This window comes from Sprattus sprattus (assembly GCF_963457725.1).
Source record: "Sprattus sprattus genome assembly, chromosome: 2".
NCBI lineage: Eukaryota > Metazoa > Chordata > Actinopteri > Clupeiformes > Clupeidae > Sprattus > Sprattus sprattus.
Genome location: NC_137921.1, coordinates 56,220,822 through 56,292,910, shown reverse-complemented (window position 1 = coordinate 56,292,910; position 72,089 = coordinate 56,220,822). Strand labels below are relative to the sequence as shown.

General features: G+C 41.1%; 1 protein-coding gene across 7 annotated transcripts; it reads right to left on the bottom strand.

The window, feature by feature from the left end:
- Positions 1 to 16,423: 16,423 nt before the first annotated feature.
- On the bottom strand, positions 16,424 to 66,991 carry tbl1xr1a (TBL1X/Y related 1a). 7 transcript variants are annotated; one of them, XM_080833667.1, is made up of 18 exons: positions 66,746 to 66,991; positions 45,472 to 45,543; positions 34,869 to 34,935; positions 34,726 to 34,768; positions 25,628 to 25,730; positions 25,113 to 25,258; positions 23,995 to 24,214; positions 23,104 to 23,236; positions 22,597 to 22,738; positions 22,308 to 22,371; positions 22,085 to 22,182; positions 21,858 to 21,918; positions 21,019 to 21,140; positions 20,612 to 20,686; positions 20,320 to 20,447; positions 19,787 to 19,952; positions 19,492 to 19,593; positions 16,424 to 19,155 (listed from the first exon to the last, which is right to left on the bottom strand). In XM_080833667.1, exons 5-18 carry the CDS (start codon positions 25,683 to 25,685, stop codon positions 19,129 to 19,131), a joined length of 1,542 nt encoding a protein of 513 aa, XP_080689793.1. In that variant the 5' UTR covers positions 25,686 to 25,730; positions 34,726 to 34,768; positions 34,869 to 34,935; positions 45,472 to 45,543; positions 66,746 to 66,991; the 3' UTR covers positions 16,424 to 19,128. The 7 variants fall into 7 exon arrangements, with proteins under 7 accessions (XP_080689793.1, XP_080689792.1, XP_080689798.1 ...); XM_080833666.1 differs by lacking the exon at positions 34,726 to 34,768; XM_080833672.1 differs by lacking the exon at positions 34,726 to 34,768 and having other exon boundaries at positions 25,113 to 25,225.
- Between the last annotated feature and the right edge of the window lie 5,098 nt (positions 66,992 to 72,089).

Below are 72,089 nucleotides of genomic sequence, written 5' to 3'. Positions count from 1 at the left end.
AAAGTAAAAAATGATACTAAATGTTAAGCTGCTCAGGGAGCCCTGGGTAGTCATGATGCTGCTGCTGTTGATCTATGTATAGTGGTAAAATCAATAATGTTTTTCTACATTTCTATGTAGTTTGCAAAAAAAGGATGTCTGAGACTGAGGATGGATTTTGCAGTGGAATTTCAGAGGTTTTATTGCTGCACAACATCAAAGAATCTTTGATTTTGCTGTAAAAACTGAAGGCTAACCTTAGATGAAATGCACCAGAATTCCATAACGATTTGAGTGACACTTCAGCAGTTCTCAGATCAGATGAAAATGTCGGTGCAAGTTCTGGGTTTTCATTCTTGCTTGGTGTGTGCCTCTCCACAATAGGATGCATCTGGACAATTGGAGAGAGCATCACGCTGCCAGTCATGTATCGTGCAGCATTCACTCTCTGTATTACTCTGGGTCAATACCTGTCAGATTCGTTTGAGCAGGAGTTAAAACAGACCAGGCACATCCATAATTCAGAGGAAGCTTCAAATATTGGCCACCTCGGACGGCTGCGTGGAGCACTGAGATGGAATTGATTGATCTGGAGGCCTGACCTACACAGTCTGGGCTACCGGCTCTCACATATTGATTGCAAGGCTTGCACAATCTGTCGTCGTGTTAATTATTACTACTTATTTTGCTGATACCTGATCATTTTTCAGGGAACGTTATGTGTATTGGTAGTGGACACGTTAAAGCACTTGTTTGTTTGTTTTGATTTAGAAGTCTCATAGCATCTTAGCTCTTTTGGGTTGTGTTTTGTGTATGTACTGTATAGGATGAGAGACAAACAGTCATATACTCTCTAGTACTCGCTTGCTCTGTCTACTATTCTTTTACAATTTTGTAAGAGGTAAGTACAAAGAGCCTTCAAACTTCGAAATGTCTCAGATTTATTCACAGATGTGATATGGGCAGTGACACACATTCCTAAACCAGGGCCGAGGCCGTCAGTTATTACTGCAGCCCAGGCTGGTCAGTAGCAAAAACTGAAGTAAACAAATTGATCTTTCCCAGAAACATTCACATGCATTTCTACAGTAATAACCGGCTTACAAACTTTGGTGGCTTTTCACCATGCAGTCACGAAATGTACATGCTTGAACTGAACAGAGAGAGAAGTACAGAAGAACCCCCCTTACCACAAGCAGTAGGGCTGCAGCATCTTTTTGGTACTCCGCTAAATAAATAATTTATGTTCCCACTTACTTATTCAAATATGTTTATGCTCATTCTAGTGCTCTGCATCTTCATTGGTAATCAAAGAGCCTCCTCACCAGTGGCAAACTTGAAAGCGAGGGGAAGGCATCTTTGAAGTCCTCTGCTCCCACGGGCCTGAACTTTGGTTCCTTCTCATTGAAATAGCGATCAGTGCCGCAACAGCCCGAGCCTGTCTGAGGCAACCCTTGCACATGTGTCAGCACATTTCTGCGGTACGGGAGCGGTCTGACTCGTTTAGCCCGACGGTTCCAGTTCCTGCCCGCGCTGCTCCTGCTACATGGAGTACAAGAGCCCCACAGTTCAGAAAGCACAGGCCCCCGACTTCCTCAGGAAATGAGCCCGTTCCGACACAGCGCCGCGATTCGCGTTTCATACACAATCGGAACAGCGGCTTTGATGTACGGCGAGCCAAGTTGGGATTCTGTGTGGAAATGTTGAACGATTGTAGATCTGAGGCAACACAATATGGGTAGGGATTATGTAGATGAGAGCGTCGTGCTGAGATTTCCCTAAAGCTGGCTACAGCAGCGGGGGGTGCTTTAGACTGCCATGACGACTTTAGGAACAGATTAGAAAACCCAGCATCCGATCCGCTGATATTGTCTCATTACTGTCACTGCGGACAATACCTCTAAGATCAGCTGAATATCATTGCCCTTAAAAACACAAGGTTAGTCAGAGGTTATTTTAAGTCACTGGTAAGCACTGTTGCTCATCTACCCTAGTTAATGCAAGGGAAAAATCGACTGTGTCGTGTCTGTCATTGCGCAGAGGTTTTGGTGTTGTGGCGATGAACAGAAAGGTGGCCATGGGATTTTCCTCCTCATTGCTCTTCAAGGTACCAGAAAGCCTTTCGTAACACTGTTAATAGCCGTAGCTGAAAATAAGGCAGGACATTGATTTTTGGCTGTAGAAGCCTGTAGATGCAGAGACTGCGGGGGTTTCAGTGAAAACACTTGAGATGGTTGTAGAATCCCTTGATTATTTGCGTCGAGATGCAACTGTGCTGTCAACCAACCAAGATAAACAAAGCACTTCAGTGCTGACATTAGATTCCATTTTATGTATATTCTGTCAAAACAAAAAACTGAGCCAACTTGACCTCTGCTGCAAATCCCATTTCAGCACGTACACAGTTGCATTAAAGAAAGTCCATTTAAGATAGAGTTATCAGCAAAGCAGTAAAGCCCATTTTCCAGACTTTGCTAATGCTATTTTCTATGTGGCTTTGTCAGAACTGTGATGAAACTGATGATGATTTGTCCCCTTTTTTCATTGTAGATGACCTGTTTAAATGGTGTATTTCACATAAAATGTCCCTTCTTTTCAGAAACCAAAATGTGATCAGAATTGAAGTTGCACTGTAGGTGTTTAAAAGAAGAGTTTCCCATCAGCAAGACGTATTTTCATAATGCAAAGGTCATCCCAACCTGCTGAAGCAAACTTTTCAATCCCACACGCCCGTTAGGGATACTTCACCGCCGTGGATGAGGGAGGCTCTCTGTCTGTCAAAGCCCAGGCGACTGGTGTTCTCTCTGACTGATGGAGCCTTGCAATCAGAGGTGGACTTTCATCTGGAGCCCTGAGACTTTGTGAAGGCGCAGCAGAAGTGGGTTATGGGATATTAATGGTTTTTAAGCACCTTAATTTCACCTGTGATGCCATTTGTCATACAGCCCTTTGCCACATTCTCCCCCTTAACCCTCACGGGCTTCAGGCCTCCGGGGTTTGTGCTGACAAAAATGAGAAATTCTTCTTCTCTTCTCCTATTTTCTCTTCGTCCCCCAGTTTAAAACGCTTCTGCAAGGGTAGATAATTGGAAAAGTGGAGGCCAACATGTGTGTAGATGTGTGAGTATGTGTGGGTGTGTGTGTGCTTCTAATTTCTGTTCATTGTGCCTGGTGTGATTTCACGAAGAGGTGGCAGAAGTCGTAGAGTGTGCTCATCAGCTTGGCTTCTGTCAGGGACAAATTATACAAATGTGCGACAACGGCACAAAGCCTCCGACCAAGGCTATGATGTGCAGACATTAGAGATTCGGGCAGGAAACTGTCGAGAGCTAATTTATCAGAAAGAATGACGGATCCCCACTCGAACCGTGTTGCCAGGCGTGCACAGCTCTGTAACTGCAGTTCAATCTGCTCTCTGTTCCCCTCTCCCCCGTCTTGTGTCTGTGTGCTTTCTTATAGCTGTGCTTGATTCTCCATGTTCATAATGTGTTTTGTGATTGTGCTGGGAAGGGCTGACAAAAGCCTTCTCAGATCTTCCATTAATATGTTATCACATCTTTCACCGCATTGCCTTGTAATGGGTTGGGATCATCTGTTGAGAGCGAAAGGCTTGCTTGCTGTTCATCAGTTGTTGAGAAAAGGTCAAAATTATCATAGTATTAAAGGGATGTTTCCTCCACTGACTGTTACAAGCAGGGAATCATTCAGCCATCAGAGGAAATTACACTGGCATAAATAATGCATTTGCAGCTTTTCATGTAAATCAATTGTAAGTTAATGTTGCACTAATACAGTGCAGGATGAGAGGGAGATGACACTGTACGTCTGCTGTCATTCTAGATCAGTTTTGAATGTTTATGATGAGGTCTCACTTATCTTACATGGCGTAATGATTTGAGTCCTCTTTAGCAGTGTTATTGAAATTATATTAGAATGAAGGATGAATGGAGGGATGGAGGGATGGATGGATGGATGGATAAATCCAGAAACAGACATGGATCATCAAATCCCCCCTGCAGGAGGACTCTCTCAGCATGGTGCTCCAGGACTGTCATGGTGATATCCAGGTTGCTTGTTCTTTCACAGCTTGGTTTTATTTATCTGTTGCACAGATGTTCTTCCCCTACATGTGAGATAAAGAGAGTCTGTGTGTGTGTGTGTGTGTGTGTGTGTGTGTGTGTGTGTGTGTGTGCGTGCGTGCGTGCGTGCATGCGAGAGAGAGAGTGTGTGTGAGTGTGTGTGTGTGTGTGTGAGTGTGTGTGTGTGTGTGTGTGTGTGTGTGTGTGTGTGTGTGTGTGTGTGTGTGTTGAATGGAGGCAGGATATTAAACAATAATCTGCACAGTCCTTTGCCTCAGGGGCATACGGTGAGACACCGCCCTGAGCTAGAAAATTTGTGATCTAATTTAAGGGCAGCGAGGCATTCAGTCTTCCCTCTGTGGACTCTTGGCACTCAACTCCACTCCTCTCCTCTTCTTTCCTCTTCTTTCTTTCTCTCCCCTCCACTCATCTCCTCTCCTCTCTTGCTTTTGTCGAGAGTCCAGCTGTCCCAGCGTTTCCCAGCACTTTGGTCTTCACCCTCAGAGCCACAGTCAGGAGGGCAACGAGAAAATCAACGAGCAAAGTCTATTGTGTGGTGTGTGGGAGCATTATGCTGACCCACCCATGTTTGCATTTAGCATCTTGCTCATGCTACTAAATTAGCAAAATGATTTTCCAAAGCTATTAAATTAGGTTTAGTTTGTGTGCTTCTGGACTTAGCTTATTGCTCGTACCTTGCTCCTTGCCTGTTGCTTGTCAATGAAATTAGGGGCCAGCATGATTTGTGTGGCCACTGGTCTGGCCGCCATGTAAGCTCCTGTACACACACAACACTTAGAAGACCCATCACCCTCCTCGTCCAACACTCCCAGAGTCTGTAACAGAGACCTGAGGAACATTCGAAAATGAGAGTCCAGACGATGGAGTCATTCGTCCAGGACCAAACAGCAGTTTTCAGATTACACTCAGCACGAGTTCATGTCTTTTTGTACTCAAATCTCTGAAAACATGAACTTCCGATTCAAGTTTTCTATTTCTAGTGATGCATATGGTATCACACACTGCACAGTGAAACAAGTTCTCAGGTACGGTGACCACAGATTTGCCATCATCCAGTGTGCATGATGAAAGGTGCATGGGGAAGACCATGGGGAAGGGAAAGATTGATTTGTCAGATGGGATTTCACACCCGGTCCTGTGAGATTGAAACATCAGGTGTCTCTCTGATGTGACAGTGGATGATGAGATCACAGGCCCAAAAGAGAGAAACAGAGGGGGAGAGAGATGAACAGATAAACGGGATGAATACAAGTCTGCAGCCATCCCCAAGAGCCTGCACGTCGTATAGGGTTCAGAATACCATTTTAGTGTTTTGTGATATAAAAACTCTTATCACATATTTGTATTTATTATTTACCATTTATTCATATATTTCTGTAGGTAGATATATAGGCTGATAGATATATAGATAAAGAGAGATGAAAAGACAAAGAGAGTGGAAGAAGAAAGACAAAAAGCCTCCACCTCTGAACTGACTGAGCCAGTGCCTGGAGCTCTTTTAAAGATCAGTGTGTCGCTGAAAAGCAGTTTTTGTTTTAGCCTCAAATGCCATAAGGATCTGTCCCCTGAGTGAGTGGTGGCCTTTAAAACTTCACCTTCAGAGTGGCCGTAACCCTCGAGAAAACGCTAACTCCTCTTAGCTCCCGTCTGCTCACCGAGGGCAAGGTGAAGAGAGAGAACGAGGAGTGAGGGAGAGGGAGTTTTAGAAAGAGGGGCCACACATGAACAAAAAAGAGGAGGAGGAGGAGGAGGGGGGTGTTTCATGCTGATCAGATTGCTGGTAAAGCCTGTCTGCAGTCTGCACGGCTCGTTCACGCGCATAACGCTGGAAAACTGCCAAGAGGCACGTGGCGGGAGCAGGGAGGGCTTGGCCAAGAACAGGTGTGGACATGACGCCTGGACTTTTGTTGCCGCTGTATTGTGTGGGTGACAGTGTACACATACAGTACACCAATCAGTGTATGCAAAATAACACACACAGGGCGGCGGGGGCCTTTCTGCCTCCTCTGCTTGTTTAGTACATCTGAAGTGCCCTGATGTAAATGGCTCGGGCACGAACAGTGGAGTCTTGGTAACCTTGCTTAACCCATACAAATGGAGAGCAATGCCATATTATGACGTGAAGAACTGAAGTGGATCTTGAGTGGCATCTAGTGGTGTACAGACGCCATTGCAGAAAGGATTGGCCACTGGTCTGTCATCTTGTCTACGTACATCTTGAAAGTTTTGTGAACTAGATATTTCATCACAGTGAATTTGTGGAAATTCGGTGCAACACAGACACCTTTAGTTAAACTACCATTTTTTTCTGAGTGATGTTTTATTCAATATGATTTTACATCCTGTGCGCCAAACCTTTCCAAGAGCTGCCATTAATGTCAGCTCCATGCTGAGAAAATAGTGAACGTGAATGCTGACCTTTACAACATATTATCCTGCTGTCAATCGATTTGAGCACTGTGCTGCAACAAAGCCTACATTCCCGTGCTCCTATGGACAACCTTATGACTGCCTGTTGAAAATGAATGATCAGAGTGCCACTGCCTGCCGGAACAAATTTGTCTCAGCATGCATCACCTCCATAAATGCTTGAGATTATTTGTACCAAGTTGATTTCACAGATGAGTACATTTGAATTCAGTTTCTCATACTTTATTGTCGAAGCTGTTTAGATGGCATGGAAAGTAAGACGATTAAGACTGCATTTTCCCTTTACTTGACTGAATGAATTATGGATGAATTTACCAATATAATCAACAGATATCATCAGTCTTCTGCCTTTTTTTACAATCTGCTTTTGATTTTCCTGTTTTTTATCAATCTAGCAAACAGTGGTTCACTCCTGTTTTCCTTAGCCTCCAGATGCCCTTTGTGATTGAAACAGTCTTTTGTATTATTACTGTGTGTTCTTCCCAGATCATTATATAAAGAGTAAAGAGTGATTGAAACACTCTTTTGTATTATTACTGTGTGTTCTTCTCAGATCATTATGCAGAGGTACCCACGCTTCTCCTGGGTGGCCGACCTGATCCAGATCTTCATCGCCATCAGTATAACGGTGTCCTTCCTAGTGATGGGCTCAGCAATGAAGCACACAAGTATGCCCCTCTCTGTCTCTTAATCACCAAATCTGTGACTTTTGCATGATTATTCTAGAAGTTCTGTGTAGAACACTTTAATGGCAAAGGCTGATCAACAGAGGTTATAAAACCCTAAAATTCTCTTCAAAGAGTGCTGCAGCAGGTTACTTTAGCTTTTCTTGAAAACAAAAACTTTCTATTAAGACTGGAAAAACAAAACATTTTTATACTTCCATAATGCATGTACAGTGAGAAGCATCCGGAAAAACATTTCATACCTTCACCCAACACTGTTAAACTTGAGATTTTAAGAAACTATCTCCAATTTAACATTCTGATATTGATTACAAAATCAAACATACCACACAGGGATTCAGATCTCAATCACATATATTACACTACTTCATAAAACACTCACTTAATAAATATGCCATTTAAAGTCACCTTAGCTGTTTTTTTTTTATGGGTTACCTGATTTTAGCTGATTGGGGTAACTGATTTTAGCTGATTGCATTGCACTTATTAATTATATTAATCAAAGCCCCATCATTTTCTGCATGTGAAAAGGGGCAAGAGGTTGGATAAGGATATATTCTCCTTACATATCTCTAGAGCCTCTTACAATTATTGTCTTCTGTTGTGTGACTCGGTACTTAGTTGACCTCTGAGTCACGGCTAAATGCAGTTCTCACTTGAATGTATCCTCTCTGAGTGGGCCTTACTGTAAACCTGCCCTGCATAGGAAAGGCAGGAGCAGGAAATTTGTAAAGCTGAAATAGGCATCTGCAATAGGTGTATAGAGTTTCCTGTTATACCATACAATACAGGACTACAGACTACACAGAAGTACATTTTGGTTAAACAGATCAATTAACGGCTTTATAAATGTTAATAGATAATCAAAAAACACAGAAGACAATAGAATGCGTAGCAGGCATGTTGATCTTGTGTAATGTTTTCTGCTACAGTTGAGGGGCTCGTAAGCTCACAGTGGGACTTCAAGACGGAGTGGCTGTCTAAAATCAAGTGGACAATACCGCCGTCTCTGCAGAGGCTCAATACCAGATGGTACTTTCCCTTTCCTTCCCTCGGACATCTCTGGATCTGTTCTGCCGTGAGATAATTTCACAGGCCATTTGTTGCACCCCTTTTTTGACGATAACTTCTCATACAGCCAGCATATTCTTTGACTTTTCTAATAGGAAAGGGTTTCTGAGCCATTGAAATACTGCCTTTGATTAATTGCTGTGATTCTCCTAATGCTCACCCAACTATCAATCCACATTTCTTCCCTCTCTGCAGTTTATCCAGCGGCTTTGCGTGCTTCCTAGCATTTGGAGTCATTTTCATCGTGTCCGCGTGTGATCCCAAGGTTGGTTGGGCCTCTATTGAGTCTGGAACAGAGAGATGGTGAACAGTGCATCATTGCTGCATAAACCAGGCTCAGCAGAAAGCAACTTCCTGCCGTGCAGCCTCCAAACTCACTTTATAGTTCACTGCATTTTAATTGAAATAGAGAGTATATTTTGTGTACATTATCAGCCCTACACAATCATTTGTCTGACCACAGTGTGGTGTAGAAATAGAACACAGGCCATTGCAGTGTGCCTGCCTGAGAAGTTCCCAGAAGTGGAAAATGCCTCTCCTGCCCAGTGTTGGACTCTTACATTGGACACCTACATTGGACACTTCCATTGGACACTTCCATTGGACACTTCCATTGGACTCTTACATTGGTCACTTACATTGGACACTTACATTAGACACTTACATTGGACACTTACATTGGACTTACATTGGCATTGGGATTGTTTGGGGGGTGGGGGGGTGGGAAGGGGATTTGGCTCCCTCTGCTTTGTAATGTTGTAATTGATCACAGTTTTTTTCCAACTCAGGGATTTGTGGTGATGCTCGACAAGGTGGTGTCCTTCTCTCTCAACATGGAAGTTGGCCTGTTTATCTTTACAATGCTGAGGACGTCCAGATCAGAACGCTTCAAGTAAGTGATAAATCTGCACAAGAAAGGATTTATGTTTGTGCATGTATATGCAATGAGACAGGTAGTGTTTGTGTGTGTGTGTGTGTTGGTGAGTGTATGTGTTTGTGTGTGTGTGTGTGTGTGTGTGTGTGTGTGTATTTGTGTGTGTGTGTGTGTGTGTGTGTGTGTGTGTGTGGATTTGTCTGCGTGTGTGTATGTGTGTGTGTGTGTGTGTGTTTATACGTGCAGAGATCCAGACATGGTCCACTGGCCTTGACAGTCACATGGCTTCTCTCTCCTCCCAGACACCTGAGCGTGCCCCTGCCCTCAGCCCAGCTGCTCTTCCACCTGCACTGGCTCCTGCCCGTCTACTTCCTGTTCGCCGTGGGTTATGACGTCATGCAGAGCGTGTTCGAGATCGCCTGGAGCGTATCCCACCCCCGCCCCGGCCCAGGCCCCCAGCTGCACCCGAACCCCACCAACTCCTCATTGCTTTAAGGGAAACCACAGCGATCCTCCACTCTCATGCTGTGCAAGCCTCTCCAGAGGACCGGCGTGCACTTAGCTGAGTGGGAGACCCGTGGCACCATCGCCGTCTTCCTCAGACTCCTTCCTCAGGGATAACTGAAGGCCAAAATAAAAGATAAATCGCAGCGGCTCCTGACCCTGGAGCCACTCGGAAGTTAGGATGCCATCTCTGGGCTTCCTTGAAAGCACAATCAAACAGAATTATTGACGATAAGGACTTGCAGGAGGGGAGGAAAAGAAAAGCCATCACTGTGAGGATGTGACAAAGGTGTTGTTCTACTGTGTGTGTCTCTCTCTGTGTGTGTGTGTGTGTGTGTGTGTGTGTGTGTGTGTGTGTGTGTGTGTGTGTGTGTGTGTGTGTGTGTGTGTGTGTGTGTGTGTGTGTGTGTGTGTGTGTGTGTGTGTGTGTGTGTGTGTGTGTGTGTGTCGGTGCAGATGTGATGGGGGTCCTTTTGAAGCATGCTCATCCTGGTGCACTCACTGCATGTGACCCATATGGCTTCGGCTCAGCTGCATCTACCCTTTCAGGCTGCTTCAAAAGAGTTATATTGAACCGAAATATATAATATTACAGTAAAAATATTTTCTTTCCAATCCAGCTTTAATTATATGCTCGAGGCCTTTAATTGGTCTAGCCATATGGTCAGTTGGAACGGAAAAATTGCAAGATGGAGGAATTCAGATTGATTCTGTATTTTACTGGAAGAGAATGAGAAAGAGAGAGAGAGAGAGAAAGAAATCTATGAATACAATTAGAGGTGTATTCTTCTTCTGAGACATAAAGTATACTCCAAAGGCAATAATGTAGAACTAGAAAATGCATTTCCTGAAGGAAATACCAGTGCATGAAATGCAAAGGTTAAGAAAGGAAGAAGAAAAGAAAGAAGAGTGAAAGAAGGAAAGAAGAAAGGAAAGAAGAGTGGAAGAAGGAAAGACAAAAGGAAAGAAGAGTGAAGAAAGGAGAGAAGAGCGGAAGAAGGAAAGAAGAGTGAAAGAAGGAAAGAAGAAAAGAAAGAAGAGTGAAGAAAGGAAAGAAGAGTGGAAGAAGGAAAGAAGAAAAGAAAGAAGAGTGAAATAATGAAAGAAGAAAGGAAAGAAGAGTGAAGGAAGGAAAGAAGAGTGGAAGAAGGAAATAAGAAAAGAAAGAAGAGTGAAAGAAGGAAAGAACAAAGGAAAGAAGAGTGAAAGAAGAAAATAAGAAAGGAAAGAAGAGTGGAAGAAGGAAAGAAGAGTGAACAAGAGTGGCTCTGGATGAAGAGATAAAGAGAGAGTGAAAATATTGAAAAAAGGAGATAAAAATGGAGTGAAGAAGAGAGATTGAGTGTGAAAGAAAGTTGACTGAGAGAGAAAGATGGAGAGATGGAGAGAAAAAAAAGTAGAGAATGGATGGTGTCTTAATGTTCCTAGTTACAGTTAAATTGAGAGGGACAGAGAGAGTAGAGGTTCCTTTGATTTGGTGCAGCTGTCAGTGAAGCACAGGTGCAAGCCAGTTTAAAGACCCTATTATGATGTCATAATGGCCCAATGTAAGTCAATGGGAGAAATTTATATTTGTTTTTCTTTAATATCTTAAAAAGTATAAAGTTTAGAAAAGTGAAAAATACATAGCATAAGTGTCGTTTACAAGACCTACGCGTCAAAGTTTGAATGAAGTTTCTACGTTAAGCGGTTCGGGCTGAATTAATCGCAGAAAAAGGTAACAAGAATAAGAAGAAGAAGAAGAAGAAGAAGCCTAGGAATAACAATACAGGGCATTTCATGCACTGTAATAACTAGTTTTCTCAGTTGGCGACCATATGAACTGCAAAAATGCATAGCGACAAGAAAATGTGAATGTGATTGCTCTGCAGCAGCAGTTGGCCATTGCATACTTTAACCTATTGTGTTACATGGATGCTTATACTGCGCCTTCCGAAAGAAAGGTTTGAGTCTCCTACCACCTCTTGGATGAGCAATAAATATCATCAAACACGGCGCAGGGCAGTGATTCTATAACACCAGTGACCCATTGATATTCTGGCACACATAGGTAAACAACACACACTCTGCTATTCAAATATTTATGATATATATATAATGAGTTGATGGTCTTCATTCATTATGTGCAATGCACATTATCGAGATCTAGCAAGAACTCCTTTGAAGAACGTGTGTTGTTTTTGCCTTCTCTACACAGCAAGAGATGGCAATCAGAACTCTTTCCATTAGTGGTATCCCGGTGGTGGTATGTTCTACCTAGTTTTATCCAATCAGGTGGCAGCCCTGGTAGCTCAAGGAATATTTCAAAGCATTTAAACCCTATGGTGTCAAAGGCCTGTCAGACACCTTTAAGGTAGTTTGACATGCCTTGACATTTTTATATTTTTCCCTCATGTGAAAATATTGATCCTAAAGTGCTACATATGCTATTATTTAGCACAGACTCAGCAACAATAATCTGAGGGCAGTAAGACTATATGCCATTACTATATTTGTTTTATTAAATCATCTGTAAACACACAGTTTGCCAAGACTTCTGAACTCTGATCACTGCAGACACAAGATTCATCTACAGAGAGATAATTAAAGCATTCATCAGTTTCATGTAGTTTGGTAACGAAAAGTCTATAAGTTTGGAGTGACACTGTTTCTTTTGAAAGTCTATGGCCTACAGTATATCATGCATATGGATGAGATAAGCCAGTGTGAATTGTAGGAAAAGGAGAAGGAATTTCCTGGAATAATGCCATATCAAATAAACAGTAAAAGTTGCCAGGCCACAGAATGGGACTTATTATAATGATAATATAGAGAGAAAGTTGGCTTACAATTATGTCGCTTTGGTCTGATATTGCTGACTGCAACATGTAGGCTAAAGTAGCACCTCATACAGTTTTATGATATGCTGTGCCAACTAAGCAAAACTAAATGCAAACTACTCTAAATGCTACACAACTGTACACAACCTTGCACTAACTATGCCCTGCAACAGAACCCAGCACACTTGCCTAACTAACCCGACACTTGCGCACACACATTGTTGCTGTATAACTTTTCACCTTATGTTTAGTGCACACAGTTGGTCTCTCCTTCATAATTCAGTTACAGCAAACTTCCTTCTATCTTTCAGAGTTATTTAAATTTATCTTGTGTTTACTTGGCTGTCCATATGTTTATATACCTTTATGTCATAGTCTCTTTGCATCAGGACCACTAACTTCACCATTGTTCCATTCTTCTGTGAGGTATATGTGTATTCTGAGAGCAGAAAGCGCTTTGCTTTCTACACTAAACACCTAACTTTTCACACAGGTCACTTGCGCTTGCAGCCTCCGTATCACCTCCGTCCCCCTATGTGTTAGCTCCGGGTGTTTCTGCTGCGTTTTCGTTGTTATTCTGATTCAGCCAGTTAGCACATAATGGACTTTGCTTTCTCTTTAACATATTCTCCCGACTTAATGCCGATATTTGAATCAAGTGTAACCATGATATCAAAGCAAAAAACGTACTATGGATGTTTTGTCCTGTAACGCTGGCTTATCTTGTAATGCCAATAGGAGGCACTGCAGAATAACAGAGAGAGTGATCTGTCTTAAGACGTGAAGAAGTTGAATGCGATCAGATGGTGGCTATGTATGCTGATGCTTATTGTTTGTATTAAAGGAAGTAGCATTTAATCATATTGCTTCTGCATATTTATATGCTATATTAAATGAACCGATTGTTATTATGATTACCGCTCCTATTGACTTTCTGCCCAATGACCTAAAGAATAGCAGGAGAATAAAGTATGGCTTCTGAGTCCCCATGAATCTGGAGGGAATTAATTTGGTAACTATAAGGACTATGAGGTGTTTTGGCTTTTACACTTTTTGATACACATTACGTAAATTCTTTTCATATAACTTTTTGTCTATATGGATGCTATTTTTTACATTAAAATATTCTGGTAATTGTACATGAGAGCATATAATCCTTAGTAATTCCACTACACATTTATGGTATAACACATTTATGGTATCACATGATGTTTGCAAATTAAGGTTTCAGTGATATATTAAAAAGTTTATTTAGCAGTTTTTGCAATTGAGAGGAGAGGAATATTGATTCCATTGAGTATAATCAAAAACGTCCACAAACCATGTGGTAAAATATGAAAAACTTATAAACAATAACTTAAGAATATATACAAAAATTATAAAAGCAATTTAAAAAAAGAAGTAAAAGAACAGCATGTTCAATCCACTGGGAGAAAACAAAGGTGCTGCACAGTCCAGGGCTAAACGCCTAGTTATTGCCACATCAACGTTGATGTGAAAGTGTCTAAACAAGGGGTAGTTCTGGGAGGTATTCCTCGTACGTGGTTTAGGAACGAACCCGGACAAATTAACTCTGAATAAGTGATTACCCTCCTAATAGAAGAGCAATAAGGCTTAATTCTCCTAGCAAAACAAGGCCATAGGGATCCTTTTTTAGGAGGTTTACTACTTACTATGAGTTAACTTATCCAGGTTACTCACCAAACCACGTACTTGGAATCCCCCCCTGATCCTGTTATGGCCGAAGTGGGTGTCATCATAGTTAAAGGCTGCTCCTTCTGTGGTCTCATTGACTTTTAGAAGACATGTTGCTTATAATCTAAGAGGCCCTCATGGCTCATATTATTTGAAAATAAATCAAAGATGTGTTTTGGTCCTAGGTGATTAACTGATTTATGAACTGTAGCAGCATGTTCAAATCAATTCAGAAACTGACTGGGAGCCAGTGAATGGATCTATGAACTGGGCTAATGTGCACAGAGAGAACTCTTGCAGAAGAGTGGAAAATGAGTTGTAGTTGTCTGATTCTGAAAGAATTAATTTGGAAGACTGGAAAAGAGCATCGCTAAAGTCATACATGATAGAAAACAAAGTCAGATTTGATAGAATCACTCCCTGGAGAGTTCCAGAAGTCTCTCAGATTCAACATTTCTAGGGTTTCCGTCTCAAGTGCAAAGAAAACCTATTTTTTTTTTTTTAACTCTATAAAGCCCTGCCCGGTTCTCCAATGTACAGTATAGAGGATTTCTTCAATATACCAGGCTGCACAAAGACCTATTAGAACCAGAACAGATATGTTCTCTCAGTATTTAATCATTTATGTCATGTATAACTTCTATTAGAAATGGGATGCTACCCAAATGTTTTCTAAAGGTGCCTTAATGGGTCACTCAATGAAAAAATATGCAAAATCATCACATTAGTGTAAAATAGTTCTAGATAGTTATAGTTGAATTTGAAGTATCAGTGACAAAATAACTCATTTTTAACCTTGTGCACTTAACATATACCTTTCTGCTCATATCCATGGGCAATCAATGGAAGAGTCAATTGATGCTCCTTGAGCTAGCATAATCCCATTAAGCAACATGAAATGAGTTTACTTAGTAATGGAGGTTTCTACTTAGATATCATGTCCATTACGCATGTGCACTAAGAAAGCAGAGTATTAAAAGAAAGGCAATGGTGATTACGGAAGAGCTATTATTTTTATGGCAACATTGCAGCGCAAGGAAAGATATTTGCAAAAAGCTTACCTTGCAAGACTTGTTTCAGATAATCCTGAATATTCTTCCTGGACTGTAGATGGCACCATGTGCTTTTTACACTCCTATTCCGTTTCCAGAAGAGCAAACTAGGGGGAGATAATAACACATTTGGATCTGAAATGTAGCAATGAGAAGCCAGGATGATATTAGTTTAAACAGCCCGTGGCAGTAATACCAGAGCTAAATCTCTATCACATTATAAAGATTATTTGTGTCATAGTAAAATTGTTTAGATAATAGATAAGACAATATATTAATTAATTTAAGGCAAGGCATGATGATTGTGTTTTGTTTTCTACTTTGGAAAATATCTAATTTGTTCATTTTGACATGCTGGCACATGCATTGCTTTCAGAGGTAGTCATTTTCAGATCGTTGACGTCTGTCTGCCCCAGACTGTATTTTATTGCTAATAAAAAAAAATCAGTCCTTCTCTGTGTGTCTAAAGCATGTAATTAATGGATATTCAAATGTAAAATCACAGAATTACTGTAGAATCCACAGTAAGGAAGTATATTTAAATTCAAATACTAGCTTAAATAGGCAAGGCGTGTAGCCTACTACAGATTTCCAATAAAACGATCAAGGCCATCAACATTGGCTGTGATGTTGAAAGGCATATTTGTTATGTGTAACACGTACAGTGTGAAGGGTCTTTTATTTTGAAATAGGGATAGAGATGAAAACGCAGAGAAGCAGAGAGAGACGGAGGGAGCTAGGGACTAGGTCAGCCGGTCAATAGTTGGAACGTGATGGGCAGGCCGTTAGGTTGTAAATTGAAGGGCTCAATAAACTTACAAGTTTGTGAATTCAACTAAGCTCCGGGTCAGCTGTAAATTGGCTGCCCCCAGATATTTTAACCATTACATATGCACTAACAGAATCAAATAACAACACCCAGGCAGCTGCATTATTTTTTTAACGCGTTAAATCAATCGCAAAATTGAACGTGTTAATTTTGAAAGCACTAATGACAAGCCATTTTCAATATCCGCTTGTCAATGTTATGGAGCTAGTCATGTAATTGTCATATGATATAACAGCAAAATCTAATCTACTACAAGCTTTTATACTTAATATAAAACCTGAAATCTAACTTATTTCTGAGAACCACATGCATCCAAAAATAGGTTTTTAGGCATGTTTGAATACTTGCCACTTTCTGTTAAGACGAAATCATGACAGACACAGAATTAATATCAAAATATATTTTATTCTGGACTATTTTTTTTAAATCAGATCTGATTCAAATTACAACAGATCGATGCAATGCATGGGAAGGATCTGCAACCAAAGAAAGGAGAAAAGAAAATATTGGGGGGAAAAACAGGGCGTGAGCGCTGACGAGGTCATGTGTAACCTAGATGGTCAGACGGTGGCATATACTGTACATGGTCCAGGTTATCTTCAGTAATCATACGTTTTTAACGTTTTTTTTTTATTCTTATTATTTTAAGCTACAAAGAAATATGAATTACAAAAAAGTTTTTAAAAGAGTACAAAACGTCCAGGGGGACACACAGAGTAAGAATATGATTGGAATTTCAGCTTGTGAGACGCATGAGTATGAGAAGATGTGGGCAAGCAGACAATGGGACAGCAGATTTTTTTTCAATTTTTTTTTCTTTTTGTTTTTGAAATCCAACCTAAAAAGGACCCGTCCACCTCTAAAGACTATAATAAATAGTGTTCTGATGGTAACAATTACCTCTGGGCAGACTTCGTTTTATTCAGATTTAGAACTTACTATGCCTCTGTATAAAATGCAAGGTTACACAAGTAGTGATATTGAAAAACAACAGAAACATATAAGGCTTAAAACGGGAGACAATGAGGCCTTTGACGGAGGACACGCATCATGTTGCTGGCTCTTAGAGACACACTGAGAAGTAACTGTCACATTCGGAGGAGACCTCGGACACCAACACTCCATCCCTTTCTGAAGCTTCCTCCTGGTCAAACTGTACTGAGAGGCTGGTAAGTGTGTCCATGTTATACTGGAAACAGAACTTCTATATGGCATGTGAAGGATGTAAGCACTTATAGTGGGAGCTGTGATCCCTTGTTTTATATTTCGCCGTTGTATACTGGATGCAGATGAAGTGGGTTTTGTTAGCTTCACTTGTCTTGGATGAGCAAGACGTAAAATCATACAAACTACCATACTTTATGTGGTGCAAAGTGTGGTTTCAGGTCAACTTGGGACTATTGGTGACATTGCACATGCTAGGGTACAGTTGTTGCAGATACATGTGTCCGCTTGGCAGAAGCCAAGAGTTTGTGTAGATTTCCAGCCTAACACCCCAGACTTGCTTCAAGCTCGGCTGTTTTCTTAAAAAAAAAACTGAAGAATTCACGTCTCCTGAAGGCCCACCTCTCAGGAGGTAAAGAGGCTCGCTGGAGAAGACTCGAGTGAAAGACAAGAATAGAGACGGACCTAGTTTGCAGAACGACTACAAGTGCTTGTGAGAAGGTAAAGCCTGAGGGTGATTGTGCTGAAAAGTGGAACATGAGAGGAGAAGCATGGGGGAAGCCCAGAAGAGACATACAATCCAAATCACATGAGTGAAATATCCAAGCCTGATTAGAACCTGCACACAATGTGCACACAATGAAAAGAAATCCACTTTGAAACTCATGGGACAGAGAAGCCAGGTTACCCATGTCATTAAAATGGTTCATTGAACACCAGGGAGAGACAATGTTATAGAAGAAACTTAAAGCAAGTCCCCCTTCTCTCTCTCACTCTCATTCACTCACTCACTCACTCACTCACTCACTCACTCACTCACTCACTCACTCACTCTTTCTGTGTGTGTGTGTGTGTGTGTTTGTCTGTGTGTGTGTGGTTGTGTGTGTGTGTGTGTGTGTGTGTGTGTGTGTGTGTGTGTGTGTGTGTGTGTGTGTGTGTGTGTGTGTGTGTGTGTGTGTGTGTGTGTGTGTGTGTGTGTGTGTGTGTGTGTGTGTGTGTGGGACCTGTTTGCCCAGTATAACAGATTGAGTACAGTGGACTAACCATCTGTCTGCCTTCTCAGTCAGGGTAGTATAACTGTCTGCTAATCAAACTACTGAAGGTCACCTTCAAGGGCAGCTACAGCAGTTTTTGTTGTTCCACCAATAGTGCACAAACTAACCATCAGAACATAGTTTTAAAGCAATCGGATGCACAATGCATCCTTTTTCCTGTGTGTGTCCATATATAATCATTTCAATTCAGCAGAATCAATGTCTCCTTTGGGGGGGAAAACTACTGCATTTAGGCATCAGTTAAACCATAGCATAGAAAGAAAAATAAAACAGATTTTCGCCACCCATACTGTTATGGAACCACAAAATGTACAGTACCAACGACTTGTTTGTAATTTTTTTTAAATAACTGTATTCTGCGATGAAAAATAACAAACAGAAGCAAAGGAAAGAAATTTGGAAAGACGAGTCTTCCATTTCATGCATCTGTGACCTAAAAAAACTGTTCTGCTGCAATAGGAAAACAAAATGCTCGCCCCCGAATGGGAAAGCCGATATGTCTGCACACTGAAAACTGAACTGCCAACAAAGATTAAAATCCTTTCTTTTATTTTGATGAGATTGGTTTTTGAAGAACGAATAGTAAAATATCTTCCAAATTTTGGTACATATATGGGTCCTTTTTTTTCTTCTTTTTAATGTTTTGTCCTCCATCTGTGTCACAAAAGTCCCTTTCATGTCTCTGGTTGGAGTCACATCGCTTCCTTTTCCTCTTCCTCTTCCTCTTCGTCTGCAGGGTCAGGGTGCTTGTTGTTTGTTTTTGTAGTGGCTGGCCATGGTTCAACAGGGACTGTAGCAGTACATGGGGCAGGGACAGTCATTTTGGCTATGTACACATTCATAGTCGGTCCATGGCTTCCAACAAGCAGCGTTATTTCCGCAGATCTAATACACAAACCTGCAGGAAAAAGAGAGTACTTTATGAGAACAGAGTCGACAGTGGCACTCTTTACGGCCCATTAAAGTGATGTCAGCACTTCACTGATGTACTGTATGTGTGTTTGAGAAACACATGCCCTCACTGTGGGGTTGCCCAAAGACTCCATTGACTGGTAATCTATAGAATCTTCCTCTTTCTCTTATCTAGCATGAAGTGTATGTTCAAATAGTTTTGTCTATATTTAATACACCGTCTTTATTTACATGTGACCTTTCGCCTGTCGTTCATTTGTCTGACTTGAGATTATATACATACAACACTGTGTAGGGGAGAAATTATGAAAATACTACTTACGGATCCATCCGATGCACTTGCACCCACTTTGTCTCCTGCTGCATTCCAGCAAACTTCAAAGATGCCCCCTGTTCCCCTATAGCTATGGACTAAAGCACCAGTCTGTGAACAGAAGGTGGCATACAATGGTGTTAATACAAATCTGTTTGAGCAGCTTGAAGATGCTGCACCTTGAAACAAAAAAGGCCAAATAGCTTGGTGTGCTGCAGACGCTGATGGTGACTAGACACACACAGAAGGCAGACGCTGATGTTGGCTAGCCACACACTCAAATATGCTCTGCTGATGATCTTACCTGTGTGTTCCAGATATGAACACACTTGTCGAAGGAGCCGCTGGCCAAGTGTCTGCCATCTGGGCTGAAGGCCACACTGTAGACGGGCTCCTGGTGTTTGGTTAGCGTGTGGATGCAAATCCCTCTGTCCACGTCCCATAGCCGCACAGTAGAGTCAAACGACGCACTGCCCAAAGACATAGACAGAGGTGGGTCTTAGGAGCTGAATATGGCATCTGTGCAATGCTTCCTGACTATTGCATCTATCACACCTGTAATGTTATAAAGTCTCCTGCTTGAGAAGCCAACAAAGAGTTGGGAAGTTGTTTAGCCTCTGCACAGTCTATTTACTGTGAACATGATAAGTTATTTCATCTAAAAACCCACAGTGGTTTCCAAGTGTATTGTTTAATATATTTACAACAACATGTGTGGCAGGAAATAAAAGTATGCAATACATTTGAGGGTATCTCCATAAACTGAGTGGAGTCTGAAATGGAATCTTCCAGACTGACAAACGCAAGACTGAAGAGAGACTGTTTAAATGGGCACACCTGGCGAGCATTAGATTGGCATTGGGGTTGTTGGTGCCAGGGCCTGTTGGACTCCACTTGATGGTGTAGATCTCTTTGCTGTGAGCTTGTAAGTCATGGACACAGGTGTCTTGTTTCATACTCCAGATCTGGGGAGAACGAAAAACAACCCCAAAATTGAAGAGCAAGCATTACATTTTTGACCAATGAAATCCATCGCAGAATTCACATATTTTCTGTATTAAAAACGTTTGGGAGATGATTGCGATCTGGCTACAAAAGCTAAAAGAAAAATGATAAGTGTAAATCTAACCTTTAGGGTCATGTCGTCTGAACATGATGCCAGCAGATTGCCAGTTGGATCCCATTTGATTGCATTTACTTCATTCTGGAGAAGAAAGGGAGAAACAGGGAGAGGGATGAGCATAGTTGGAAAGAGTACACACACACACACACACACACACACACACACACACACACTCCGCCAGACACGAACGCAGACCATCAAATCCAAGCGCACAAATCCATTTTAGTACAAATGCCAACACGCACTTGCATGCACACACGCACGCACGCATGCATGCACGCACGCACACACACACACATTTCCCTACACACAAGCGTAAACAGATACACACAATTGTAAACTGATAAACACACACACATACACCCACTGTGGGAGATCTAAGCTAGCGTGTGTCACTTGGGGACAGGACTTACTGTGTGTCCTTGGAATGTCTTGATGGGCCTGTCCTGTCCAAGCTTACAGACGTGGATGCACATGTCCGTGCTGCAGGAGGCGAACGTGTTGTTGCTCTGCCAGTCCACGTCCAGGGCAGGCGCTGTGGGGGGAGAGAGCAGGTGGACGGCCAGATTTAGCTTTCAACCGCAGACAAGAAAGATAGACAGCATAATACTGCCATATGCTCAGGGGAGCCTCAGTAAGCCAAACATGCAAATGATAAAAACATGCCTTATCAATGTGCTTGAACTTGAACACTGGCTGAGATTACAGCTCCTATACAGTGTGGAAGTCGACCGGAAGTTTGTAGTTTTCAATGTGAGCATTTTAACACTTCCTGGTTCCAAAGAAAAAAATCCCCTATGGAAAAACGAGCTGACTGCTCACAAACTGTGAAATTAAGGTGTGAGCAAAACAAAGCCAGTAGGTCTTCTGCAACTGTTTTCTTGTCTTGTAAAAATCAATATGTTGTTACCAATACGCTTAAGAAGAAAAAAAAGACATACTAGCACGTGTCGTTTGCGTCATGCAGCATGTGGAACTTTAGAGTGGGATCCATGGTCACAGGCCAAAACCCCATTCAATCTCTCATAGACCAAAACCCCATTCAATCTCTTATTAGGATTTTGTATTTAAAGCCGGAACTTGTAAAAATGGTAATCCGCCGAGTACAAAATGGCGCCGGTCACTCTGCCCCTCTATAATACCATTTATATTCTAAGCAATGCAGAGGACCACTGCACTATGCTTTGAGTAGTCTCTATAGCTCCTATAAGAGTGTGTGCAGTGAAGCGGGAGTGACGGAGTGATGGTCTACCTGAATGGAAAGGGAACTGCTGCTTGGCTTCCCCTGTATGGGCGTCCCAGATGATTGTAGTCTAGGGGTGGTGCAGCAGACAATATAAATTAGAAAACGACTTAATCACTTTTTTCCCACTCAACACACAGTTTGGACCCCATGGATCAAACAATCATATTCACAGTAAGACCATCAGTACATCGAAACTGCACACAACTGAAACAATAGAAAATCAGATCACTTACTTTATCAACCCCCGCGCTAAGGATGAAGTTTCCTTTCTTGTTCCACTTCAATGCAAAAATAGGACCTTTGTGTTGACCTAAAGTACTGGCAAGATTCCCTGGGAAAGGGTGAGAGGACAGGCAATGTGAGGAGCAGTGAGGATGTGTATGCTGCTCGCTTTTTTAAATATGTCAGCCAGCCTTCACTACACAGGAAGAATATAGTCAAGAGAATACGTCTTACCATCCTTCGTCCATATCCTTGCAAATCCATCATAGGAGCCTGTTGCTAGTAGTGTACCCTCACTCTGTGAGAGAGAAATGACAAGCGTCTCATTTCACATTGAAATTCTAAAGCACAGTGGAAAGCACAGCCTTTGCATTTCACTGCCCATCCTCATCCGTTCTATCAGAGTGTACAGATCTTAGATGTGACAGGACTGAACCGAAGTCAAAGTTCTACCTCTGGAAAGAGTGCAATAAACATAATAAAAAGGGAAGTGGGAGGAGGGCAGGTGGAGAGGTGGACTCACGTTCCAGTCTAACGACGTGACGTCTTTGTTGCTGGGCACGTCCTGGCCGCCCTCACGTATGCAGTGGCGCAGTACCAGCTGAGTGGAGCTGCTGGTGCTGTTCTCACTCAGGTTCCAGATGCGTGCCGTCGAGTCCCCAGACCTGCACAGGGACACAGACAGAGAGAGAGAGAGAGAGAGAGAGAGAGAGGGGAAGAGAGACAGGAGGGAGAGAGGAAGAGTCAGCAAAACGTTTGAAGCATTCAATAAAAGAGCTGGAAAAAGAAATGAGGCACGACAGAGGAAGGCAGAATGAAAGTGAGGTGGGTGCAATATCCTCTCAGCACAGACACTAAAAATAAACACAACCAGAGGAGGAGAGGGAGGAGAAACTGAAATGAAATGAAGTGAAGAAATGAAGACTGTTCCCTCGAGAGGTGACAAGACAGACAGGGAGAGAAGATGGGGAGAGTGAGAGAAAAAAAGACAGAGGGAAGGGGGGGGGGGGGGGGGAGGGGAGGCCCTCACCCTGAAGCCAGCAAGTCGCTGACGGGGTTCCAGGCGCAGATGAACACTTCTGACTCGTGACCGCGCAGCACCATGGCCTTGTTCTGAGGGATCTCCACATCCCCGTCCACCTCCATCATGTCTGCGTGGTTATCTGGGTTGGCACCCAAGCGCGCACACACACACACACACACACACACACACACACACACACACACACACACACACACACACACACACAGAGGAGGAGAAAAAAAAGAAGGGAAAAAACACAGTGAGAGGCCATGTAAGGACGACACACCTTAATATAGCAGTCTCTCTGCATCAGTGGTCACAGCAGGCACTGGCCTAGAAGAGTCCACGTGACCGTTCACACAACATGCTACTAGCCTGCTGTTATCACCACTCCAACACATTAGTCCCTTATTCAGCTGCACATCAGTAGCATCATTTAGCCACTCATTTATCTAGACATTTCAATATGCATGGATGGTTGTATTTAGCCATATACCCGACTAATTAATCTAATGCAATGCACTGCACACTGCAATCTGTATGAATAGAGTCTCTACTGAATAGATTCACACACTCTTTTTATGGAGTGTTCAGGATCATGAGTGTCAGTTGTTTATGTCTTTACCACAAGATAACAAATGACTTACAGTTGTTTATGTCTTTACCACAATATAACAAATGACTTACAGTTGTTTATGTCTTTACCACAAGATAACAAATAATTAGTTACTGTTGTTTATATCTTTACCACAAAATAACAAATGACTTACAGTTGTTTATGTCTTTACCACAAGATAACAAATGTTACACCTGAGAGGATGATCATTTCTAAGACCTTTTTAACAAAATGCGTTTTTCCCAGATACTAGAGCAGGAGTCATGGCTTGACAGACTTACTTGCTAGGGTGTGCGCTCCATTCTCCTCGCCGTTGGCGGTGTTCTCTCCGTTCTTGGCGTTGCCCTGCATGTTGGTGGTGGTGGGCACAGGGGCGGTGGACGCCTGCTGCTGGGCCAGCTTGTCCCGGTAAGCCTGCTGACGCGTCTGAACCACGTCTGGCATCACCGCATCGATCAGCGACAGGGACTCGATTGGCCGTCCATCAAACAGCGTGCCATCCTGCACAGGGTGGAAGGCGAGACAGACATCAGGCAATGAGCTCCCCTGCCCTATTTACGCGTCTGTATATGAAATTCCTTGTGCTAGTGGTTAGACGACCACAAAGGCCAAATCTCTCTTAAAATGTATCCATGTACCAACACAAACCAGCTGTCCTCTACAGAGCCCAAGAAGGGACATGAAAGGGGGTGGTTGGAAAAAAAAACAAGAAGATTGTGAGATCTTGAAAAAGTTTTCCATTTAGGTCAATGTACTACCAGGTCAGTTCGGCAACCACAGCGTTTCGCTTATGACCTATTGCATTTGGGACTTCTGTGAATCTATCTGTGAATATCTCTCCATCTTTACAGAAGGTCTCTCACCTATGTGCTATGTTAACACCATATTAACTGCCAAGCACTTCTTAAAGGTCAGTACATTTCATGCCAATCTCAAAATAAAATTCTGTGAACCTCTCCCACCGCTATGTGCGCTCCATTGTATGTGGTTTCCATGTTGCCATAGTGACCCGACAGAACATTGACCTAAATCTTACAACTTACATGAAAAAGTACATTTTTTTTTTTTTCAACCATCAATTGTTTTTCCCTTACGGGTTCCATAGTCCTCTAAAATAATAATTCAGGCCTAAGCTATTTATTAAACAGATTTTATGGCTACGAAATTTCAATCACAACAGAAAGAAATCCATTGCAAATGATACATTATTGGAAATAATTATTGTAATTACATTTTAACTGCCAACATAAACCAAAACATGTTGTAATAAAAGAGCATATGACTTCCTATTGAACTTATAAAAATGAAAACCAAGAGTTTTATAGGGCGAACCATTTAAAAGACCTGATCTATAGACCAATGGTCATTTAATGTGTGTCAAACTGTGTTTGTCACCCACCTCGTTGATGCTGACTTCTGCCTCGACATACTGCAGGCCCTTCTGAATGATGGAGATGAGGGCAGCAGGGGGCACTAGTGCTCCATTGATGTTGGACTGGCTGATGTGGCTCTCTATGCCAAATGTGAAGGCCGAGTGGGAAAACCCTGGTGGGGGGAGGGGCACCAGACCATCAAATCAGTACAAACACAAGCTTTCATATGAGCAACGTAAACAGACACACACACACAAATAATAAAAAAATAGACAGGCTAAAAAGCAAAACAACTTCCTTTTATGAGTGTGTGGTCGCGCGCACACACACACACACACACACACACACACACACACACACACACACACACACACACAGGAAAAAAAGCAAAATAACTTCCATGTATGAGTGCGTGCACGCACGCACACTCAAATTAACACACACACACACACACACACACACACACACACACACACACACACACACAGAGCACTGTGTTTCACATTTTACTAACATGAGTTTGTGTGAGGGTTCAGCTTACCTGACTCCTGCAGGTATCTGTACACCAGGAAGTTGACCTCATCGCTGCTTATGCTCATCTTTACACTTGCTTACACCATGAGGTCAGCACACAGGACACAGGCCTGGAGGAGCAGAGGAGAGAGAGAACAAGTGGTAAGAATACATCCAGAGAGGGCTGGCAGCAATGACAGAAAGAATCAGAGAGAGGGAGAGAGAGAGAGAGAGAATGAGTGAGAGAGAGGGAGGCAGTTAGAAAAATATCTCAATAGGCTTAACACCTGGCAGTAGCTACATTGTGAGTCCATGCACAGCCTTCTCTAGTGGCTTTGGACATTTAGAAAGTCATTGGCTGTGCAGTGAGCGCTCCACTCCCAGCAGCTGAGTTCAGGCCGGGGCAGCGGCTCTGGCTGCCAGGAGGGACACAGGCCCTCTTCACAGCGCTCGAGGTTAAAAGTGAACAACCAAGGCGCCTTTTCCCCTTAACCAATAACAAGCTGCAGTACCACCACTGGCCATCAAACACCGGTGGCACTGTCACACCAGGATCGCTCAGAGTGGCCTTTGTCACCTGCAGCTGTGGTGGTGTGGCATGTGAGACTGTGTGTGTGTGTGTGTGTGTGTGTGTGTGTGTGTGTGTGTGTGTGTGTGTGTGTGTGTTTCAGATAAATGGAGAGAGAATGCTTGGAGCATTCTACAAGGAAATGTCCTCAGTCAGTCAGCCTTTTTGCTTTTGGGAAATGAATATTGTTTAACTGTACAGCAGCATCAATGTGCCAGTGGCGTATGAAAGGGACAAAACTCAGGTGACACCTCAGCATTCACACACTGTGGGTCATTGGGAATCTAGAAGACATTTCCATGGCTTACACACACAAACCAAATGAAGCATTCAACACTCGGGAGCATCTCAGGCTCATTCAACTGAAGAGTACTATTACGTTAACCAGAGTGTGCTGACCACATCACTCATCTCCAAATGACATTGGCCTCTGAAAGCATTTTGAAGTCCTTGTCAAAACATTGCGTAATCACAACAGGGAGGACCAGTCCTAATGACATAAAAACTGGACAACTGCAAAGGCCATTTTTGTGAAGCCCAATTAAGTTAGGGGGTGTGGTGCACATCTTCATTGATGGTGCGTGTACATAATCTCATGATTGGTGTAATGGGGGTAGCGTGACGGAGAGCGGATATTCATTTAGGCAGTGGGCGAAAACAGGCTAAAAAAAACAGTATGAACTATTTTCTCATCACGAGTCCGAGTATCTATGATATACTGATTGATTGACGTTGTCGTGGGTAGGGCATCTGCATGCAATGGTTCAGTGTTGCCAGTTACAAGAAGTGAATGTAAGAGTGAGGCTGAGTGCCCGAGACATTCATTTCTTTTTCATGGCCATATCTGAGTGATGAGGTTTGTGTTCTATTTCAAGAGAGAGAACACAGCTGTAGTGGTGAAACACTGCTTTCTATTCCTGCCCAATGCATCTGCAGCTCGTGCTTCTCGGTTTGAGCAGTTTCATGAACCAAGGCGGCCTCGGTGAACCCTGCGTTGCACTCAAATGTGATTGCAGGCAAGCAGGAAACGGCATGCATGTGGGTTTCAACGGTATGGAGATATCGGTACATTTCTGACAAGAAATATAATAGAGGAGCCTGACTGAGAAATGAGAGTGACGATAAAAAGTAACGAGAACTGTAGGCTGATTTTTCACCTATTACCAGTGCTGCAATTGTGTCGTTTGAGTCAGATAAGTGATGGAAACCAACTTGATTGTGGGTTTATTTGTAAAACAGTAAAACAGTTGTACAGATGCAGTAACTAGCAATGGCCCCCTCATTTTGGCCCCCTCCTTCCTCAGCATAACCCATATTGTATCTGGCTATATTGCCAGTTGCTAAGTTAGTTACATACTCACAAAGCTAGCTAATGGCATGGTTTGTCTGTGGAAGATAACGTTAATGAGCGGTTCACATAGCGTAATTCTGCATAATAACGTAATATTAATGCTTCATATACCCGTGATTTGCTGTTCTTGGTAGCCAGTTTAGGTGGCTCAGGCTGCTTCCAACAGGAAGATGATCATGTCCAAGCCTACATGTTAGCAACCTAAAAACACAGTAAGTGTACGATCTTGATCAGAATTATTCGATCACTATGGTAAATCTTTATGTTCTGTTTTTCTGTTAAAAGTGAATATCGGCTGATATATCATTACCAGATTTTTCCATCTTTAAATATCAAAATCGATATTGGTCTTTAAAATCCTATTTTGGACAGGCTCTAGACCTATTTTACTAGATACAGGTCCAGACATGCGCTCATTCTGCCCTGCTTAGCAACAACACATCTTAAATGAGCCTTGTCCTCCAACACTGAGACCAAGCGCTCTCAGCTAAGAAAATTGCCATTTCATCAGAATGATTAGCTAGATCTATTGCTGTTACACCATCTTGTCATTGACCTTTCGCCAGAAGCGATTTAGCCACGCCCACCGATTCTAAAGGAGGGTACTCTGACAATGTCCAACATCCAGAATGTATAGCATCATCAACAACAATAATGGCACACATCAGAAAACACCAAAAAAAATCAGTGTATTGTCAGCAAAAATCAGTGATGTATTGTAGAATAATCATTCATTATTAATAATATCATCTGCATGACAGAACAGGGTTACCCTTTGTACAGTACCGAGGTGAAGGGATACATTTAAAATATTGAAAATACCAGGAAAGGCGATACGACTGTAATTGAGTCGGAAGAGCGCACAGGTTCCAATCGAATTGAACGCAAAACCACATCAACTGATCCAGAAACAAAACACAACCAACCTAACATTGTGGACCAATCATGCTCTTGAACTGTAGAGTAGGTTAACCGTTTCACTTATTATTAGAATCTATCATTATCTAGCGCCGACATCATCCTATGAAAATATGTCTTGCTGAAGTTAATGCTGTATGAATGACACGTCCGACAATAACACTGTGCAGTTAATGTAGGCTACGAGTACAAAATTACATTTCCTTAGGCAATACATTCTGTAACATTAGATCACCAGATTATTGTGCCCATATTGAAGTTGGTTACTACTGGAAGTTAGCTGACCGGTAATGACCTTAACTATTGCTTGCTAGCTAACGCTAACAAAGTTATAGTAGTGGGCTAGCTAAGTATCTCTGACCAGAGACAAGTTGAGTACCTTGTTTGTTTTAGTCTGTAATACCTTGATCTGCTGATAATGGTTATAATCACTGTGACAGTAATGTCACGTTGGCTATGTTAGCTAGCTAAATATATGTATAAGGTATATTCAAACATTTGATTTTTTAGTTTTGGGCTCCTTCCTTCAAACCTGCTATAATTTAAAGTTGACAGAGATACTGTGATGCCAATTGTTTGTCGGACCAAGTGGGAGAAGTTCATAATATCGGCCTGACTGCTCAGTTTGTCTGTCAGTCAATCTCCCATCGAAAGGTCAATTGGGTGGTGTGGTTGAATTCAGTGTAGTAATCTAAAAGATCAGTTTGTTTGCATTCATGGGTATTAGTGGTCATTCTCAGGAGCAGGGATTAAGTAAAGCCTCTTCATTAGTGTGGTGAGAAAAATCTAACCACTCCTTAGCTTCAGGATATAACAATCATGTAAAGCCAAATTCAAATGATGGTACTGATCTCTTTCCAATCAGAGTTTGTGTAGTAGAGCTGACACGTCACTGTCGATGGCCAATCAGAGGGTACGTTGCTGATAAAACAACACAACACTGTGTGCTGTGCTTCCTCAGACCGAGCCTTCAATCAATGTTTCATCTCCAGGCATTGCCAAATTAAATCCCTGCTACAGCGCAAAGTGCACATCTATATTATTGAACAACAGCTATTGATGCACAAAGGAGGCCTGCTCTCCTCAGTTGCAGCCGCACAGGCTTGCAGTCCGTGTGCCACTACAGAACTAGAGGAGGGAATTCCATGTATTTGGAAACACGTGCAGCTATAGGGGAAGGGTGGGAGGGGAAATACCCTTCCTCCGCAGCCTTGTAAAGAGGCAGAGCAAATATGTCAGTTATGAAGGAGCTAGCCTGTGCTAAACCACATGATTAATAGTACTCCCACTGAAACACTGCCTATGCAAGCGTTGCAAATTGCACCTATGTACAAACAAGGCAATTTGTCATGGGCCTTTGCTGCTATGATCTTGTGAGAGTAGGTGTTGGGGAGAGCATTTCAGCATAGTCTAAAGTGTGTGTTCTATGCTTCAGTAACATAGACTAAAATGCCCCGTAAGGGAAGGAGCGAACGGAAATCAATCCAAGAGGGAAACCCTTTACAAAGGGCGTAAGAAAGGTTGTTTATACTGTAGGTGTGGCCCTCATAGAACTGGTTACGAACATGAGCCTAAAGATAACAGCATTTTTCGATTAGCCTACATTAATTACCAGAGCAACTGAATGATAGTACGATATCACAAGGGCACTAAGAAAACAACAAGGCCTCCAATCTCTGTCTCTCTCTCACACACACAAACACACTCATCTTTTGGCAGACAAACCAGGACTTTGCAATGAAATCTGTTGCCAGTAGAAGCACAAATGTCACAGAAAAATCCAGCACACACAAACACATACATCTTAACTGACAATTAAACAAACATATACCAAAAACACCTACTCTGTTTACCTTCCCATAAAACTCTTAGTATTGCTCATACAGTAAAATTGCATCTTTACATCAATTGTGTAGGTCTAAATAAATACACAAATATCCAAACCAGTGTGCATGTACACATGCACTAATACACACACACACACACACACACACACACACACACACACACACACACACACACACACACACACACACACACACTCACACATACACAGGGGATTATTCATAACCCTTGACCTTTCTCCACAACACCTGGGGTTGAATATTTGTTTGGCCGATTTACACACAGCTTTTCAGGCCCCTCCCTAATCAAGCATGAACTTGATCCACAAAAGGCACTCAGTAGGTCTCGCAGTACCAAACACAAAGGGCTTACTCTTGCATAAGTCTGCCACCAAAAGAGAGAGGGAGTGTAGGGAACCTGTGCCACAGCCTTAACCCATTAGGTGCCACCATGCAGGCAACATCTCACTCTCATTGCCTTACAATGTCAGCCATCAAACTATGACTGCACAAAAACTATTATTAGAATATGAAAAGCCTTATTTATGTTCAAGGGAAATCTACACATAGCTAGACTACTTGAGGTAACTGCCCAGATGGAAACGGCCCTATCTGAGATAAGAGTTTGGTCTCTAATCTCGTTCAACAGCATTGGATACAGGAGTAGTGGGAGTTACCAACCAGTTGGAAACCAAATGGCAAAACAAATACTACTGTTAGATCTCAAATGTTTGGGCTGCTTTCTTATGTGGTCCTTGATTGACTGCAGCGATGTGCCCTTAGTTAGAGCATGTATCAGTACTGATTAGATAATATTTTTTATTTTAAATATCACATCAAACACCGTCCCCATTCACCCTTGAAGGCATTTGTTGTCACTGTGATATATATGGACCGTGCGCATGAATAAATCTCCTCATGTGTGTTGTTGCAAGGGCGAATTCCTTTCTCAGTAATTACAGAGGTGGATCACTTGCAAACACAAATGTGAACCAGAAAGCAGAAAGATTGGACTTGTTAAGTAACATGGGATTGAGCATTGTGCTTCCACAGGAACCATAAGCATCACTTCCCTGGCCAGACAGAAATGTAATGGCATTACTTTACTAGGGAGAAGTTCATTGTTGGGTGTTGCGGTCACTTTATCTGACTTGGGGGATGAGTAATGTTGTTTGTGATCTGAGGAATAATAAAACAAAAATATTATCAAATAATACTCAAATTGTAATGAAGATAGTGTGATTGAAGGGAGAGGACAACCTGAATTAAACTTGAATTCAATTCATGTGTGATTTCACTGTAAACATGTTGGAATGTATGGCAATGTATTGACACTGTATAACCCATAAACTGTTTAGTGCCATATCTGTTAGTTATACATTTTTGGCCATATAAATATAGTATTTGTTTCCCTTCTGAGATATTACAAAACCAATAGGCAGGCCTATCAGGTGTTGTTCAAGTATGCAACCTAGAGTATGGTGAAACCATTAGAGCTGCCCTGGAACTGCCACATCATTATTTGTTGTTCTGCTCCCCTTGAAATTTTGTCAACAACAATTTCCAGATTGGAGATCGCACCCCCCCCACACCTAAATCTAACCACCAACTGCACATGGTCAACATCCCATCACAGTAGACCCACAATTAGACAAAGTTCAAAGGCAAGGCTTCCCTGATCAATCCAGAAGGGAGACAATGCAATGCGCTTATTAAAGGCCAAACACTAGCAGACACTGTCGCAGTGGATTCAAATTGATGTGACAGTAAACTGCTTGTGATGCAACACAATCACCGGGCGAAGGAATGAGTGCCGGTCAGATTAATGTGGTCACCCTGCTTGACCTAGTTTGGCATTGGAATCCATCAGTGCCAATTTGACCGCGGAGGGGGAGAGTACATGTCAGGGGCCTGAATGGGTTCGCTCGGCTGCCTGATGGCTTTTGTGTGGGGCTCCTAGTATCCTGCTGGCCTGACACAGGTCACTGGGCTCCCTCTGGGGACACTAGTGGAGGCCGTGGTGCCACGCTGTTCTCAAGGGAAGTGGATGTGTTTGCTACAGATAGAGAGCAGTTGCTTGAACAGAGAAAGCATTCTTCTTTGCACATAACCTTTGACTGGGACTTTGCTCGCTTGCTAGTTTGTTTATTCTTCTGGTTTACATAATGATGCTTCATTTGAATGAGATTCCATTGGGTGTGTTTTTTTTTTGCAACTGCTTTCAGAAAATGTAAAGCATCTGGGCATTCAAAAAAAGTCCTCTGTTACATTACGTTACTATTCATGATTAGCCCAAGTGGCAGTTCATCAAATGAGACTTCACAGTGCGATACCCATGTTCACGAGCGCAACATTTGATCTCACTTCCTATTCTAGTTACCACATGCATGATATCTAGAGATAAAGTCTGAGATTCCAATGATTCCAATCATGGTTTCCCATGATATTAATCCATCACCATGATGTTAAAGACAAGAACACAGAGGGTAAATCTTAATTACAAACGTTTCAATCCACCAGGAACACTGTCCTGATGCATTTCCCCCATGGAACGCTAGCTGTGTACCGATAATGGCACTGTGCATCAGAAAACAGAACATCTGGCCACACCGTGGGATCCCCAACATCCCATTTCCTCTTCACATTAAGGAGGTCATGGCAAAGTCATTGGCAGTCTTTTCCACTCTGTAAAGTTGACCAAAAAATACATCATATGTATGGTTGTGCCTGACAGTCCCTGAAAAGCCTATGGTAGTTGACAAATCATTCTTAACGAAAGTACCTCACAGCAGTAATAGTACAGTAGACAAAATTATGCCGGGAGACCAGATGTAAAACTATTAGGCCTAGCGCTAAAACAAATGTCCCAAAACACTCAAAATGAAGGCTACACAAGAAATTCCACGTGGAAGGATTAATAAGAATATTAATCTCAGTTAATTTTGGTCCTATGAGAAACCTATGAGGAAAAGGCACTGTTGTTGCTGAATGAAGGTAATATAGATTAGAACTGATGATCCACACAAGAGTTAAATTACAACATAGTTATAATCTATATTATCGCTCATTGAAAATGGCAGCATCCGCTCAGGCTAAACCATGAATGAGAATGGGATTATTATTATCCACATTACTCTCACTGTTGCAGCCAAGCGCCATGCTCCTGTCCTTGGTGTACTATGCAAAGCAGTTGGGCAGAAGGACACCCATGGTGTGAGGCCGATACACCATTCAAATCGTCACCTATCCTGCTGCTAATCAGAGCTTGGCAAATGTTAGTGATTACAAAGACAGCCATCAACTTCCTGGTGCAACAGGAAATACCATGGCTTTGACCCTGACAATCGAGTCATTATTCATCTCTTGCATGGTCTAGGACTAATAGACCTAAAGTCCAAAGAGGCTGTGTTCGTTTGTTCTTATCTCAATGGGAATGATGGTAACAGCTTTGATTAAAGGAGCATACAGAGGAACAGGTTTGTGTCTGCCATCTCCTCTGACACTCTTAACATTGAAAATAACTGGGAAGTGGTTTTAAAATGTGGTTGTGATTTTAAGCACATTAGAATGATCTAAATTGCAGTAACCTAGGACCAACAAAACATCAGACAAGTGAATTGTATCCTGCAGCCACTAAAAAAATGTGTTGACTGAACTTTTGCCCATCTTAATGAAACAGAGGATGGGGGACCTTCCACCACCTGATATCAGGGTTTCTTTGTTGGCTGAGAGCTGGAAGCTGGTTTCAACAATACTGTGACCAACCACAGGGTATAACATGTAGCTGTAGGACAGGCCAGTTATAGGGACTCCTTAGCCTCTGTGCCTGGGGGAGGTGAAGGGCAGGACTAATCAATAATGAATTAATTTTTATGTCTGGCAGTCAGACCTCTTCACACACACCACAACTGAACTCTCCCCTAGTGTTACTCCTGCATTCCTCCTCTCCTGAGCGAAATGTGGAATGGTTTACTTACTCAAGGTCAGCTAGGCGCAACTCTTTGAAACTGCGACAAGGCAAGGCTTTATCTAAATTTGGAGCAGGGGCTGCTGCCAGCGTTGGGGGGGGGGATGCTTGGGGGAAGTACTTTCAAATGCTTAGCAAAAGGAAATGGCTGAAAAACCTGTTTTTCAGTCAGTAAGCTGAATGATTTGGGGCCAACATGGTTATTTTGAGTATCCTGGACCGCAGGGACCTCAATGAGAAGGGCCTCATTTATCAAATTCACAAACTGTGTGTTTGTCAAATAGAGGGTTTTGTGTGATATTACCACCACTGTAATTGTGGTACACACTAGGCCTGCAGTGCAACTAGCCTAGACAATGACATATGAGACCAAACAGGGGAGCCACACCATTCTACAAACTGAGATTAAAGAAAACTTGCTGGACATTTCAAAAGAAGCAGCACACACATTAACAGAAGGTATCTTTACATCACAAACCTTCAAGCTCATGTTAAGAACTCAAGCAGCCCGCAGGACGCAACTAAGAGATGAACACAAAATAGTATTTCAGGCTGAGCAGGTGTCCCACAACGTGGAGCCTTATTTTTCACTTGCAATGATGCCATTTACAGTCTACTCACCACAGTATCGATTCTTTTCCCCCAATTCAGAAGTTGCACAAGCGTTCTGTCCTCTGAGTCGTAGCACCTGCAACAACAAAGACAAAAAGGACAAACAGTCATTTATGCTGTAGAAGACACACCTTCAGTCTCCCTTGATTCTTTCACGGGATATAAATAGGTACTTCTGGTAATTTGCAGTATACAGCACATCTCCTTGCAGCAAAGGGAGTAGTCGAATACTGAAATACACCGTTTGTGGCATTTGATTAAAATGAATACTATCAAGTTAGAGTCAACCGAAGCAGATTTGCAGGATTTCAACAAATCTCATTTCAGAGCCACCACATAAGTGCCACTCGGAAGTTCAGAGCCAATTTCTTCTAAACACAGAACTGGATGAGTCACTCCAAGTTGAGGTGGAGTGTGGGGGGGTTTACAGTGCTTCCACTCCCATTGCAAAAACAACTTTACCATATCAGCATGCCCAGCATACATTTCTCAGACCGATCTAACCTGACACTGTGCTGGCAACACTGGACTGTCTACAACAGCTCTCCTGTTGAAACCCTTCTCTTTTATCTTTTTTATTACAACATGACTGAAGGTTTTCGGAGACATCTTCCAGGACTTCATCCCAACAGAGCCCTCATGTCTGATGCCACCCTGAAATTCAAAGTCCTAGAACAAAACTGACTGCATATTTGCATCCATCTATATGAAAGTCACTACCCTATTTCAGTTTCTTCACAATTGACTGATACCTGTACTGGACTGAGATGGGTTTTATGATACTGTGACAATACTTTCACACCAGAAACTCAATCTTTCAACACATACAATGGAAATGGGTGTGGGTTACGGGTGGGCGATATATATCGTCTGCGATAATATCGTCATTGTTGTTCAAACGATGTGCAAAATTACATTATCGAGTATTTAAATGACTTCGCCAAAAACAATGACACGCACGGGGAAACTGTTCACATCATGTTCTTAATATAGCCTACGGCGCAGCAGCGCTCCGCACAGCACGGCACTCACACGACTAGTGGGCCTACGTGATCACGTGACGTGACTTCTCTCATCCACTTTGCAACAGGTTAGCAGCGCATGGTGATGTCTGTTGTGCCTCCGTTGGTGTAGCATAAAACGTGAGTTTTATTAAAACATAGCGTGTGTAATGTGTAGCTATTTCATTCCATTTATTAACCTCTCCTGCTGTCTGTCGCTGAACGTAGTTGAATATTGCAGGGGAGTAAAATGCTCCACGGCCGAAGTAGATTGCATGTTATTAACTTCAGGCTTAATTCCCTTCCTTTACGTCTGCTGCTGGTTAGTAAATACAGACAGCAGGAAAGGTTAGCAAACGGAATGAAATAGCTACACATTACACACGCTATGCTTGGGTCCATTACTCACATACTGGTTAACACTTTCACAGCATATAAATGTTTGTTGCTACATCGAAACTATGCGTCACCGTTGTCCCTTCCTGTACGTGCTCCTTAAAGGAGCCGCACCATTTTACTAAACGTTCTTGCAATGTAAATCATTTAATTTAAATATGCTTATTGGCCTTATTGTGTACGCTTGTGCGTTCAGCGCTTGTTTGTGAGAGAGAGCATTTAACTGTTGATGCCCCAGTTTAATAAAGCCAGGCTATTCATAAAAAACGTACGTCAATGTGGCATTAGTACTATGAACAGTTGAGAAATTGATTCCGTGGGGCTGTCGGACTGGGTCCGGGCTCGGGCTGGGCTCGTACAGAAAAATTTGTCCCGATCCATGCTCTAATGCTCATGTATTTGTATTTTTGTACAATCCTAGACAGAATTTTAAATTTAATAAGGCCATAAGAACTGCTGTTGATGTGCAATAATTCTCATGGATGTATGGAGCACTTTATTACAAGAGTTCAATATTTCTGCATTGCAGTTCAATTAAGTTATTTTTGTTTAAAGACAATAAAGAAGTGTTTTCCTTAAACATTGTGCCCATTATTGTAATCTCCAAGAAGGTATAACTCTGAGAATTCCAATCACATTTTTTTTTAAATGTCGTCTAATTATCGTTATCGTCAAAATGAAAAAAAATATTGAGATATTATTTTTTGCCCATATCGCCCACCCCTAGTGTGGGTCAAGAAAACATCCGCCACTTGTGCAGACACAAAGCGTTGGACAAACTGCAGATTTTACCACAGAGGATCATCAAAACCAAAGTCAAATTTATGCAGGTCCGCTCACACTACACAGCTATGCGAAGACGACCTCTTCGGTCTTGAATGCTTGACAGACTTGGCCCCAGATGTTGGCCTACATGGAGTCCTAGATGGATGCAAGAGAAGAGAGGCGCTATCACTCTCTTTGTCACAGATTTTGTTCTTGTATCTTCCCATTCTCCCCTCTCTGACAATCTCACACTGCTATGGCTGATATTCCAAAAAGATAAAATAAAATAAAAACTCATGGTGATATTTCTGAGTTTGTATTTTCCATTTTTAGATAATTCAGACTTCAGTGGCCTCCATTTTCTGTCGGGCCAAGCCTGTGTTCATTTTGATATATTCTTTGTAGTCTGACTGGTGGGACGATAGAACAGATGGAATGACTGGTGTTGGAGCCAACGCGAGGGTGAGATAAGACCACCCTTTTACACAACGGAAATCCACACAGGCCCCAATTCTCCCTGTGTCCCTACTCCACACATATGGCAAGAAGCCTTTGTTGTGTTATGAAACATTGCGATCAAACCTTCACTTGCCTTAGTGCTTCAACAAACGCAGTCACATGTCCTCAACCACCTACCTCTAGAACGCATAAGGGTGGGCGCAAATCAGTGTCACTGTTTTCATAATCCATGCATAACACATGCATACTGCCTCTGCATTTTAAACATTCAGGACAGATCCCAAATCAGTGTCACTGTTTTCATAATCCATGCATAACACATGCATACTGCCTCTGCATTTTAAACATTCAGGACAGATCCCAAATCAGTGTCACTGTTTCCAAAAATCAATGCATAACACATGCATACTGCCTCTGCATTTTAAACATTCAGGACAGCTCTCTGGTATAGGCTGCTTAAATGACACAATGGGGTTTCCTAAACAGTTGTTAAGGGATATTTGTTCTGCGTAAAGGCCATGTTTCTTTTTTGATACGGCTTGACATTTTCAAGTGAAAATTAAGCAGCAGAGCCTGGTAGTCAACAGTCAAAATACTATATGAGAGGGATTGTAGCTCACACTAGTCATTCTTGTGGGCACTGGTAACTTCTACTTAATACTGGTTACTAGGGGTGGGAATCTCTTGGCACCTCACGATTCGATTCGAAATCGATTCAGAGGTCAACGATTCGATTTAAAATCGATTATCGATTATCGATTTAAAATCGATTTTGTAATTAAAAAAAAAAAAATTATTATTATTTTTTTTTTTTTTTACACATCCATTTTATGTTGAAATGCAAGCTGCATCGACTATTGCATTGCTCATAGAAAGTCAAAATTGTGACCATTAAAAGCTTTTACTCTAATAAAGCAAATAGCGAAGGTAATTCATCTGTTGATTTTCTTCAATTTAGACTCTGAGTTGCAAACTCAAATGATTCAATAGTCAAAATGCATCGATAATCGTTTTATCGGTTTCAAATTGATATTCGATAATCAATCGATAATTGCATTTCAACATGAAATGGATGTGTAAAAAAAATGATTACCAATTTTAAACCGATAAAACGATTATCAATCCATTTCGACTTTTAAAACATATGAGTTTGCTACTTAGAGTCTTTGCTACACTTCCTACTTTGTGTTTGATAATTAAAGAAAATCAACAGATGAATTACCTTCTCTATTTTTTATGAGAGAAAAAGCTTTTCCTTGTCACAATTTTGACTTTCTATGAACAATCCAATAATCGATGCAGCTTGCATTTCAACATAAAATGGATGTGTAAAAAAAAAAAAAAAAATTTTTTTTTTTTTTTTTTTTTAAATTACAAAATCGATTATGAACTTTTCTGAATCGAGACAGAATCGTTTTAGAGAGAATCGATTAAAATCGAATAATCGATTTTTTCCCCCACCCCTACTGGTTACACTTGCAATGTTATGCTATGCAGTCTTCTCAGTCTCCATTTCTTTAAAGGTCCTCAGCATTCCTTCATTTTTATGTATTTGCACTAAATAACAACTGACAAAACTACAGGAAGAGATTGTTCAGAGATTGTTCAGTCATCTGCAGGCTAGACCAGAGTTGGAGAACTGAAACAACTCCAGAAAAGATTTATTGTGCTGGTCCAGATTTGTATTCATAAAGAAGGATTGGCCTATATTCTGTCGTAACCCGAATGTTCATGTTCTTGTCAGACTCAAAACAGACAAAAGCAAGTCTGACTTAGTGGAACTCTTCAATGTGACATTAAACTAAAATTAACCTGAGTTATAGATTGACAACATCACCAATGTACAGATATTGCCAAAATACAAGTGTTGTGAATAACTGATGGCTTATATCACTTTCCTGATGGCCTCAGCCAATGAAATGCCTAAATGAGTTAGAAGTCCTTTCAACCTCAATAAACCAATAACATCAAACATGTTTGATGTGAAATGTACCCCGAGACCTGTTTCATGTTCCATGATGTTTGTAACATGCACACCAGTGCAGTCAAACATGGCGTGGGCAGCTGCTGAACTGCTCGCCTGAACATGCCAGTGTTGAAGGCCGTATTTGTCAAGCAAAGTTATAAAATGTCAAAAAAGTAACTACCTGTAACAGGCATTACATTTGATCCAACTAAAGGTTGTTGTAAGATGTGTTTTGGCAAATATAACTGTGCTCTTCAGCTCCTGAATGAATCGGCCTCTGGTTGTCTAATTGTACCACCCTCCTTTTGGAAGGAAGGCTATATTAAACAAGAACATTGCAGTGTGTGGGTGTCTAAAAAGGTAGGTTCCCATGCCTAACATTGCTTTATTGAGTAAGTGAACCACCCTGACAAATGCAACTGATAAGATCCACTCCTGACCACTGGACTTTGGGCGCCAGCTGTACGTTTGAACAAAAAGCCATTGGTTTTTCCAAAGCTGATCAAATAGAAGGGTTTGCCTGCAGGTCAAAGCACAAAATAAAATGATTTGCTTAAAGTTTGTTCTCTCTCAACAAAAAAATCTAATAGCAACTGCCTCACACAAAATTGCCCAGTTGGACATTCAAAGTTTTAGTGAGTGCATAATTTGGTATTAATAACTAGCTGTTTGTCAATGTTGTGCAACTTTGTTCCTCAGGATCAGAGTTGTATTTAAACCCAATTTACCAGAGGTCTTTGCTCCATCTGTTTCATTTCCTTTGGTTCCTTATATTTAGTCCATTTCTCTCCCGTCTCTCCCTAACCCTCAGCCATCCCTCTCACTTAACTTCTCTCAGAAAAATTACTGAATGTTCGCAATGCTGAATGAATGAATTAACAACATTTTATTTAAGAAAGCAGGACTCCTATCTTTGGAGGGTGAACCCAGCATGCTATTGAGGAAGTAGATGTTAAGCTACCATTTCCATTTCTTCACCCTGAAGAGTGGAACAAAAACTAAAATGTGCCAAAAAAATGGGACATCTTACACAAGTGCAACATTCATTATAATACAAAACAGAACAATATTGTCTAGTCCTTCTCAAACATGCCTGAAAACCATAGACTAGTTTAACATAGAAATTGTGCCTGCACCTTAGCAAGTCTTCCTCTGCCTAAATGACACCTCCCTGTGTTCTAATGAATTAAGCAAAAAAAAACAAGGCAGATTTAACTGACTGATCCAGGCCTTGAGAGGTGGCATAACAGCAGAGCAGCTGAAAGGTTAGCTTTTGCATACGCATATTTGGAATGGCTGTTCCCTTGGCAGCCGTGACAAATTATCCAGGACATGAGAGCATCTCACCAATTCAGAACAAAGACTGAGCTAGGTAGACAAAACCGTTCTTAAAAACAGCCACCCTAAGCTTTCTACCCAGTTCATTACAAGAAGGAATTCTTAACATGTGTGCCTATTTCATTTTGTCAATTTGTAGAGGGTTAAAAAAGGGGGCAGAAATGATGTTGTTTCACATGAAACGACCGCCATTTTCTGCCATCTTCACATGAAAAGATTTATGAAGGCTGTAGACTTGTGGAGCAGCAGCTCATACAAGGCCAAACATGTTTATCCACAGGCATTTCTTTGTGAAATCAGAATGTCATAATCATTATACTTCTATTATGAAGGACAGTGCAATGTCAAATGAGTGCTTTAACTGTACTATCCACTAGTTGGTATCAGGCCCTCACAGTAGTATTTTCATATCCAACTGTAACATCACACATGAACACAAAGTAGAGTGGATGGAAATGAGAAATCAAGGATGCAGCACGAACAGTTACTCTGTGCTATGCTTTGTGCAGCAGTCAAATTACTTATGTGGAACTGTTAGCTGCAGAAACTGGACACAACACACATTCTTGTAACTTTTTCATCTTGGGGATTTTAGAATACCATTGTTACCACTGCCACTTTCGTAGCTATATTCTGTTTACCCATTCTTGGTGTTTTCTCTTTCCCTCATGCTTAAACCCATAACTGACATTTTTGCCTCTCCTGTAAGATCTGCTTATTAGTTAGTTAAGTTTGCATCCCTGTTTTTCACAAACTCCAATATGGTAGACCAGGGTTTCCCAAAGTGTGGTGCGCGCACCCCTGGGGGTGCGTGAGCTGCCTCTAGGGGGTGCGCGAGAGGAAAAATGTAATGGTGGTCTAATGGTCTAATAATTAATATTATATGTAATTTTCAAAAATGTAAGTAGGATTTTTCACAAAATGAAGCCATGAATTATACAAATTTCCTTTGTAAGATTTAAATTTAGAATATAAAGACGTACAATTTAATAAAGATATGCACTTCAGCTCCTGCCGCCAGACTGTCTTGTACGTACACACTAGCTAGCCCTTGCATGTGCCGCTAAAGTCAGCTAACCTCATTCATTCAGCAACATTCACGCAAATATGCTTAACTGGCTAAAATGGGGAAACTGTCAGGTGGGAGAGATTCCGCTAGAACATTTTTTTGCCGGTCACTTTAGTTTTAATTTTCCAGACATTTTAATGATAAGCCAGTCAAATATCTATTATTGCTTCTAAATGAGCCTATTAAATAAAACTGACGGCAGGCTATGTAGCTTTAAGAATGACATAATCAGGTCGTGTAGAATGCAACAGGTTTATTTGACAAAGTTTACAATGAAAAAAACAACAACAACATGATTGTCTGATGCACCTTATAGCCAAGGGAACGTCACTCCATTCCGACCTAAACGCCCGAGACTTCGGCCTTTTCTATGAACATATAGCCTATGGCTTCAGGTAGGCTATTACTGTTTCATTCTCATCAGACGGTTCAGTTGCGTTTGGCCTCCGAAAAAAGCTTATAAGGCTAGTCTGCTTGGCCATGTTTGATCCTTCTCACTCAGTTCACTATAACCGACGGTTTGCGCTTTATTTAAAATGCAGCATATGCGTGTTATTGAATTACTTTCAAACGGCAGATAAGCCTGTTCCTTCAAACATAATAAGGGCAGGGCATGTTTGCTTTATGAGCCTTTGTTCGGTTTGTGTACATACTGCAACATTTAACAGCGGACTAAATCTTGTAAACAAACGCCAAGCGCGAGCAAAATGTCTCATAGGTCTTAATGCGCCAAAAGTAGGCTCAGTTGCTTTTTTTTTTTAAGGTGTGGGTGATTGGGGGTGCGTGAACACGGTCGGGATGTAGAAGGGGGTGCATGGCCTAAAAAGTTTGGGAACCGCTGTGGTAGACAATCCGTTCCTTCCTTGATTGCGCCCCCTCGGTGCTTCTGGCCTGTCAATTACCCTTGGGCCAAGCCGGGCAAATTGGTGCTTGAGGCGGTGACAAGGTGAAAGGCGGGGTTGGCAGAGTCAGGTAAGAGAGGTTCAGGGACAAAAGACTATCAAACCTACACCGCTACCAAATACCCTTAACCAATAATAAAGCACGGACACGGACAATCGTTGGAACTGGACAGCATGCAAAATCAGGGCTGTGCTTAATGTTTGGGCTAAAAATGTGCAATGGTCGAACAAGTAGGGGAGACTGAACAACCAACAGCATTTTGATACTTTTCATAGATGCCCATTCTGATGATGGCATTAAAAGCTAGGAAATTTCAGGGTATGTACCAATTACAACCCAAGTCTATTTCAACTTCTAAAAACGTGAACTTTCCCTGGCTGTGTTGCATGCCCACATGATCCACAACACAGGTGGATCAGATCTCAATATATTTCAATACCGATCACCGTGGCTAAGAACACAATATGTAAGACGTTTAATGACCATCAAATTCAGATTGGATGATCATCAATGCTAATCTATCTATGCAAGGAACGATTCTAAGTAAGCCCACGCAAATCACTGCTGTCCCAGCCATGTTATGAATTACCTTGAATAAACGCATTCTATTTCTATTTCCTCTTGATCAATGAATTGTTAATGACATCAAACATACAGTGGCATAAATGCAGAGATATTTCTATTTGCACAACTACCAGGGCCTCGTTTCCCGATAACGACGTATCTTAACGGCCTACGTGGATTTTCGCGACATCGTAGACTAAGTAACACTTTCTATTTACGTGCATTTCCCAACCATCAACTTAAAGTCAGGTGCACGAGCGCAACGTGCACGAGTTCTTAAGTAGCTCTTAGGAGCTGTTTACGTCAGGTTAACCTGTTTACGTTAATTGCTGTGAAATTAGCTAGCCAATGCGTGCATCGAACGTGCACTGTGCACTGAATTCGGGGCGGGGATAGTAACGCCATCTCCAGCAGAGTATTTAAACTGTGTTCCCATTGTAAGGACATTTATTACGATCTGTCTGAGAGTGGGCTGTCAAAGCTAGCATCATCGAAGTCATACAGTACAGTAGGCTACATACATTCAATAAAATTAACCTACATTTGAGTCCAACTGCATGACCATTCTTAACACTTACCCTTACAATAAAGAAGTGATCCTATTTCAACCATAACTTCATTTTAAATAATGTCTTTCTTTATGACATTTAGTTTATAGTTTAGACAGCAACGTTGACATCTACAGTATATTCAACTGCATCCACTACATAATCTCAAACTTTATTTGTTGGTAACTCTCCAAAAAGGCTACCATTAACACATTTCTTAATGAAAAGGAAACATGCATCACAATAATACTTCAGTGTAACCTGTACCTATGTGGAGTGCAAATATGTCTTGCCATTACACTACCCAACAGCTCTACGTCTGCTAACACTACAGAATGCATAATTCCTACGGGCACTGCACTAGTTTTGTATAGCCTAATCTTTATTTTCAAATACTCAATATTCTTTATTTCTATTTTGATGGGAATAGGCAGGTGAAACAATGACATTCTCATGATGTGCTATACACAGAAACATCCTTTGGATTTCTTCTATAATAGGGCGAACGACGCCCCTGGTGGATTGCATCGCTAAGTGTGAAGTTACTACTGGTCCTGACCACACGTAGAATTCTTCTCAACGAAAGATACACTTAAGCTAAGTGCCGCGTCGGGAAACCCGTCTGCAACGTAGGATTCCTCTTACGAACGATTTCAAGTGCTTTTTAGGCTAAGTGCGCGTTCGGGAAACGAGGCCCAGTACTACCAATTATAATTTAGGGTTACAAATGAACTAAAAAGTGAGCTTGTCCCGTGTTCCAATCATGGAAGAGTACAATAACAACTACATTTCATTGTGCCTACATACGACAAAATCAAATTTCATGACATTTTCAAAGAGATTACTGAGCTTAAAAACTTTTCCAGGCCTGGAAAATCTGATGATTTTAACATCATATTACAAACATTCCTGAAGAGATAACCTTCCGGTCATCAATATTTTTAGAAATGAATGTAAAAGTATTTAATTAATAGACGTACAATGATTTGTTTAAACAAATATCATATCAAATGAGGGCATATCTGGATAGCCCTGACAGTCCTGAAAAAAAAACTACATATAGCATTAGCATGTATGGCTCCTTCTTACATTGACCAAAATAGAAGTTTAGAAGTCAATGTAGTAAAAATATGCTAAAAGAAATAGCCTAGGCCTTCGGAGTTAACCAATGAGTCACTCTGTCCTTCATGCCGTCCTTGATGTACTACAACAAAGGACATATGATCTGTAAAATCTGTCCCCTCCGACTCTGCTTATTGGAATCCATCCTAAATATTCAGTCCTATTCAACATGTTTTCCTTGAGGATATGAGAAATCTGAAATGCTCTGGAACCCAAAGGAAACCCTGGAAACCCATAGACTCAATGTCCTTTATCCTCATTAATGGGACTATGACAATAGCCTTGCACCATTACTCAACGTGAGCACAGTAGAACCTTTTACAGGGTCTCTTTGCAGTTTGCCAGTTCACTCTTTGGTACACTGTAGCACAAATAGTCTAGGAGCAGCAACTTGTGTTCAAAGGTAATCCATGAAATGCACAAATATATACGGCACAGATGCACATACTGCTGGAGAACCACTGAGTTAAAGTTTACTTACCATGTGACCAAGTGTGGTTTGGATGCCTGTCGACAATCTTAAAGCCGTGGGAATTATTGTTAATTAACACACCTGAAACAGATGGAACATTGGGAAAGCTTGAATAAGTAAATTGTCTCACTCACAATCTAAATCAACAACTGACATTGACCAATAGCGGACAGACCACACCAGGCAAGAATGTAATCAAATTCAGCGGTTTCAGCTCGATGATGATACCAAACCAACAACATTCAAACAATGGAAAAATAACATTTTGAACAATGTAGTGCACCGAAGTGCAATTCCATTCATCTGTAACCACTGGCTTGCACAATGGATCTTCCCTGATACATTACATTCTCCCTTTGCTTTCCCCTCTATAATATCAGGTCAGCTTCCAAGTAATAAAAGACACCTCTCCTATTGACAGAACAAAAGGACCATGCCTAGATGGATTTTCCCCCCATTTCTATTTTATGTTAAGTGTTACACCCAAAATCTGTTTTCCATTCCAGTTAAAGTGATCATGAAGAGTGCAAGGGGTGAAAGATGGGGGGAGAGTTCTTTTGCACTGATAAAGTCTGCTAAGAACAATACCACAGTGGAGTCAAATCATTCTGTATGTGTGTTCTTGATATAAGACACATGGTCACTCTGAAACTAGGGCAACAGCATAACATCCCATAGGCCTACCCCCTTACATATTTACAGCAGTACACCACAACCTGAGCATACATAAGGTGAAACACTGACTTGCTTCACATTAAAGTTAAGACTTTGACTTCACATAGATTTTTGCTAATCACAAAGGCCATCCGGATCTGCTCACTCTGCCATAGCCAGTATAACGTTCCATCCTCTACTCCCTTAAAAATATGATTTTGTGATTTTGTAATGTTGAAGAGAGAAGCTAGTGCCAAGAGTTACACTTGTGGGGGATGGTAAGACCAGGCTGTCGACTACAGTAACACAGTAGCCATTCAGACTCCCTCATATAAAACAACACAGGACTATGGACCAGATTCACAGATTTACAGTAGCGCACGCCCAGTGATGGGCAGTGTGATATGGCACTAGAGAACCACTGAAATTCCTCTCATTTTGCTCAAGCTGTAATCTGCGGTGTGGCTTTCCTCAAAACCATGTGACCCGCCCAGTGCTGTGAGTGTTTGCTAGTGCACTTGATGGGGGAGCTCAAATCCCTCTGCGTATTAAAACGAGTAGAAACACTTTCATAGACACTCCTAGTGGGTTTCAACCATAACCATTCAATAAACTCTCTGTTTTGCACATGGGTTTCTCTCAGCATGGTGATGGTACCACAGCTGGTAATCACAGTGAACAAGGCTCTTTATGGCCAAAAAACACACAAATCCCTCTAATTTAGTCTGCCAGTCTGGCAACACTGCTCTTTCATAGCAACAACTTAGGCCTAGGATATTATTTAGGTGAATATTATGCATATTATACAGGTAAATATGTAAAGAACTATAACTAGATTACAGTGTGCCACAAGATGTAACAAGGCAGAATCCACAGCTCAGACGGGAGAAAAGTGGATGGAGACAAAAAATAATATCTCCATACCCACAGCTCGAGAGCTTTTTCTGGACCATTTTAAAGCTGATTGCTCAAACTCATCTTTGCGAACAATCGTCGATTTAATTATGGGGAAATAGAGATCTCATCCATCCTTGAACAACAGTGTGTCTGCAAATTGATAGATAGTTTTGGTCAGCTAGCAGTACTATGCCTCCAGTGTCCCATCTGTAAATCACTAGAATGAATTCCTGTGATGAGACAAACTGTGTGATTAACTAGCCCTGGTCTCATGAATCAGACAGGGTGGTTAATGCTGACAGTTGTGCCATAATACTATAAGCGATAAGCTCAGGGGATATTGTGTGCATTATGGTAAGGCATCATTGAGATTTGATGGTTTCTCTGATCAATTCTGGCAATTCCAGATAGAACAATGTGACATTACCAAGATGCTACCAAGTTGTTAGCGCTGGCTAAGGTATTAGGCCATAGGCAATGCCACCACATTTAAACAATCATTGATACTTTCAAGGAGCACAGATGTTCATAAAACATTCAGCTTTATATGTCCACTACATTGTGTGAGTCATACAACGTTACGTAATCCAAGGTAGGAAATATATTTTTGAGCCTTAACCAGTCATGTCCGCAATAAAGCACACATAACACAATTGAGATGGTGGGAAAATAAATACAGAACGTTTATGAACTTCTTTGAGCCACAGGCCAGCATCACTACACCACAGCATCATCTTCATAAGCATATTCTGAGGTAATGGCCAAACATTTGCTGTCTTCCGAGACTATTTCCACAGGATAAACTGCCAAAGCATCAAACCTTTCTTGACAATTTCCTGGTTCTCAAAGAATTTGAACCGGTTCTGGATATTCAGACCCAATTGTATATCTCTTAATATCAAAGGCCCTTCCATGGCATGTCAGTACCCTCCTTATACCCAACTAGACTTCCACCATCACCTTTCTGCTAGCCTGTTCCAAGGTGAGAGTCAGGTGTAGGATGGGATTTTTTAATTGGGCCACTTGAGACTGTTCAGAGCACAGGGAGTACAGGTCACAGAGGCAGCAAAAGGCAGGGCTGCCAGGGCTTCTTTGCCTCCCAGCAGGCTTTTTAAATACAGGCCAATGGGCCAATATTCCACATACAAACCTCAGTTCATTGTAGACCCCTTTGCAGGGAAAACAAGCAGGGACTGACTGAGTCAGACTAGAGCATACAAGGCAATGAAGGGCAATAGATTTCTTTGGAAGATTGTTATTTTCTCTACCTCTTCTATTTTATGAATTGTAAGGAACTTACATGGACATTTCATAACCATCATCCCCTCACAGCCCATCTATGCTTCTTTCTTTCGAGTCTACATTTTGACTTCATCTAGCCATGGCTGTAACTGCGTTTCTTACTTTTTCAACTCAAAACCAAATCGAACATTACATCCTGCACACTTTTTAGCTATAGACATCTATTTATCTAGCAATTAAAAAAAAAAAAACATGTTGAAACTGCTACATGTGTCAACTAACTTAGCTGTAACAAGCTTGCTATACACACTTCACCAGTGCAGTGACCAACCAAACGCAGTAAAACATAATGTAGAGCCAATGATTTTCCATTTAAAAAAAATGCATTTTCCGTTTCACATTTTGGTGATTCCGTTTTTTTCCGTTTCAGCTCATTTTGTTCACCCTGAGGTAGATTGATGGCTTAAAATTAGTGAATAATATGTGCCCTTCTTAGATTGTTGTTTGCCAGCCATCAACAGAACAGAAGACTACATTTTTTTAATGCCATTGGGAAGACGAGCAAGTGAATGTGACTGCATGTGGGTGTATGCGTCAACCGTTGAAAAGGGGGGCGTGGCCGGAGTTCAGAACAGATGTGACATTTTCTCGGTGGTTTTGTTTTTTAATAAATGTTTGTTCATCGTTGCAATCGTTGTTGTGTTTATTTGAAAGAAATAAAGCCTTGCAGCCCAGAATACAGGGGAATTTGGGCAATTTGTATGCACAAAATGATGTTTCCGTTTCAAAGTTGCAATTCTGTTTCAAAGGGTACATTCCGCAAATTCTGTCCATTTTCCGTTATCGCGGAAAATCATTGGCCCTAATAATGACTGATACCTTAACGTTATGGTCCACTGAAAGTTACCCACATTGCATCACACAGTTAAGTCTACTGTTACTTCAGTTATATTATAAGGTGTGCTAGTCATGATGAACTAGTAGACAGCTAATTAAGAGATCAGCCTGGAGTGAGTTGCTAACTTCATTATCAAATCCGAATTCTTGACTGTTTTTAGCACAGCAACATTTTCCTTATTTGGACTAGCAGACCGGACCAAAATTGCAATGGAAGCAACACCTAGACACTCTGTTAGGGCGTTTAAAAACACATATCACCAAGAAGACATGACTCTTCTGAACATGATAGAAAGGCATGCATTTCAGATGGATGGTTCACAAAAGGCACTGGAACAAAGGTGATAGCATCCAAATGGGGTACCGTACATCCATGATTAGCTGCATTGTAACGCTCGGGCAAAAGTTACCCACAAGCTAGTAAAACTCTGATTTACTAGGAAATATTTTATGCTGGATACTCTGGGAAGTTATATGTCTCTAGTGGCATGTATCGTTATTTGCCTACTGGTAGCTGATTTTGCACAACCAGTAATGCTATACCCAGACACGAGTTGAATAACATTTGCAGAAATGACTTAACTGCAGCTGTAATGGTCAGAGGAAGATATCAGGAAACCTGTGGATTAACTAAAACATATATTTCAGATGTAGTTTTGCTTGTGTCCATTCGAGGAATGTAACCAGAAGGGGTTAAAACTCATGAGGGGTGAAAAAGTTGACAAAGATGCTAACTCCTTAGGGGGATCTGGGGGCATGCCCCAGCCACCATCATATTTAGTGGATAGTAAAATCATATCCTCGGCATAGTCTTTTTAGCCACTCAACACAAGAAGTTCATTGAAGGAGGCTAGAAGGGTTATGTTGAAGAATTACATGGTTAATTAAAAAGTAACACCTATACAAATATTAAGGGTTGGTGAAAATCAATGAAACAGTATAAAGAAAAAAAAGTTTTTAAAGCAAGTGGCAAAACGGTGGACTGTTTGTCTCTAACTTAACAGCTGACTGACCAAAAAGCGATGAGCAAAAGGCCAACAGAACGCCAGCTTTGCCTCCAGTGGTGTACTGACCTTTTGCTATCTAGGGTAATGTGTTACGCCTGTTCACAGATTACTTACATGACACTAGGAAATGGTACACTAACTCTGCGGCCACAGACGTCCTGCTGTAAGTCCAAGCAGTACCCTGGCTGTAACTTTTCGTCAGATGTGAGGACAGAATTTTTTAACTTTGATTCGGCCCAATTTAGGATTCTGTGTATAGGGTAACTAGTAAGTGTGATTAACTCACAAATGTTGCAGTGACTAGCATTGATAGTTGATGATGCTGTTGATTAGCCCATAGAGGTAAGGTAGAAATCTTATCTCAGCTCTGCAACTCATGTGATTGGTACACACAGGCTAATGATTTTACAGTTGTTTTTATCCTCTCCAAAGTGTTCCAGTGAACACAGACTAAGAGTAGATTATTTTTGCATGCCCATCTTCATATTGGCTACAAAATAGTTTTAGCTTTGTCAACTAAAATATGGGTCATTAGCATATCATATTGAAGCCAACTGTATCGAACACAGCAATTTTTACATGCACTGTTTGTATCTCTATCTCTCTCTTCATTTTCATTACAGTGTATCCACTTTTATGGCTATAGCAAATATTCATCATAAAATGTGTGATTTTCCTCTTAATTTACAAATACATACCTAATTATTTTAGGCTTAATCAACATTTCTGTCGCATAATACACATCAAAACTTGATAGTTAATGTTAGCTGTATTTAGCAGACAGCTATATTGAATCAAAGCAACTCATTTCATGCATGCAATCCTATTGAGGATGATTGTCAAACCTTTCTTTCGTAGGGCAAAGTGTTAGCATCCACGTAACTACAAAGGCTATGGTATGTAACGGCGACTGCTGCCACAGCAGCATCACATTTACATTTTCTTGCGGAAATACGTCTGAATATGATGTGTGGAAATGAACCTAGCACTTCAGTGTCTGTCATTCTTTCATCTGGGATGAGAAACCACAGCTTATGCTGTTACACAGGCAGGCATTGTGATGGGTTCAAAAGAAGGTGGTGACTGGAAACAAAATGGCTTGTGACAGAAATAGCAATTTGCAACTGTGCAAAAGAAAAAAATGATTAACATACAAAATTCCCAATCGAGTTTCATCTGTTTCAAACGAATTAGCCTCCATACAACAACGACACCATTAAGTTTCAATATTATTGTACAAATAATTTGCTTTTGGTCAAACTGAAAGGATAAAACTAAAAGTCTTATCCACATCCTTGCATCCATTTGGGTTGACCCCACATAGGCATCAGGTATCTGAGTCAATACAATATGACACTGCAAACTAGGCAGTATTTGGTGGCTTGTGACTACAATAAATCTCAGGGTCAGATTTCACACTGGAAATGTCGACAGGGATATGCCAAAGGGCAATACTCGTTCTCCTGTTTTCGTGAACTCAGAAGTAGATCATTCTTAAAAACACAAAGTTTGAGAGCCTTGAGACAGTCAGGCTGCACACTGCATAAAATGTGGCCATTTTAAGTCTGTACATGAGGTGTTTGACTTGACTAATCCTGGAGGAATGTGGTGACCTGGGGCTACGGTGGCCCAGGCAGCACAATTAATCTGCAGAGTGCAGAGCAGGGAGAAAAATGGACGAGGGGAACAATGAGGAAACATTCCACACACTTTCAGCTGAGACCAGACAGATAATACTGTGTGTGTGTGTGTGTGTGTGTGTGTGTGTGTGTGTGTGTGTGTGTGTGTGTGTGTGTGTGTGTGTGTGTGTGTGTGTGTGAGTGTGTGTGTGTGTGGGGGGGGGGGGGTGTAAAGGCCGAGAGGGAAAAAGATTTGAGACTGTATGTGTGTGTGTGTGTATGCGCCTATGTCTGCATAAGTGTCTATGTATAAGACAGTGAGGGGAGGAAGGCATACAGACTGAGATTTTGTGTGTGTCTGTGTACACACTTGTGTTATCTCATTCAGTATTGCACAGATAACAATATCCTGTAGTAATCTCAAAGGTCTGAGGCTGAGCAGCTCCACACACACACACACACACACACACACAAACACACACACACCCACACACACACACACACACACACACACACAGGCTGCTGATCTGTGCAGTGCAGAGGGAGTCTGTAGGAAACTGCAGTAGTGGCAGCACTGTCAACCACACTAATCAGATCCCACTGATGTCCGTCTGGGCCCCTGTCTGCCCCTTCACCACCTTCCAGTGCTAAAACAACCTGTTTTCATCACATGTTCATTTCTTCCCCTCTATTCCCGGCACCATGTGTGGTTAATGAGGTCAGGGTGGGGACTGTGTGTGTGTGTGTGTTGGGGGGGGGGGGGGGGTGTTTAAAAACATCTGCCTAGAAGGCTCCCAACTTGTTTACTCTGCACCCTGTCAAGTTGGCTGTCCTGCCTGAATCTTTTCTGGAGTGTTGTTCTGTGACGCAGCAGCCTTTGCTTGAGCACCCCCCTCCTCCTCCTGCTCCTCCTCCTCCTCCTCCGTCTCCTCCTCACTGGGGGACACGCTGTGGCATTCTGATGGACTGAACATTCTGATTGACTGAACGCTCGTCACAATCGTCCTTAACATACACTCCCCTGAGAAAATAAGATCCCTCTTTGAAAAGCAGAGCAAGGGGATCAATGTCATATCTGCGACTTCTCAATGTAGCCCAAACCTGACAGCCTTATCAATAACTCAAACACTGAATCAGTGACAATTAATTCATCTGCCAGGAGCCATCCCTCTATCTGGAAAAAACCTTGAGAGGAAATGATCTCTGCTGCTGACACTCTAGTTAGTTTAAAATATCTTGGGGCTGAGAACACTACCGATTAAAAGGGTGCCATCTTTTACCACAAATACTTCTACATCAGAATATGACCTCATCAGTTTGAGGATAGATACAAAGCTGTAGGCCCAGCAATAACCATTTTCATTCATAATTTACTGTACAGTGTGCATTACATATTACATTACATCAGGATATAATAGGCGTAGACATAAACGCCTCAGTCAGTGGCAAATTAGTTAACCAACCAATTCATAGTGGCAGTTCACAGTTTTAAACTACAGACGGCCATTTGTGATGTGTGAGGAAACACTGTGAGCGAACACCACAGTCTACATAAATGTTAAAACTGAAATAAAGTATTAAACATGTCCTATTTTTCATTTTAAAATAATAGGCCTATTAATGAGGGGCATCATAGAATTTCCAACCAGCCATATAATACACTCATAACACAGAAAGGTAAAATAAAATAAAAGTCAATTTTTACAAAAAATATCCCACTTTGTTGGCCCACAAGGCTTTCTATTTCAGTATTAACAAAGAGCCAGTCTATCTGTCAGTCTACACATGGACAATTTACAACAAGACATTTCCATTACTCCAGGTGGCACCTTGCTTCAGGTCTGTTTGTCATGCAAAGGGCGAACATGTCTTTTCCGAACACTCGTCCCTGGCAGGTGAGCCAACACCTGGCTTACAGAACATCCAGACTGCCGTAGCACTTATTTAAAATGTAACGTGAACCGACCACCTTCCTCATGAAGCCAGCAGGGCTGTTGATTTATTATTTCATTACATGCTTCAAAACCCCCTGTCCAAACCAGGTCTCTTCAAGAATACCATTTTCTACATACATTTTAAAACCCTTAGCATATGGCCATGTCCTGAGCCGTTTTCAAGGCGCAACTTGGTTCATGAATTTAAGGTCAAGCATTAACACTCACCAAGCACTTAATGCTTGTAGTAGTCCTATTTTGTGAGTGAGCCTTTTAGAGGGGTGTGCTTTTCGGCTACTAATTCCTTATCGTGTATAATCCCTTCATGCAAGGACCAAGAATGGATCTAGCATTCATTGAAATTATCCTCTCATTCTGCTGAGCCACAACTGTTAAAGGATGGGGGAAAAGAAAGAACAGTTATCACCGACTGAAGTTCAGCTGTGATCATTTCAGGGGTTTTCCTGACTCAAACTGAAGCAAAGTGCAAATTAGGGTAAATTCTAGAGGTGCTGCTCGATAGTGTGCCAATAAACGCTGGTGGCAGACCAATGCAGCATTCCATAATAAAACGGAAGATCCTAAATGAAAAATGCTGTGTACAAGCATAGCGTACTGCCTGGTATGCATCAAAACAGACAGCTATTTTTCATTCTAATTTTCTTTCTTTTTTTCCTTTCTGATGGCAGCAAGCAAAAGTGATGATAAGCCTATGGAAATGTAAAGATACAGTCAGTCGCACCTTGAAGAGTGCGTGTTATCAAGATATTCACAGCAACAAACAGAATTCCACCATCAAATTTGACAGTCGCATCAAACCTCCGCGAGAGACAGTCAGCACTGCCAGTACAGTGACTTAAAGTAACACTATGCAACAATTTGACACTTTTTGAGGTATGGTTTTATAGGCAAATAGTTTTGGTAACATCCTCAAATTCATTTTGATAGCATATGGTCATGTGAAAGACAGATAAACACCTGTGTCTTCCCCACTAGCCACTCAAGATATGCCCTAGGTAGTTCTGTGTAACAGGCTGGACAACCCTGCAGAAATAGGAGAAAAGCTTTCACACGCAAGACAATGCCAGCTATACTGCAAAAGACACCAGTTAGTGTTTTGGCAAGCTTATATCAGTGTCAACAGGGCTGTTGGTGTTTGCAAGGTTTTTGCATGCCTTTTAGGTAGTAATCATGGCACAGTCATAGTTAAGGTCTCATGTCAGTTAACCTAGCTATCTAGCTCTAGCTTAGGGAACTAACAGTTGGCAACTGCTATCGTGTGTTAATATGGACTAATTATTTGCTACGTTAAATTACCACTCTGTTAATATGGACTAATTATTTGCTAAGTTAAACTTAGCTGCACAGGCATCCTACGTGTTTCTACGTTTCCTATTATAATTTAAGTTAAATTGAAGAGACTGTAACATCAGCTAGATAACTAGCCATCATTTCATGCAAATGTAACTCTGAATACAAAACCGATTTAAACTGTTTAAATGGCAGACTAACTGGTTTAATCACTATTGTAGCGCATGCACACTAGGGCTGCAACTATCGAATATTTTTGTAATCGAGTATTCTATCAAGAATTCATCGATTAATCGAGTAATCGGATTAAAGTAATTTTGCGTTTTCAACAACGTCATGTCAATAGTGACTCGCATTATTAGCCGCCATGCTAACGTAGCCGCCATGCTAACGTATCCGACCGACTAGCATCGCGCAGTTGCCGCGATCGCGTTATCAAAACCTCCAAAATGTCATCAAAGTAACTAACCCCATTGCATTCAAATTATAAGCATTATAGTGCTGTTTTGGGAGTAATGTTCGTGTGTGTTTCTGTGTGTGCTTGCTATGATAAATGTTGCTCACTGGTTTGCTTTGCAAACTTTAGACTGCTGCCATGGAAACACCATGCGAGCGTTATAGAGACAATGTAGGCTACCAGTACATTGGGTTTAGGGACAGTTGCAGCCTGAAATAATTTAGTTATAATAAGCAATTGGCTGTTATTCCTGACAAAAGAAAACATTTTTTAATCTAACACTTTAATTGGGTCAAAACTCAGCAGCTGTGTGTATGTGACCGCGTGTGCGGGAGGAGAGAGGTGCATGACATGAGATCTTGGTGCATTTGTACTCGCTCTGCTACTTACTGTAACATCATGCCTAGCATCACTATGACTCATAGTATAGTCTACAAATAACCTCACACACCTTAAATTCAAACTTACGCTTGTGTCCATAGTAGCCTATCTAGCAATCGTTAATCAGCTAGCGTCAACATTTACGTTACATTGAAGTGGCTCCGCATGGTGAACTGTAAACGTTAATGAGTTAAAGAACTGTATTTGCTGGTTCTACGTTGCTTGGTTGTATCGCTCGGGCAGTGACTGTTAGAACACCCACGATTACCAAAGCAGTATTCTTTATCTCCATTTAATTCATCAATTTCCATTACATGACAATGCGTACGATCGTACAATATGTGTGTTCAATGAGAATAGCCTGGGCAAATCAGCACTGCACTGAATTACATTAACATGAGTTGTTGCTACATGATAACAATTACACAACTAATATGAATAGATAGTGGACACACTAGGCAACATGATATCATCCATAATACATTAAACAGTCGAAATATAAACTTATAAGGACGAACCCATCCTTACTACATTGAATCAACATAAGAGCAGAACATAGCTAAATTTCCGCTTAGCCCGCTAACGCTACTATAACGTACCCTGCACTTCATGAAACTACGTACTATCATAAGGTAGGCACACAATGCCTAAAATAGTACTTCACCATACTGTGACAAATAAGTTTCGAGTGCTTACATCATTATTGTTCTACGTGTATGTGAATCTTGTGTGCTTAACTAAACTGCTCACTACCATAATGAAACCTAGACTGACGGAGCTGCTGTCTACAGAGAACGTAAATCTTTGAATGTGCGCGCACGTCAATAATAAAAGTCTGTATGAAATGGTGACACCAGAGCATGATATGAACTAAACGAACCCTCGAGGCAAAAAAAAATCCTCGATAATTTTTTGTAATCGAGTTACTCGAGTAACTCGAGTAATCGTTGCAGCCCTAATGCACACACACGCACTCACAATTCAGAATAAAATACAATGGCAACCACTTTCTAAAGTCAATGTTGAGTCCTGCGCAACAGCAGTTGGCCATGACCTATGCAATTACGTGAATGCCAACACTTTGCGTTATAAAATAAGGGTTTGACTCTCCTACTACCTGTTGGATGGAGTATCGCCTAATAAATATCATCTAACAAGACTCGGGGCAGCGATTCTCTAACAGCAATGACCCAATCAGCCAATGTTCAAAATGAGTTGATGGTCTTCTCATCAAGATTTAGGAAGAACCCTACCACTTTGTTCCGCCTAAGAGCATCTGTTGTCTTTGCCTTCTCTCCACAGAAGGATCAATAGTGGTTCCTCGATGGTGGAATGACCTTACGGGTGCTATCCAATCAAGTTACAGTCAAGGTAGCCTGCATTTAAAAGGGCACCACAAAGCATTTATCTCTAGTCAAAGGCCTCGCATGCCTTTGAGGTAGTTTGACCAGGCTTGACATTTTTATATTTTACCACCATCTAAAAACATTGATCTCAAAGTGCGACATAATTTAGCACAAACTCAGCAACAATAATCTGAGAGCAGCAACAATGTAATTATTATCATTTTTGGTTAAATCAACTGTTAACACAAGGTTTCAAGATATTGTAAAAAAAAAAAAAATACACTTAGTGTTTGTGCCTCTCTGAAATCTGAACATTGTGACACAAGTGTTAGCTACAGAGTGGTAATTAAAGCATTCATCAGTTTCATGTTTAGTAACACCAACACACATAGCAAACTATGGAAAAATACTCATGGAACACTACCTGTTGCTCACAGAAACGCAAGGTTTGGTCGTTGTCAATGAATATGTGACGTATTACTATTTGTCATAACACCACCCTGCAAATATGTTACACTAGGAATGTTCACCTACACAACATGCAAATCTTCTAGTGTGATCATTAGAAATATTTAAACTTATTCATCCAGTTCCTCCTCAGATAGGAGTGCTTCATCTAGTTGTAGCTCCATATTACACGTCTCTTTGTCCTTTGAACTTAAAGCAACATTATTCTTACCCTTCTACTTAGAGATGCACCGATTGCAAAATTCTTGGCCGATACCGATTTCCGGTTTTTAAGGAGGTCTGACCTGCCAAAACCGGTTTTTCCGATACCGATTTTCTAAGAAATAATTATAATCATATAATAGACACCATATTTGTTTGGCGTGAGTACCCTTCTCCCAGACAACATTTTGCTTATATAACTGCAATTAAAACCACAACTAGTGGTAGGCTATATGCTATCATAACTCCCCTTTTCAAGAACACTGACATTCAGTCCAGTTTACAGGTCAATAACTAGGATAAAACTAAAATAAATACAAACAAAAGATAGAGTGCACTATTATGTACTGAAAATAAACTGGTTCTCAAAGTAAATTGCACATTTCAGGCCTTTGACCTCTCTAAATAAAAAAGTGCATCATAATATGGGATAAAAAAAAAACCATCAATACAAACAGGTAGCTTTAGGTTGTGATGAAAGTACTCCATCCTACTCCCAATGCAATCACTTAACCATCAATGGCAGGTTCTTCTTCACAAACAGAAGCATCTCTGCCTTCTCACCAGAAAGCCTGTTTCTTTTCTCATCTATGACATTACTAGCCAAGCTAAAAAAGCGCTCGCTGTCGACGCTTGTACATGGAGCAGAGAGGTAGGCTTGGGCAAGTGCAGGGTAGTGTGTTTTTGTTTTCATGCCAGCGTTTTTTACATCCTAACGTTAACGTTACTCGACTACTCTCAGTAGAGTGACAGACGACAGACGAATGACAGACGTTAATTTGTGAAAATAGCGATCTTTTTCTAACAAACATATTCTACTCAACTGTAAGGAATATTATTCTGCATAATGATCGGCTAAATATCCCGATGTGTTTCACATTTTTAATAGTTATTTGCGAAGATATCCATATATTTGTAAACTTCTTTTTCTGCACTGGCAGCCACATGTGTAGCATTCCATAATGGGACTAGTGGCAACGGGATTTCTGTTAGGGGAGTTGCCATGGTAATGGGTTGACTTGTTGTGGTTATTCTGAGCACGAGTGAAATACGCTTTTATTAAACGGAGAGCTACTTATCCAAAGAGATATTTTCTCAGTGTGAGTTCTTGAGAGAGCCCTAACACGGACGCTACACATGTCTTATTTTTGACTTGCAAGCATTACAAACAGCGTGTTTTGGGTCGTCCTGGCACACAGTCAAATAAGTCCAAATCAGCTACATGTTTTCTTCCCGAGTCTTGCTAGTTTTTAGCTGTTTTGCTCTGGGCGCCTTGAGCTGCTACGCACCGCGCATGCGGGTCAGTTTGATCGGCCGAAAACCGGAAATTACGACAGTGACCGGCCGGTCACCGATTGTGGCCGGTTGGATATAAAACCGGCTTTTTTAATCGGCGGCCGATTGATCGGTGCATCTCTACTTCTACTAGCTATAAGAAGCAGCTAGCACTGTATTTTCTGTATGGATAAAGGTGACAAAGAAACCCAGGAAGATGAAGAGAGAGTAACCGAGCAAGAGTTAGTTTTGCTAGCTTTTACCTTATAAACATCCTTGCTAATGTGATTTATGAAATAATGCAATGTGGGCTGTTATCTTATCTGTGTCAACCCTGTCTCACAGAGAGTTGTAGTTTTTCCAGATGCCCAAAGTCATCGACCTCAGTCCCATCTCATGCTATCATCCCAAAAAATGTATATCATTCCAAAGGTTTCTTCAGTCTTGGTCAATCTCACTTCAAATAAGCCTTGGAGGTTTGCAACATTGAAAGCGTAACTCAGCTAGCTTGTAAAAAATTACACTGCCCAATATATATTATGGACATTGTGTGATTGTATCATGTCGCCAACAACATTTATATTACACATAGGCCTATTCCAAATTCAAACGCTTAGAAAACAATGTATATAGAAGATGAAAGTACTTGTCATTTCACTTGTCAAAAATGTGTCATTCATTTTGGTTATGGAATTGTTCATATTTAGGGGAAGCCCATTAGCACAAAATACTATCTCTGTTTACAAATGGATATCTTTTACGATGGTTTCTATAGGGTTGCGCAAACTCAGCCCCAGCTGGGCAAATGATAGTTAAACACGAGACATATATTTCATATCTGGCTTGTGCTCTTAAGTCTATAGTTTAAATATGATCAAATGGCCAACTTAGCATAGCAGTTATGCAGCTAGCTTGTCAACGTTTCTTTGTGACTCAGTGTAGGCCTACTTCATGTTTATTATGCGAGACAGCCATTTTACTTCTTTGAGGCGCTCCAAAAACATTGAACAAAAAGAAGATCCTCAGCATACCAGACTCCCCCCCTTCAATTTCGATGGAATCGAAAAGCGGTGTACAAAACTGCAACAATATTTCCACTTGTGCAATTACACTAAATGTGTGTTGACTTGACATTTTAAATTCACAATAATATCTAGTGGTAGGCTATCTCGTGGGTTCGACTACAATACTACGTAGGGCCGTCACTCTTCCAAAAGAGAAGTAAGAACGAGATTGAACAAACCCATAAGTCTTTAGAAGTAATTTGAATGCAACCCATACTGGCAGGTTCCCACCCATTTTCATGATCAACATTTCAAAACTTTTCCATGACTTTAAGAATGATCTTTCACAACTTACACAAAACATGCATACCTTACTTCACAGATTATGGCTATTTAGTGTATGAAAATTAAACAACCAATTTTTCCTTTTCTAATAAGCTAGTTTGGCTATGTCAAAGTGGAAACTCAATCATGCTGCAGAAATTCACAGAACACAGCATTCTCCGTGAAAGACTACAATAACATAACTAATTTCATTAGACCTACATCAACAAAAGCCCATTTCATGACTTTGCCAAAGGTTTCGATTAATTTCCTGAATTTTATAGGCCTTGAAAATTCTATGACTGCCCTGCATTGGGCACGACACATAGAGCTGCACACATTTTTGTGATTTAGAAAGCAGCAAATTCTCCCGTGTTCTTGGAACGTGTGCAGTCAGCTGCAACACACTAGCTCCAGCAGTACGTGTTGCTATGATCAAGATGCAACGCTTAAGATTGTAAAGTTAAGGCACATTTGTGACCTGGCCAGGATTCCACGTCATTAACAATTAATGGATCAAGAGAAAATGTGGCGCTAGGCTATTCATAGCACAAAGTAACATTGCTGGGACAGCAGTGACTTGTCAAACAGGTTATTACAGTGCAACTATTTTTAACGAATTATCTAATTTCAAAGAAAAAGTGAAAGCCCTACTACATACAAGGCCTTATAAGACAGCAGACAGACAATTTTCTTCCACACATTCCTAGTAGTTCAGCTGGTGTTTCTTTAGGTCGTCTTTACAGCCACCCAGTATTATACAATCTGAAAAAAATAGGCAAAGCTGTTGTTTGATATACCACCTATAACAATATTAATGCAGAGCTATTCTGCTCTCTGACACAAACATACTGAATCTTTATTAGGTAGTCTGTATTTGAGCCATCAGCCCACAGGCTTATTGTGGGCGGTCTGAAAAAAAGAGCAAGAACAACCAAACCTGCCACACTAAAACATTCTGTATCAGAGCAGAGATTACATCATACCAGACTACCTTCTCTGTTCACTGAATGAATAACAGATTGTGTGTTTGTGTGCTGGTGAGTCTGCTAGTGCCTATTAATGTTAATACAGCACTGGCTACAATCTAACTGATCATAGCTAGGGATTGACATTACCCATCAACAAAACCACGAGCAAAGTGACTTCCTATGAATTCAACTCTGTACTATATGCTCTGAAAGAGCGGTCTTCATGTCGCAAATGATGCATTTGTAACTCAAAACCACTGAAACCTACCATACTGCTTCTCTGACTGCAAGTGAAGACTGCAAACAGGCAAAAAAAACTGAACTTGACCTCCAGGTCACAGACACACACCCATGAAGCAACGCTCTATAAAACTCTGAGCCAGGCAGTGTGGGGGAGGGGAACTGTTGGTTCTGAGTAAAGAAAGAACATTTAAAAGCTGAGCATGTGTGAGTGAGAGAGAGAGACAGAGAGAGATAGAGGTATAGAATATTTCCTTTTCCCAAAGGCATGGTTAAGGTGATTATTTTTGATGGAAGCTAGTATAAAGCTTACCAGAAGAAGGCAGAACGAGGATCACAGCCTGTTTTAACAGGTAAACAAATGAACAGGCCTACAATTCCAGTGCCAAATAGAAGACTAAGAAGATTTAGAAGAGTAAATCAGGGGTACAATCAGTGACTCTGCCAAAGAGTCAGGTATGGAAATTTAAATTTTGTGTGCAACTAACTTTTGTGTGACATTTGTCTTTCTTAATTTAAAAAAAAAAAAAACAATAACAAATACACATTTTCTCCATAGGAAACATTTTTTTTTTTTAAATGCCTTCTCTGTGCCAGAATCAGTTGAATGCTGAATGCAGTTGAATCAGTTGAATGTCCCGTTTTTTAACACTATTTACATAACATACTAGTTAATTGAACTTTCAATAAGATATCAGTTACAGGTCCAGCTATCTTGTGAATGTCACTGTCAAGCGAATGTATTAAGACATTCAAATTCAAAATCCCTCCTCCTCATCAGAATCTAAGCCTAGATTTAATTTTCAATTTGTGTCATCCTTGATAGTCTCCCATTTTAAATGTTCACAGCAAATCACTGACTGACTAGCCTACTCTCATTGAAAACCAGCCAGGCAAGTCACTGACTGACTAGCTTGCTCTCAGCAAATCACTGACTGACTAGCCTACTCTCATCGAAAACCAGCCAATCATGTAACTCCCTACTGTTCAGCTTTTAACTTTTGGTTCATGACTTCAAGTTGTCTCTACTGGCATCAGCTGCTTTCTTTACAGCCGTGAAGTGACGCCACATTGTTGTGAAAATGTTTTTGTTAGGTAGAGAAACAGGAGGCAACATTACGAGATTTCAGCTAGTAAGTAACAAAGCTAGGTCGGCTGCCAGACGATTGAATGTTTGCTAAATGCCCCTTTTGTTTCCCCGCCACCATGGCAGGTAGGCCGATCAACCGGTTTTACAATGTTTTATACTTGATCATTTATACAGCAGTATGAGTTACACAGTATACCGGGGCTTTTTAGCGACGTTGGATTTCCTTGCAAGGTGTTACAAAAGGGATGAATCAGTTCTGGTTGTTTGATTGCATTTTATCAATACTGTAACTATTGGGGTGGATATGGATATCCGTTCAAGTACGTAAGTACGTTTATTGATCCCCTTAACAGTGTTATTCTTCTACTGTTATTATACAGGCCTGCTGCTACAGACACACACACATTTAGGCGATATATCTGCATGTCTCTCAACTGATCTCAGGCTTCTTTCTCTTGATGAAGGTCTCAGACCTCACACAAATCCTAAAGTACTGATGTCCATGAGTTCATATGGTTGCTAGATGATGTAAAATTGGACAATCACACATTCAGTGAGCTATACTTCCTATTTTATACCTGGTGAACTTTAAAAGGAGGAGATTGAATCCCAAGCATAAAATGGATGGAAACCTAGTCAATCAAAATGTGATTGTGGTAGGTCAGTCTCTTGGAGATGGACACTGGCAGGACAGGACATTGAATTAACTAGTTTAAAACGAAAAGTCTGGACATTCACATATGAACTTAACAGTTAACGCTCTTAACAACTCTTCCTTCAAGGATGCAGCCTTGACCTACAACTCACAAAATGTTCTCATCAATCTGTAGAATATATAAATAAGTGACTAGGACAAGGGATCTCAATATTGAATTTACAGTTTTGTGAAATCCTTTGCTACTTCCTTAGTCGTATATCCTATTTCTGCACAATTCTTTCCACAACAATAACAACAACAAAAGGAGGGTATTCTGTAGTTGCCAAAGACCTATATCACATCTAAAAGGGAATGAGTGAGCTCAAACGTTGCACTGCATCACAATCACTGCTCAGAGTTGCTTGCAGCCAGCTAGGTCATTCCAACTGTGACCTTATCGTGTCTCCCTGACATTGTAATATCTTCATAGACCATGGTTACACATGTTGATTCAATGTGAGTTGATCAAACCAGGAAGTATTAACATGTGGATGCTCTCAGGCTGGATCTTGGCTGCATGAACCCAGTTAGAGTTTGTCTGCGTCCGAGCTGAAACTAATACAGATAGCCCTATCATTTAGACGAACACTCTCTATCCGCACACGGTATCTGCAACGATTCGAATCGGGGGTAGAAAGTGAGTAGATTTGAATCGGTACGGGGGCAGGTGTTCGTGTGCAGGGATTCACACAACTTGATGATGTCATTGTCCCACGTGATCGCATCACGATCTCCAATATATAACACTCTACATCTCACTCATGGTGTGTCTCGAACTCACTCTCATTAATCCAGCCTACTGATTTTTGTTTAGCCTCCTATCTTGATCTAATTCTTTATATTCAGACGTTACATAACTTTCATGACTACAAATATAAATTGGTCAGCGATTTAATTTTCTTTTTTGTTCATAAATGAATGTAGAATGGTCGGAGCAAAGCCTCATGGGAAATGGGATGACAGACATGTCATGTTGCACTGTTCCAAACTCTTTATTATCAATAGAAAATAGAATTCATTTTCGCATAACCTATAGTCTGCTCTGACCACTGATTTTATTAACCACCATAATGTATTACTGTGCAGATTAAATGTATGCTATGTGGTTAGGCTACACGTTGCTAATTATAGCTTGTCTACTGGCTGTCTACTGGCTGTTTACCCATGTCCTCCTGTCAACAACAGGCGTGGGGTATGTACTACAGCCGGTTCATCCCAATCGGGTGGGTTCGTCCTTACGCAAATCTCTCGTTACCAGGCTCCGTCCTCACGAAATAAAAAGATTTGATTCGTGTGAAAAATGACGTGAATCCAGGCTCCGTCTAAACGAGGTCTAAGATGGTCTGGATCAGCTCCCTATCGGCTCTCACGTACATGTGAACTTTTATGTTTTGTTTAACAGTTCTACTCAATGATACGGGCAGAAAAGCCATGGCATGTTCTTTCACAACATCTGACCATCTTATCTGAAGAAAGCCAGTTTGGGGCCACACAGAAATTGGGTCAATACAAATAATCAAATTTTTCCAGCAAAAAAATATATTTTATGCAACATCATTCCAGTAGCCAGCTTCAGCAGAATCATTTTGTCCTGTGTATCCATGTTAAGTGTTTTTTTTTAATGAACAAACAAAGAGAAGCTAAACTTCCCCTCCCCCTCATCTTTGAATTCTCTGTCAAGCACCGGTTACATAACTGTGTCACTACCAGAGTGTGTGTCTCTGAGCGAGGAACTAGCTCAAGACCAGGCATTTACTGGGTACTGTCAAACATAAGATGACTGCCATTGCTTGTATTGTCATTTTAAAGGAATAACACTACACATTTTGGGTTATATTTTAATACTTTACAAGGAAACACTAAGCCATTCTGTAAACAGATCTCTGGTCAAAGAAGATTGGCTTTGATAACACCATATTATGTAGGCTCAGGTGTGTAGAATACATGACTATTTTTAGGAATATTACACCAGCCGCCAGAGAAATCTCAGATCAGTTTCTGTTGTATACATCTCTTCCCTTGACTGGAGCCAGGCTGCAGCTATGCAAATGCTGAAGAATTGGAACTCATTTTAATACCAAACATTAGTTCCCTGTAATTCATTAACTTCTCAGTAAGAATGTACCCCTACAACATATATTATTGTATTTTCTTCTAATTTCACTTTTATCTCAAAGGAAATATACTTACATTGATTCACTTTAAGATTTAAATAACATGACAAAAGCTTTGTCGACTAAATTAAAACATTGCCTGCCATCTGAAAATGGAATGGATCTCATTTTTTTGGGAGGGAGCTCTTTCACCAGACTACTCCACAACCTAAATCCACTGTGTCAGTGAGTTAAGAATATCCTCTTGGCTTTAACTCTCTCTCTCCCTCCCTTCCCTCTCTAGCTTCTTCCCCTCCCCCACACCCACGAGTTCAGCCTCAGCCACATTGCTGTCATGTGGGCTTGCACTGTTTTTCTTGTAATATCAACGAAAAACAACCACATTGGACGTTCATCATTAGTTTTACATGAGCATGTTGTCACAGTTGAACTAGTCTGTAAGCAGTATCCACTTTGAAATATTATTAGCTACCTCACCAGATATTCCACACCACATCAACATAGTCAAGAAGGTTTTCATGTTCCAACATGATTAGCCTACCAGCTAGAGTTGTGTCCCATGATCAAACTGGCGTCTAAAGTTAGCTATTCTACTGTAAAAGGGTTACTGTCTGTCAAGCTGTTACTAGCTAGGCCACATAAGCCATACCTATTTTGAATGAATACATTTCACGCTAGCTTGCAAGCTCATACTGTTAAACACCAACAAGTTCATATTTAAAGGAGTATAACAACACCAAGAAATTCGACCTAGCTAGGAAGCTCACCATCTTACCAAAGAAGACTACATACACCATCACTAATAGTACACGTCAGAAAACTTTCGTGATAACATTATTTCACATGTAACTTAACCCTCTTCATATAACAGTATGCTAGCTTTCCATCCAGCCAAGTTGTGGGAAGGCAGATAGCAGCATTTACACACAGACAGGCGCGCGCGCACACGTACGTACACACTCACTCACACACGCACACACACACACACACACATACTGCCCATCCCCCACCCCAGTCAAATCAACTAAACAAATGCCCTTGTAATATAAACTATACATCGCATTGAGACATAATAAAGCTTTGTCTGTAATAATTCAACCCTTTGCTACGTTATTTTCGTCAAAACTATGATCGGAATTAAACAAAACACTCACTTTTAATATCCGGATCACACAAGGGGTGCCTTCTCTGCTGTGTTGCTTGTGTGGAATTTCCTCCTCCACGGCTATTTTTTTAAATAGGGCTAAAACAAAGCGTTATAACCCTACTCTTCAACGACGATCCGATGGTTAAATTCCCAAATAAGCGTCCGGTTACAACACACGAGTGAAAGTGTTCGTTAAAATCTGTTAAAAATTGCATTTAAGAGAGACTGAGGAGCATTGTGGGGCTGTATGCTAGTGGAGAAAGAGCCAAACGGTTCAGGACCAGCCAACGGCTTCAGACACTCAAACACTGAAGCGGTGACCTGCCAAGCGAAAATGGGGAAGGCCTGGGCGGTTGTCGCTGCAGCTTTGTTGAAACAAGGAGGGACACAGACAGCAATAACATAACTGTTTGTTCTGTTTCAGAGAAAATAGCATCAGAAGGGTTACATTTTCCTTATATTTCAATTGATGTCGAAAGTATTTATTTATTTATTTTTCTAAATAATTTTAAAATTTCTATAAAATAGTTTTACTCATCTTTTGTAAAAGAGGATAATAATATTGAAATTTTAATATGATTGCTTGTATGTTTCAATTTTGTGTGTTGATCTTTCGTTTATTTTATTGAAATGTAATTTATATTACTTCAAATTATCACGCACTACCCTAAATAATCTTGTGTGAAATATTTATTTAGGTAAATAACCACTGGCTTTTTCTCTGTAAATGAGAAACAAAGGTATCTTGGACCAGGCATATTTCAGCCAATCAACACATTGGTTCATGAGCATGGAAGGGAGGGGTGTAATTTGATTGGCTGTTGAGTTTAAATATTTACAACCTTTTGCAAAATATCAGCAACCAGAATCACAAACTGTACCTTTAAGTGAGCATTCATTGTTGTCACCTCCGTTGTGTGGTAAAATTGTTGATGTAACAGTATAATATGTTACTATGTATGTTTTGTTTTGTTTTTTTTTTAACTGGTGGATCACACAAACAAATAAACATGAACATGTAGGCTCTCTTTGCTTCATGTGGGTGTGTAGTAGGGTGTGAAAACATGAAACAGACTGAACTAGCAAGTTGATTAACTAACAAATTAGCCAATCACCTGTTTAGGTAAAAACTGTCATCCTACTGAAGGAAGCTTTCATATAAATATCACCAGGAACAACAGCAATCCTTTATGGCACTTCAACCTTTTCTCAAAGCTCTATTATTCGAAAATTGGTGTTTTTTTAGCTACTGAGCTACTGAAGTGTAGTTCACTTTTACACCACTGCTGTGAATACAAATCGTGCTTTAAACCCCCTAATGGGCAGTAGTGCACGTGTATTTGTTGACCAGCCAAAGATTTTACACAAATATGACTGCATAGTTGTGTTTATTGTGAATGCTAACATATCCAAAAAAGTAACAACCAAAGAATGACCTGCGATTTCATCTTATCTTTGCGTTTAAATGTGGAGTATGTGCAGGGGCGGCGCCAAACGGTTGCTTGCCGTTGCTATAGCAACTCCAAGCAATTACTCAGAAACCCCAGAGCAACCCCTGATTTTTTGTCAAACTCAAACAACATATTTGAAATATATTATGCTCATGCCAAAGGATGGGTTTATCGTAGCCTGGTATGATCCGCCCTTAATAGTATTATGAAGTATAATAGTATCAACAATAATAGCAACTATTGTATTAATGTTCCACATAGGCCTACATTTGAGACGTATCGCGCAACTAATGTGAATGCTTTGGAATGTACCGTGGCGACGGTGGGTCTGAGATGTACCACTATTGACAGGACAGCTAACCTTGTAGTTGGGGGACTGCTGACGGGCTGTTGATTGAGAGAACTATGTTGTTTGTTATATGTCGTGTGGCCGCAGTGCCACCTGGACTAGCAGTGAATGTGTACATGCCGCTGGGCTATTTTCATGTTGGCCTTCTTAAAGATCTTCCTCTATATTGTTCTATGTCTTTACGTCTTTCTGTCTGTGCGTATGTGAGGGAGAGGGAGAAAGATAGCGCACATTGAACTGTCAAATGATACGATCACACTCAATCACAGTGGTGCGATTAGTCTGTGTTGTTACTGTACTGTAAACTTGCCTCGTACGGGGCCGCAACCACCCCAACCCGTGCCGAAAATGTCTTCCCGGCCGTGCCTCTGCCAAATTCAGGTGTTTTGATCAAGGTTTTTTTTTTTTGACCAGCAACCTCTTGAATTCATACAGCAACTGTTAAGCAACTGCAACAAATTATTTCTGGCGCCGACACTGAGTATGTGTAATCTAATAAAATGTTGTTGGCAACATGATAAAGGCACATATTGTGCATAATATACAATGGATAATGTGAAATGTATTACAAGCTAACTGAGTTCTAAACTTCCAAGGTTTATTTGGCGTAAGATTGATGAAGACTGATCAAACTTTTTGGTGTGAGATGAACTTATTTGGATGCTATCCTGAGACAGGACTGAGGATGATGACTTTGGGCCTCTGGAAAAACTACAAATCTCTGTGAGACAGAAATGGGTTACTCTCTCTTTTTCTCTTCCTCGCTTCCACTGACAATGTCTTCCTCGTTTGTTTTCACCTCTGCAATGATGTCCATACAGAGAACCGACGCAAGCATCTTGTTATAGTAAGTAGAAGGGTCTAGTTATTGTGTGAGGTGGTGCCATAAAGCATTCGGTAGTTCTCATGAGAAGCATCGCACCCTGTCCACCGAAGTTACATAGTGCAATACCAGGTGTACCAGGCGTTCATTCTCTGTATGAAAAGTAAGTATTCTCTGTATGAAAAAATTATTTTGAAGCTGTTTTTCTAAGGTAAAATTGTTACATACATGTTGCTTTAAAACAAACAACCAAACAACGTGAGTTCTCAATTTTCAAACCATCTATGATGAACCAAGGTCAATTTATTTGCCCGTCTGTCATTGGATGAAATTTGCTTGTCGTCTGCATGGGATACAGCTTTGCCCTACTTTTTCGCTCGTTTCACCAAATTCACTCTTCTTCGTCACTGTGGCCTGCCTCCCTAGAAAATGAATGGCACACACTGCTAGGCATGAACATTAATGTAGTCTTAATGGTATGCCTGGTACAACTGGCTAGATATAGTTGGGTGGGGGAGGGGCAGAAACGTCACCATGAATACGTTGGCACAGGCGTCAGCAGTCACCTATTGGCCGACCTGGTGCGCCCTCTCAATAGCTGGCCAGTTCACCCGCGGGTCATCAACAATTTAAGCGATTTGCCTTCCACAACTGGGTCAACAGCCACATGCCACACCTATGACTTAACTGAATTAAACCAAAGTTGTGGTGCAACAAGAAAAGCCAAACTGTGACCTAGACCCCTGTCTCCTCAGATGACCAGCCGATGAAGCTCACTGCCAGCTGCACTTGTAACAGGTAGGTCTCAAGTGGCCCCTCTCCTGGAGCAAGGTAGCTTTGTGGTCCTCCAGCACGGTGCCTCCGTTGTTGCGATGGCGGCACCCAACTGGCTGGCAGTCGGAACAGGGGCTGGTCCTGGTCCCCGGGTCTTGGCACGGCGCTGGAGCAGGACACTTGCTCCCCTCTCATCGTCCCGGCTGTGGAAAGCTGGTGCCATTCGCCCCTTCTTCCTGCTGAGTTCGGTTGGGATCACGGCCAGCGATAGCCTCATTAAGCCTTTCGGAATAATGTCCGTCAGCCTTTGCTCCACCCTGCTGCAGTTCGTTAGGAAGATCTTCAATGTCCCTAAGCATTGTTATCTGCTCCTTCCCACTTCTGACACCAGTGCAGCGAATTGAGCAATATGCAGGCCTTCTCTTTGGCCCTATGCTGTTTATTGAAGGACACATAGGGACATCACTGACTACATGTGGACTGGAATGCTTAGGGGCTCTAATCTCTACATCACACATTGTGTAAGGGTGGACAAATGGGCTAAACAGATAGGAGACTAAACACAGGCAATTACACATAACACATGGACACAAAGTGATAACAGAAATACACACACACACAGTATTATATGGCGAAGCTACATCACTCACATAAATGGAAGTGCATGCTACATATTTGACATAGCCTAACTGTATCATAATGGATTTGTGGGTAATAATCCCTGTCATGAGCTTTAATATCCACAAAAGGTCCAGGAGCTGTTGAGCCAAATGAAAAACAGCCAATCGACCATCAAAGAAATACAGGTGCTGTTTCACTGCAAATATTTCTGTTTAGCGTATGTCCTTTCAGATGCTTTCATAAAATCTTGAGAAGACAAGTTTCACCAAACCTTATGCTGGAATAATTACATATAAATTATTGTCTGTCAAATTCTTAACTGTCAGAATTTAGAGTTGATATGTATGGTGAATGCTTGGATCTGGACCACTAAGATGTTGAATCAGATCTAGATCAAATGAAGTAGATTTTCTTGTCCATTTATAGTTCAGGAAAAACACTCAAAGCTTGCATCAACTTGCAGGGTGAAATACAACAAATATAAACTATAGTTATAAACTATAAAATATAAACTATAGTTAAAGATACGATTAGTGGAGTCATGCAATATATTTAAAAAATAAAAGAGCTGTTGTCACAGCAACTTGTCTACATTTCCTTGGTTCATGAAATATGACATTTGAAAGATGAATCTATCTAATCTAATCTAACAAGAGCATAGAATGATTAAGCATTCTTTCACAATTTAAAAACCTGAGTTTCAATCTTAAATTGGAGTATGTCAAATGTTTCTAGAAGGCAGACCAAAGCCATATAGTTCCTAGACTGAGCACAGCAGTGTCAGCTATCATATTTCAGTGAACTGCAGAAAAGAGAGGGGAACAGCAGCCATGGTCTGGGGGAGAAATGACAAATAGAGCTCACAAGGGCAGCCTTGAGGGACAGGACTGTACCTTAGTTAGAGGCAGAATGGGGCTGGAGCACAGGACTGTACCTTAGTTAGAGGCAGAATGGGGGTGGAGCACAGGACTGTACATTAGTTAGAGGCAGAATGGGGGTGGAGCACAGCTAAGGGGGTTCGCTGTAGACTAGCAGTGCACTGTCCATTAGGGCAGACACCAGGGCAGTAGACTAACAGTGCACTGTCCATTAGGGCAACACCAGGGCTGCAGACTAGCAGTACACTATCCATTAGGGCAGACACCATGAGACAAGCTAGGTATGTGGCACTAGGAAACAGATTTGTTTTGCCTGCAATCCCTGGTAAGACAGTAGCAAAAATGTACAGAAGGGAAAAGAACTATCAAGAGCTAAAACATAAAACCTTGGCTTTGTTGTGTGTTTGAGTGTGAAAGTGGTTGCACCATACCACAGTGCACATGATCAGAAGTAT

Coding starts and splice junctions, on each gene's coding strand:
- tbl1xr1a (XM_080833667.1), bottom strand. CDS start 25,685: ATGAGCATAAGCAGCGATGAGGTCAACTTCCTGGTGTACAGATACCTG. Junction 20,448..20,611: donor CAGACGACATGACCCTAAAG/GTTAGATTTACA, acceptor CGTTCTCCCCAG/ATCTGGAGTATGAAACAAGA. Junction 19,156..19,491: donor CAAGTGCATCGGATGGATCC/GTAAGTAGTATT, acceptor TTTTTCCTGCAG/GTTTGTGTATTAGATCTGCG.